Source organism: Taurulus bubalis, assembly GCF_910589615.1.
Source record: "Taurulus bubalis genome assembly, chromosome: 4".
In the NCBI taxonomy this organism is placed as follows: Eukaryota; Metazoa; Chordata; class Actinopteri; order Perciformes; family Cottidae; genus Taurulus; species Taurulus bubalis.
The window spans coordinates 15333050-15405138 of NC_136592.1; the positions used below are offsets into that span (position 1 = coordinate 15333050).

Consider the following 72089-nt stretch of genomic DNA (forward strand, 5'->3'; position numbering starts at 1 on the left):
GCTGAGCTGACTGGTCTTTGAAGAGGCAGTTTTGAAATCACATTCCAGTTTCTCCTCCCAAACAGCAAATTATTTCTACTCCCGCGAGACGTGTGATTTTCGAACTCAAGAGTTTGAGCAAATCACTTGCAGACTACTTCATGAGGAGTTTATTAATCTGAGACAAGGGGCCTGGGATTCAAGATGAAGTATAAACAACCTCATAATCAATGGACAACTTAAAAAAAAAAAAGCTTTGACTAGAGAGTGTGTGCTTGGTTCCACCTCAACAACACCAACATACGTTCAGAGTTAGCATTGACGCCAGATACCACAGAGAAAAGCTTCAGCAAAAATGTGCCCCATAATTGGTAACAGTCTCTGAATTTATGTAAGCAAGGTAGGCTGTAATTAATCCCAGCACAATGAGGATCTTCTGCAGAGCGTGCTGGTGTATTTGTTATTGGACGTCACCACAGGGCCACTCTGGAGCCCATCAGATACAGTGTCTAAATACACAGCAATCAGAGCTTCCCCCTCACCTAAAACTCCCACCAATATCTCAGCAAAAATTACCAAAGGTTATCGAGGGGCATCACCCACCAGAGTCTGACTCTGACCTACATGAACCCAGCCTCATATCCCCCAAACGTGCCTCATTTCTTCCTCATTAAAAACTCTGATTCAGGTTGTTTGGGTTAAGATAGCCTGGAGTCTTGTGCCAGAGTTGGAAGAGAGATGATGGGAAAGGCAGTTTGGAAAGACGCTGAATGTAGCTGGCACTTCTTATCAACCACATATTAGCAAAGTTGAGAAATGGTATTTGCCATGTTGCATTAGCCTGGTGCCGTCCCATCATCGCCTGCCATTCCCAGCAACATGATCCAAATACAGTCCAGATGTCTCAGCCATCAAGCTTCAATAATTCACTACCCCTGCATTAATCTTATCAAGCGTGTCACAGATCCCTGCTTGATAACCTCTCACAGGGTTTAAGGACATCAGGGCCTGCAGCTGACCACCGCTTCATTAGAATGCACTTATATTTAACTAAAGAAGCTGGAAGTCTAACAATAAAATAGTTTGCATCTATTTATTACTCAGAAAATAAGGACATTTAGAGTAAAGAAATTTAGAGTAAGAAGCTGGGTCTTAATTTATCTGAATGTACAAAAGATCCCAAATGTCAACACCGTTTAAAATATAAATATTCAAGTTTATAGAAAGCAGGAACAAATGTCATGTGAAATTACTTTCAAATATCCTTATCTAGATAAGTCAGAGCACATCATTCATTAACATTTAAGACATTGGCCTTTTTTTTCTTTTTACATGACCCTTAATCTATTTAAGTGCAATAAGTACACTATGCTATATTTAAGAGGTTTGTTAAGCCCTTTAAATACAACACTATGTAATTATCGCATTATTACACGGTTTCTCTTCCCATTATCAAAACTAGCGTATGATGGAGGCAAATGGATCAATATTAAGACCTACAGATAGATCAGGTATATTAACACTCAGACAAAGAAACAATGTTCTTGATGCTCTCATCAGTGAGCGGTTTCATTTTCTATCGATAAAGCTTCTGCGATGAAAAGGTTAATGAGGAATTTCCGTGTCTGTAATTCAGGAAAAAAAATGTATTGCCACTTGACTGTACACAACCTTTTGGAAAATCCGATACATTTATTAAATCTGATGAAGGCAATGCCTATTTTTTTCAAGACAAATCTGTAATCAGTCCCTGTCTGCTCCACATGATGCATAGAAGTGCATAGAATTATTAACGCACTGAAATAGTAACGTTAACAAACAGCCCTCTTAAACTCAAAAAGCCATGAGATTATTGGTTTCAGTACACTGACAAGAAAAATTTCCCTTGTGATACATGCTTCAAATGTAGATTTAAGACTCCTAGTCAACAGCAGGTGTTATTATTCCAGCAGGACACTGAAACAACTGAACGCAATACGATCTGAATGACAATTAAGTAGCTAGTTTCTCAACCCGACATTCAATTTCCTGAGACTGGGACACCAACTATGTCTTTCCACGGTGCAAAGACTCTTTTCCTCTCTTAAGAGTTCTTGTCCTTGGAGTGAAAATCCTGTTTGATGGATCCTGATTGCGAGGTCCAAAGCCTGTTTCTCTCGGGGCCAAGGCCAAACTGGTTTCCCCAGCTCCGGCCTTCCAAGATCAGTCCTCCTCCTCTGAGTCTGAGGAGAGCTGGGCTTCTTCATCGTGAACCTCTCTGTAGGCAGCCATGGGGCCACCGTCAGGAGTGTAGCTCCCCATAGAGATCTTCAATCCCTCAGACAGTTTCTGGGCTGCCAGCTTGGCCTGCAACTCCTGAAATTAAACACAGAAGAAAACGTTGACATGAATAGGCTGGTAAACAGAAAACAAGCACATTATTATAAAGCAGCACAGACATAGCTATTAAACCCTGAACAAAAGTAGGACTGATAATAAGCTTAAACGGCCTCCGTGAGTTGACAGCAGCACACTGTTTGACGTTTGGCTCTAAAGTCATTACTTTGGATGTGAAGTGATACACAGATCCTGCACTGCCTGAACACTGCCCTCTAGAGCTGAGGAAGGGATCTGACATGGACTTTAATTCAGTCCATGCTTCAATATTAATGTATTGTCCATTTGATTAGATGAGAAAATGTCATAAGTCACCATTGTATAAAACTCCACTTTATCGACATCAAACATCAAACTCACAACTGTAAATAAAGTAAAAGATTTCCACAGAAACTGAGAGTTGCTATTTTCATCAATTACACATAATGATGTTGTATGAACAAATTATAGTTATTACTGGTCAAATATAGTGCACTTTCCAGGGGGGTTTTACTGAAATATTTCACCGTATGCATTTAAAATGAATGTGTTTGTTTGTTCAGAATGACTTTGACACAGAGTGAAAGAAGACAGCACAACGCAGAAAACTCCAGCAAAATAGTTGAATCTCAATGCAATGTCATCTAGCAAGGCGCTGTGGTGTACAATAGGGTTGTCACGATACCAAAATTATGACTTTGATACGATACCTGCTATAAATATCACGATACTCGATACTTTCGATACAATACCATAAATACATATAATAGTAATAAATAAAACGTCTGTATGGTTCTCTTTTTTACCAGCTTGTTCCTGCCCAGCTTTTTGAACAAATGGCATTAATATTAGTATTAGCCTACAGCAAGATATTAATGAAAACTACATGGTGCCATCATAGCATTGATTATACACGACTATGTAGGCCTATTGTCCATATCTGACCAGATGACTACATAGTTACATCATTTAAAGATGTGTTTGAGGTGAAGAAAACCTAAAGCTATGTTGGATGGGTACATTAAAGATGGACAAATAATTAAAGGGTAATTTCTCCCCTTTATTGAAAAACAACAATGAAAAACATGCCACCACATATCTTTCACCAATACACACATGCAATTACACTATGGCGAACAATGAGACAGCCAGTCTCTCTATGCTGTCTGGCAGAATTGTGAATATTCACACTGCTCTATTTAACCTTTTCACATCTTTTGAGCCTCTCTCATATTGCCGCTGGCTTTTAAAACACAGCTGGAAGGGAACTCCGTCTCTGTGTTGCTGCGGACTCTGCTGGTATCTGTTTGACTGTCTGTGGGAGTGGGTGGATAAACCATGCTTAAATTTACTTGCATAGCGAGTTTGATATTTTCACTTCACATTTTATCTCAATTCATGGAAGTTATTGTTCCTTAACTAACAACTAAATTTGTGTTTCATTTGGTACACTTTTTGTGTGCATTCTGACCTCATGATCATTATGCTTGTCGTCAAACTAGGCTAAGGCTACTCGTGGCTGTATATGGGGGAGCTTGGGGCTTTTCATGTTTAGAATCACATTTGCTTACCTGTTGTTCATTGAACTCTTTGAAAGTCTGCGTGAAAGATGCTTTGCCATGTTCGACGCGTTACCTCCCTTAGTCGCCTTTTAATGGTTTGTATTACTTGCTTTTAATGGTTTGTATTACTTACTTTTAACGTTTTTTATTACTTATTTTTAATAATAATGTCGTACTGTGTCTTTTATCCCGTACGGTTTGCTCATTTTATGTTTGTTATGGTCTGTCAAGGGACTACAGATGCGAATTAGCTGTAGCTAAAATCTGGTACAGTGCATCAAATGGTGACATTTATGTTTTAACTGTACATGGTCCCTTTTAAATAAAGAGATATATATCTACACATACACATACACATACACACACATAGTGTATGTGGCTTTAAAACACGTTTTGCAGACAGGCTTTCCCTTTCAACAAGCCAAGGACAGTCGGCAAGAGCTCCTGAACTCGACATGTCTCCCCGATCACTCGTTGTGAGTGCTGCCTGCTGCGTATAAGTGCTGGCAGCCCCGCACCTTTGAGCCCGTCTCCCTGCACTCAATGCATGCAGGCAGCATGACGACGAGTGGAGCAGTTTTAAGGAAACGCGCTATTTTGAGGAAATATCGATACTTAAAATATGCAAAATCGTATCGTTTTTAACGTACAGGTACCACGGTACCTTTTTAGTATCGGCATACCGTGCAACATTAGGGTACAATCAATTATGTAATCAATCCTGCTTATCATTTAGTCACATGAGCGTCACATATCTACTATAGATACAAATGATGCTGATGAGACCACCAAGAGTAACATTCTTTTCTCATAATTAGCGGTGGGTACCGAGAACCAACAACACGTCCGGTACCTACCGGACCAAAAAGCGACGCAGATTTCGGTGCTTTCTTCCGGTGCCTGAGCCGATTTAAATACTTTCTTTTTACACTACTCTGTAAAAACGATAGGATTTTGATGTATCGATACTATTAAAATAGCGCGGATCAGAGCACACTCCTCCACTCTCTGTTGTCCGCCTACATGCAGAGGGGGCTCGAGGGGGTGGGGCTTCCAGCGCTCACACACCACACACAGCGCGCGCACACAGAGATCACTGCTGACACGAGCACGAGCTTTTGAACGTCCGTCCTCGGCTTTCTGGAACAAATCTCTCCCGGTTGATATTAATGATGACGTGTAGTCCAGTAAAGCAGCAGTTTGTAGAATCCGACGGTTTCTGAGTTCTGTTGCACACGGTCCCATCAGGCCACCTGATGCTTGTGTCTGTTCATTTTTTTATATATATATATTGTTTATAGTTTGAAGTTAAAAGGTTTGAAGGTAGGTTTAGACATCACTTTCACACCTTTAGAACCAGGAAAAAAAATAACACTTGTGCCATATTACATTTATAATATATAGTCTCTTATCACAATATCTTTATGATATTTGTATACTGAAATGTCTGACCCCAGTCAGTCTGCCTGCCGTTTAACGTTTATGCTGGACGTATAAGATAAGCGTGTGGGGGACTCGGCTGCACTAACCTGCTGCTTCTTGGCTTGTTCCTTCAGGAGGACGGCCGACTCGTCCAGAGACAGAAGCTGGACCGGACTGTAGTGGAGAGGAGGGAGTGTAGCTGCAGTGATGTCATCCAGGTGTTTTCTGTCCCGCTCCCTCCTTGCATCTGTAGAGAGAGCCGATGAACCTTCAGAAGACTGGCTGGGTGACGAGGATCCTGAGGTAGAGATATCACTTCTGTGGGGCAGCCTGGAATGAAATTGACATACAAATATAAGTAGTTTTGGCATAAATGTTTTTAAAAGTAATCATAACATCATGAAACAAAGTCCACTCACTGATTTGGTTTGAATTGTTGCATCCTGAGAGCTGAAGTCTTTTCTGTTCTTTCCAGGACAGTTACATAGTGGGGATTTTTGGGAAAGTAATTGTCTCTTGCTGTACTGTTTAATGGGTCTTTGGACTCGTTACTGAAACCAGAACTAGTTTCAGACAGTTTGATCCTGCCCAAGGCCCCCACAAGGTCAAACTCTTTTGTCTCATCAGATTTCACAGAGTACCCAGCAGCAGCCATCTCCATGGTTTCACCAGCAGCTGCGCTGGAGACCAACTGGCCCTGTTCCTCATCCAACGTGTTTTCCAGCATATGAGCTGAGACAGGTGAGGTCTCCTTCTCCTGTACCACATCACCTGCAGCAGCATCACTTTGCCTGTTTTGGTTTGCATGTTGTCCCAAAATGAAAGCCTGCTGATACTTGGACTGTAACTCTGTCCTGGCAACAGACTCCAAACTCTGTCTCCTCTCCTCTTCATCGTGGTGTTCAATGGCAAGACGCAATTTCTCCGTGAATTCTTTTATCTTTTTCCCTTTGTCAGGAAGACTCAGTAGAAACCTCCTACGAACAACACAAAATTCAAAACAATCGTTCAAGATACAGATGGGAGACAAACAAACCAACAGTAGTGTTTTAGACAGACAGATACGAACACATCGTTAAAGAGTTATTCTCTAATTTGCTGTATCCAAATTCTCCCACAGGTTAAGTTAAGTGAAGGGTCGGCAACCCGCGGCTCTGGAGCTGCATGCAGCTCTTTAGCCTCTCTGTTGCAGCTTGTTGAGGCTTTGACAAAAAAAAATAGATATAGTGTATATATCTTCTATTTTATTTGCCTAATGGACAATCTTCCAAAGGGAACACCTCTTATCTTGGAGTTTGAGGTGATATTGTGGCACTGAAAATCAAAAATGTTTTAATATTTTTAACTAAAAGTGCACCACATCCTATCATGTCGCTGTTAAGCGTCTTTCCCTACAGATGGCTACTCATGATATGCAGAGCCCCACCCTCGGTAAACTGTCAACATATAAATAAAAAATGTAATTCTGCGTGGACGTTAGGGCTGCAACAACGAATCGATAAAAATCGATTATCAAAAGTGTTGGCAACGAATTTCATTATCGATTCGTTGTGTCGCGCGATTATTACGCCGGGCAATAAGTCGCGGAGAAGAAAAAAAAGAGCGGAGCAGAGCAACTGGCCGGCCAGCGTTTCTGAGATTGAAGTGAGACACGAGAAAAGCTGAGGTTGTGATGTTCTCAAAAATAGAAGATCTTTGACAAGTCGTGTCTTGGCCAATCAGCGTCTTCATGTTCCTCAAACTTGTTTTTAATGGAAGCTAGTCAGCTTGCTATCGCGTTAGCTAACGTGTTTGGGTTGTGTATTGTCGTTAAAGTTAAGTTATGTTCCGTTACAGTTCAGTCTTGCTTGTAAAAAAACATAACGTGATGAAACATGCCGTCACCCCCCGGTCTGGTTCAGTTCACGCTGTCACTCGTTAACGTTAAACCGGCGGATCTGACTGCAGGTTTTTTTTTAATTTTTTTTACTCAAAGTAGAATGAACGTAGTTGGGCTTAGCCAACAACGTGACGTCGTGGTCATAAGAGACCCAGAATGAAAGAGTTTAAGGAAGAGGACGCTCTATATGTAGCAGTACAGCTTCCCACTGTCCCAGTATTTCATACATATTGATAAAGCAGGGTACGCTAAATGCAGCCTCTGGAGGGATCAATTACAGTAAAAAGGGCTCACATTTGGCAGATATAAAGCATACATGTGTATGTTTTTAGTGTTAGTCCATTTTATTGTTTTAATTAACAGCTCAGGGATGTTCAAGGAGCAACCTGTTTGTGCACTTTCTGAAGATGTTTTGCACTGTCACTTCTGTTTTTGAATAAAGGGTTGGAAATGAATGCTTTTTTGATAAAAACATTTTTTTAATCCGATTCATCAATTAATCGAAAAAATAATCAACCGATTAATCGATTATTAAAATAATCGTTAGTTGCAGCCCTAGTGGACGTATTCATTTGCTTTCACTGCCAACGATGCTGGCTGACCTGTATGCTTGACATGGGGTTGAGAAATTAGCAAACAACAAAAGATTTGCTGAAAGACACTTCTAGAACAAGCACACAGCATTTTCTGAAATATATCAAGCTGCAGATGAGCGAAGACGAGCAATTTCTCAACTGAGCAAAGTAAATATACTTTCACGAAGTGGATCAGGTCTCTTCAGCGCCAGCTCATGAGACAGTGAGGCGTCCGTTAGTAAAAACAGATTCGTCCTCAGGAGCGTTTCCAAACTCCTCCGTTTGCGGTGATCTAGTCTAAAACTCCGGCGCAGTGTGGACACTCAAATAGTAGGAGATATACGTTTTTAAATGGAAACGTAGTAGTGTGGAAATTACCTATTTATTTCAGAGTTATTTTATTTAAATAATAAGTTATTGCATTTAAACCATTCTTAGCATTCTAGGCGCAGTGTGCTGCTGTGAAGCACCCGGGGAGCAAGTGGGGGTTCAGTGTCTTGCTAAAGGACATTTCGACATGCGCACTGTGAGAAGGACAGGTATCGAACCTGCTACCTTGTGGTTACAGGACGACCACTCTATCTCATGAGCCATACATATGAGGAGAGATCAAGGCCGGCATAGATGTGTGTTTAATTGACCTCAATGTAGCCGACACATGACTTTATTTATTTTTCTCCTCTTGATCGTTATAACACGTAAAATAGAAATGTCAATAATTGGCTTTATTCTTGTTCTAAACTTTTATAAATACAACAAACTATAGTTTTTGTATATATAATATGGACTATATATAAAACTGTATATTCTGTGATATCAAATAGCTTTTGCGGCTCCAGAAGGTTTTTATTTGGTGGAAAATAAGGGCAAAATGGCTCTTTGGATAGGAAAGGTTGCTGACCCATGAGTTAAGTCGATATAGCAATTGTGTCATATCATTTCCTTATTCGTGAAACTATTCACTCACCTTGAATGAAATTCTCTGCATTTGTTATTTTTATCTAGTGTCTTTTGGCTTAGGTTGTCACATTGAATTCAAGTTTCAAATCGTTGTATAATCATACAAAGAGTATGCAATATAATACTGCTATATATATATATATATATATATATATATATATATATATATATATATATATATATATATTAGGGCTGCAACAACGAATCGATAAAATCGATTAGCAAAAGTGTTGGCAATGAATTTCATTATCGATTCGTTGTGTCGCGCGATTATATATATATATATATATATATAAAGTCGCGGAGAAAAAAAAAAAAGAGCGGCGCGAAGCCGCCAGCGTGTCTGAGATTGGAGTGAGAGACTGAGAAACGCTGAAGTCGTGATCTAAGCAAAAATAGAACATCTTGGATGTGACGTGTCGAGTCTTGGCCGACCAGCGTTAAGCCTTAAGCGTCTACAGCGGCTTTATTTCCTCAAACTTGTTGTTAATGGAAGCTAGTCAGCTTGCTAGCTTGCTATCACGTTAGCTAACGTGTTTGGGTTGTGTATTGTTGTTAAAGTTCCGTTATGTTCCGTTACAGTTCAGTCTTGCTTGTAGAAAACCGTGGCTGCAGGTTGTTTTTTTACTCAAAGTAGACTGAATCAAATCACGTAGTTGGGCTTAGCCAACAACGTCATTTCGTGGTCGTACGAGGCCCAGAATGAAATAGTTTAAGGAAGAGGACTCTGTAAATGCAGAGCTGAGATGAGGTGGAGCTGGGCCTGGAGGTTTCGGTCCAAAGACGTGAGAGGAGCAGTACAGCTTCCCACTGTCCCAGTGTTTCATACGTATTGATAAAGCAGGGCATGCTAAAGCATCCTCTACTCCAAGGAGATCAATTACAGTAAAAAGGCAGATGTAAAGCATACATGTGTATGTTTTTAGTGTTAGTCCATTTTAATCTAATGTGTTTAATTAACAGCTCAAGGATGTTCAAGGAGCAACCTGTTTGTGCTTTCTGAACATGTTTTGCACTGAATTTGCACTGTCACTTCTGTTTTTGAACAAAGGGTTGGAAATGAATGTTTTTTTGCTTTTTTATCCAATTCATCGAAAAAATAATCAACCGATTAATCGATTATTAAAATAATCGTTAGTTGCAGCCCTAATATATATATATATATATATATATATATATATATATATATATATATACGTGATTTATTGAGGTATTAGTCACATTTTGAATTGGCTTATATCCTCAATGTGTACAATTTAAAAGAATAAAGCTATGTTCTAATCATTTTGAAGCATGGTAATATAGGCTCTGCATCTTAAACAGAGAAGCGTTGCACTTGTTTTCAACCATATAATTGATGGTATTGAGCATTGAGCGTATTTATAACACTGTTTTCGTTCATAATATGAAACTCACAAATATGTGTAATTTGTGCTTAGTCATTTGAGGTGAAATCCACACATCCTGTGCCGATGGTCAACAACACATCAGGGTGGTTTAGCTCAGTCCCGGTGGCGCAGCTCTCATTACAACTAATCAACCCGTTTTGTGGCGTAAGTCACCATGCCTCTTCTGTCAAACTATTACTGCAGCATATTAAACTATCTTACATACTATATCAAATCACGCTTGAACTCCCGTATATGAACACGGGAGGCACACATTGGAGCTAACAGTGTGAACTCACTTGTTAGAGAGTATATTCTCCTGTCGCAGGATCAGTGCTTGTAGCTCCTCTTTGCTCTGGTTCCTCAGGTCGCCCACCTGTCCCTGGCGCCCTGTCCACGACGAGGACATCGCTTAGCTAGTTAGCTAGTGACTGCGCCATTCACAGACAGCTTGCACTAACCTCTCACAGTACAGAATAACTATAATTATTCTTTAAGCTCAAAACTCTACCCGTTAACGGACTCTTGTAAAAGTTAGAGATATTTAAAAAAAACTCTAAAGCCGGCAGGTTTACTTCGTCAACACACGAGACAACAACGTTTCAAAGTGAAATTCTTCTTCTTCGTGTGCGGAAATCCAACAACACGCTGGACGTCGCTCTACCGCCCCCACTGGACGGGATAGTGTAATGCACCTCTGCTTCATGTCACAGCCAGGGAAGGTGATTTGCTGCCCTCTACAGGCGAAGTATAGTAAATGAGTAAGTAAGGTTTATTTATATAGCACTTTTCACAGACAAAAGGTCACAAAGTGCTGTACAGGAGTCAGGAAAATAAATAAATGAACGTGTTAAAACCAGATAACAGGGGTTCCAGAGTGTAGGTACTACTGCCTCAAAAGCTCGGTCACCACGTGTCTTAAAGCCAGTGTGGGGCGGACAGAAGGTTTAGCTGGTTGGACCTGAGGTTGCGGGCTGTTGAATAAGGGTGAAGTAGTTCAGCCACATATGAAGGAGTCTGGCCGTGTAGTGCTCTCTATGTGGGGGTGAGGATTTTAAAGTGGATCCTATGCTCTACGGGGAGCCCATGAAGAGACCTAAGAATGGGGGTGATTATATGAGACCGTCTATTTGTCCTCATCAGTAATCTGGCAGCAGCATTTTTGATTATCTGCTACCGGTTAATCTCAGATTTCCTGAATGCGGAGAAAAATGCGTTTCTGTAATCAATACGAAAAGAGATAAAAGTGTGTATGACCATCTCTAATTCAGCCGTAAGTAAAACAGATCTCAGTTTGGTAATGTTTCGAAGGTGGAAGAAACAAGTTCGAGACAGCTGCTTCACATGGGGGTCAAACGACAAGGATTGATCAAATATTACCCTGAGATTACGCAGGTTTAGGTGGAGTCATCAGCAGCAAATTAGTGCAGTCGGTCTGAGTAGACTCTCAGATTTCCATAGCTGCATGTCCTATACCGGATCTTTCTCAACCACTGTACCATCCCATGCCTCATTCTGTGAGACAAAAAAAATGACCCAACTTCAACTAAGAGGTTACAGCTGTGTCCTCTCTATCTCCTCTCAGAGTTCAACGTTTGGCTGCAGCTGCACAGTTAAAAAAAAAAAATATATATATATATATATATATATATATATATATATATATATATATATATATATACATATATATAATTTTAATAGTATATATATATAATTTTAATAGTATATATATATATATATATATATATATATATATGTGTGTGTGTGTGTGTGTGTGTGTGTGTGTGTGTGTGTGTGTGTGTGTGTGTTTACCAAGTCAGATCACACTGTACCCTATATAACCCTCTCTTCTTATCAGAATCCTATAAGCAAAACAGGTGTAGCACATGTACTTTATGATCTGAAGCACAGGATTGAATGTACTTTACTGATAATATTACCTACTGCACACTTTAGATTTTACAATGTTGTTTTAATGTACTACGCAACACAGTTTTTTGTCAATCTACAAATGTTTTTCATCAGTGAGATGAACAAATTATTAATTGGTCTATCGTCATATATATGTATATATAAAAAAATCAAAATGACAAATAAGATTTGATTTAGTGAAATAGCTGAAATAGCTTGCATTGCGAAGCCTATGTATATCATTTACAGTAAAGTATCTAGAACAGACAGTTCTTAAAATGTAGTCACTGAGTTTTTGCATATTTACATAAAGTTTATCTGGAGTTTATGCATGCCAATACATGTGAAATTGAATCATTAGAAATGGATGGGATACAATACACATAACATTTCTTAAAGCCTGTTTTGTGTTTCTAACGAGCTATGATACATTTAGAGAGAGTGATCCCCACCAAAGAACGATGAATTAGTGAGATGCATATGCTATAGGCTTCAGGCTTTAAAAAATGTATGAAGTTGCACAGTATGAAAGTGCTGACACAATCAGGAAGCCTGGGTACTTAAACAGTAAAGTCTTTATTATCCGAACATAGGCTGGCCTCATCATTAGTCGCAGTATGATATGTATCATTAAAGAAAAGGCCCATCATAAAGCTTTTTCAAACACAGTTGTGGCAGTGCAGATAACAGCTGGATAATACTTGTGCCTGTGGCTCAGGAATGGCAGTCACCTAAATAAGGTCAATATCTTTAAAGTGATTGAACAGTCTTTCATCAACACAAACATTTACTTAACATTAATTTACTACATAACCCTGTTGCCAATTCAAAGAGTTGCATCCCACCCCCAGTATCAGAGTAGGCTGTTCACAAAGGCACAACGCATGTTAATAAATATGTTGTACATAATGAGAAAAAAACAAAATACAATTTGTACAGTGCCAATATAAAATGATATGAATAGAGACTTAATACCTGTATCAACCTTCAGATAAGACTTAATGCTCATAGCTTTGTGAGCATCATAAAGGCTTCATTCAGTATAAACAAAACATATATAATCTCTCAGTACATTACTTACAAAATATTTATACAGAGCATTAGATTATTTACACCCTACAACAAGCAACATTTTATTTTCATTCATAGTGCTATGTTAAAATATAGGCGGAAAACCTAATTAAGACTTTTTACATCATCAACCAGATTCAAACATATGTGATAGTGAAATAACTAATGTGTATATGTGTCATAAATGGCATAACCAGTTTAAAAGATTCATTCAACATTTTACGCTTCATTGATTTCTTTAGAGGAAAAGACAAATCAATACCACTGACTACGTTAAATATGTAACTGCACGTAGCTTGAACCACAGAAACATATAACTCGACAGTCATGATGTACAGATTTTCTTCATGCTAAAATAACTGCAGCTACATATTGTTTAGCTGAGCATAAAGACTATAAACATGTATCTAATTGCAACCTAACCTAATTGCAATGCAGCTTTAGGAAGTAGGACTGTCAGTTTAAAAAAACAAGTATTTGTGCTAATGTGTATACTGTGTGATGCAGCCCTACTATGTGTCTTGTGAGACTTGGAACATCAGCTCTGTCATTATCCTAAAAATCTTGACCCGAAACATTTCTATTGGGTTGCATATCCTTCCTTGTATGCAATCTTGTTATTTTATCCGTCTTTTTACGAACTTCTGACGAGAGTTTTGAGGATGTGTTGGGAAAAGTAGTGAAAAGTGCATGAGGTTGCACTGTAGATCCATTCATTCCTGGTGCATCCACTGCCACTTGGGTTACAGCTAGCAAGTGAGTTATCAGATTTGTTGACATTGTAGAACAGCAAGCTGCGTTTTCTAATGTCACCAAACCCTTATCGTTCCTGACAAAACGGGTTAGAACCCAAACATACGTCGACAAGCTTAGATGCTTCGATACAATAGGTCAGGCTGATTTCACTTTGTTTGTTTCTTTTGAACAACACCTGCAGGCTAGCTCTTTTCTCCTGTTTTCATTTTTATGCTAAGCAAATAAATATATTTCCCAAAACGTTGAACTATTCCTTCAAGATCACTCTATGTTTATCTTTTTTGTTATTTCCAGAAGTTTCATGAACGGTGTATCAACTTGAGGGGCTCTTGATCTTGGTCGAGAAGAGAGCAGAGAAGAGGATTCCTCAGGACTTGATTGTGTGTCTGTGTTTGTTTCTGCGTCAACCTCATCTCTGCCTGACTGGACTGGACTCACAGGAGGCTCAGACTCAGACTGGTGGGTGTAGGGCAACCTCCCAGTCAATACTGAGGGGTTGTTTTGCAGGAAACGGCTGTACTGAACAGGAGTGTATCTCAGTAAACTGGAATCCAGTCTGCTTGGAGGAGGGTTATTTAATGTGACCGTCCTTGGTTGGGTAGGCGTTGTTAGGTAGTGAAATGGATATTGAAAGGGAGATGTAGGGGAAGAAGGTTGAGTTGAGGACATAGGTGGTATTAGGGATGAAGGAAGAGTGGGAGATACAGGTAGAGTGGGAGATGAAGGTGGAGTGGGGGATGAAGGTAGAGTGGGGGATAAAGGTGGAGTGGGGGATGAAGGTAGAGTGGGTGATAGCGGTTGTGTTGGGGATGACGGTTGCATCGGAGATATAGGTTGTGTTGGGGATGAAGGCAGAGTGGGTGATAGAGGTTGAGTCGTTGATGAAGGTAGTGTGGGTGATGGAGGTTTCACTGGTGGTGGTGGTTGAACAGGTGGAGGGTGTTGTATGGGATGGAGATGAGCTGCTTCATACAGAACAGGAAGTTCAACATCACACCTTTTTGCTTCACGTCTGCAGATGCACAGTCAGACATCAGAGTGAGAAATCACCTCTAAATGGAACACCAAATATAACCCGATGCTACTGAATATGTTTCTCTGACTTTTCTTCTTACCTGGGGAGCAGATCACAGCCTACTCCTATCTCCCTTATTTCCAAAACCTCTCGTGGTCTATTCTGTGTGGACATAAAATACTTCAGCTTGTCTTCTAATTCATTATTCTAGAAAAGAAGAAAGAGGAAACAACACTGTCAGGTCAGGTACATGCAAAGATCTGCAGTCACTTAACATGTGTAAGTGACAAGATAGGTGCAGTGACGCGAGGAAACCACACAGACATTGCAAAAAGTGCAGATGATCGATTGCTCAGCAGCCCGGACAGATTACCACACCACACCAAAATAAAAACACACAGCAAACACACAGTGAAGGATTTGTCTTACCTCACACTCCACTATCGCGATTCTATCCAGAAGCTCTGAGATGAACATGTCCTTCTGAGCAACTTGAGCTCGCAGCGATTGAACCTTAACAAATTAAAGATTGAAAACAATGTTCACGTGTTTTCAGTCAGACCTTTTCTTTGCTCTGCAATATAGATTGTTGGCATGATTTCCTAATCATTTTATTGAAATCTTTCTGAAAATAAGTATGTGATTTGGTGCTAATTATAGGGGAAATAGTCATGGAAAGGAAAGTAATGTCTGGCTGGCTGACCTGGCTGACCGGCTGTGACTACTACTTTCCAAGTTGCATTAGCAATTCATAAGAATGTATTGAAAAGTGTACTATTTGAACCCTGTCTCTATTTCACCCAATATACAGTATATTAAAAAAAGAAATTATTCAGTAATTAAAGACCCGTTACAGTTGGAAAAAGTCCATGCAACCCTTCAAGAATATTCCTGCTATAGCCACAGTATGACGGACACTGAATAAAAGGACGAACGTTTTGGAAAACCAAACTGTATGGGACCAGTAAAGACTAACAATGCCCTTAATCTTTAGATCATATAAACCACTGGGCCAGCACAACGCTCCACCCTTTAATGACTTTGGCTCCGATTAAGTTTTATATTTCTTGTGTACATTGAACTCATCTATAATCTGGTTGGTAAACACACGTTCACTACTTTAGATGACGTTGCATGCATCCACACCCATTATCAAATCACAAGAAGAACAGAGGTACCGCAGATGAATAAAACTCTCCCCACCTCCTCGATCATTCCTTTGACTTTTCTCTGCTGGCAGAACACCATGTCGTTCAAGTGTTTGATTCTTTCACGGAGATCCACAGATTCAGATTTCAGCTCTTTGGACCTAAGCAGAACCAGGAACCAGTTAAACCCACATGTAAATACATCATGCTGGTGAAAAGGGATTTATCTTTTCTGGAAATGTGCAGCCGCTTCACTCAGCAATTCTCCAATCAAGGATAACAAACTTTAGAAGGAAAAAAGGACTGTAGCATACTGATAGATTTGCAGTCTCTAAAGGAACATTGTGTAACATTTAGGGGGATTAATTGGCAGAAATGGAATATAATATGCAAAACTATGCTTTTGTTAGTGTATAATAAATTACCTGAAAATAAGGATCATTATGTTTTATTTATCTTTAAAAAAAAGCATTTATATCTAGGGAGGGAGCGGGTCGTCTTCCACAGAGTCCGCCATGTTGCACCATCATGTTTCTACAGCAGCCCCGAACGAACAAACACGAGCGAGAGCCATTCGTGTTTTGACATTATCTAAAGGCAGGGAAGGCGACCAAAACTCTGTATTACACGTGCGTTGAGTTGGGATTCGTCACATGATGTTTGTTTATGTGGGCATTGTTTTTGTACCTTTTGACTGCAGATGCATCAGTTGTGTCTGTCAGCTCCATCAAGCGCAGGCGCTGTTCACATTCCTGCAGCTTCTGGTCGAGATGACTCTTTTCCTGTGAAAATATGTTTTCATTGTACATTTTGTATATCTGCATGAAGTGTAGATAGATCTAGTCATGTTAAAAATCTGCCTTACCTTTCCCATACAGTCCAGTAGGCGCTCCACTTCAATAATCCTCTGGTCCCTCTCAGCAATCGTGGCCTCTGCAATTCTGAGGTTGCTTTCTGCTTCCTCCAGTCGCCTGATGTACTCATCGAGTTGGGCCTGTGTGAGCGGACATACATTTTGGGATTAGATGTTGCTTTTAAAACCACTCATCAAACATCTGTGTTATGGCGTTGTAGTGATAGACTTTCTAAACCGAGACCAAGTAATGACCAAAACCCGACCAGTGCAAGTCCCACACTGTATGACACACTTACAACAAACAAACATGTTCCTCAAATTGATCCAACAGAATACAAATATGATTCCTCTTTATTCGCCTCTTTTATTGCCATTTATATATATATGTCTGTCTAAGTGAACCATGAGAAATTATAAAGTAGTTATACTTAGTTATATAAAGGGCACTGCAGAGGTGAATTGTATGTGTGGGAATATTTTTTCTTGTTTTTAAATAGGCAATAACGATGTTAACAAATAAATCAGATAATGCACTGGCAGTGTAGTGATATCCCCGCAGATGTGGTCTTGTATGGTCTTGAAACGAAATCCAGTCCTCTTTGTCTGAGCCCGAGTAAAAATGTGGTCGATTTCAAGAAGAGAACAAGGCCTTCAAAAAGTGGTCTTGAGACCAAGACCGATCTTGAGTACTACAACACTGAATGTATCATCTACCTTTTTGTCAATTAGAATACATTTTCACTGCATCACAATCTTTGTGAAATGTGTCATGTAATCATCACACGCCCATCCTGTTCTCATGAAACAGAAAGTCTGGTATCTGCAGGCACTGAAACGCTGTGTGTTAGTTCATGAATAAAGAGTAAAGAATGCAGACCTGTAGGTTTTCAACCTCCTCCCTGTGTTTCCGTTGCTCCTCTTGCAGCTTCTCCTCGTACTCCTGCTGTAGCTTTGCTGAGAGCTCCTGCAGCGCCTGGTTGTTGGCCTCCCGTGCAGACTCCACCTGGAAAATTCACAGCACAGCAAAAATTGATTATTCCATACTGACAGTAGAATAGAAGATGCAGCTGATGTGTGCTGCAGTGAGCTGGTCTGTTGTCAAATCTGCTGGATCACAGCGTACTGCTTCATCTGTTGATTCTCATACGTTTTAAATCTTTGAAATTGGGGTTGTTTGCTGTCTAATGGAAAGAGAGCGCACATCTTACACCTCGCCGCTGTTCCTTACTCATCAGATGATTTTGGAACAGACAACTTGTAACACCAGTGGCCTACATCTCAATGAATGTGCCAGTACAGGTGTATTTACTGCAAAGTATCGAGTTGTGTGGATCCATGAGGGTTTGTGTGAATGAGGATGAAGAGATGTAATTACCTGCAGTCTCAGTGTCTGGTTTTCAATCTGCGTGGCTTCCAGCTCTTTCTCCTTGTCTCTGAGTTTTTCTTGTGTTTTCTCACAGGTGCTCTGCAAACTTCTCACCTCGTCTCTCGTGTCTACTCTTTTCTGACAGTTCTCCAGAAGAGATTTCTGCAAAGGAAACTTCTTTTAGTCATCAAGCCGGCCTTCTCTTTGATGGCATGCAGCTGTCATGGAGCAGGTCTCACAGACTCAGTGACATTGATTTGTTACCTGCAGGCCGATGTTAGCAGATATAAGGGAGCTGTTCATCTGATCGAAGCTTTCCATGGCTGTCGTCCGGACCCTCACCTCCGACTCCAGACTCCTCTGATGGGAATTGGCAGCCTGCATGCACACAGGGCATATTGCATTTCCCCTATTATTCACAGCTTCACAGACTGGAGTTTGACGACGGAGTTCTGAGCAGTCTCACAGTGTTACATAATTAATCACCTTAATTTCCTGTGAAAGCTTTTGCATTGATTGCTGCATTCCTCCGAACTGCCCGTACATCCGCTCTCTCACCTTCTCCAAAGAATCTCTCACCTGGAAACACAAAACATACAGATATCATCCACCCTACATCCCACACAGCCTTGCATAGATGATGTATGTGTTGATCTCAAGGCCCGGCTGTTTGTTAGTTTCCACTCACCTCCCTGATGTACTTCATCTCATCCTGAAGGTGACTGACCGTCCACTCTCGCGCCATCACCTCCTGCTGTCTGTCCGAACCCGTCCTCTGCACCACGCCGTACACTTTGGTCCCAGGATTCTCCTGCGCGGTCTCTGGAGCCCCGTTGGCCATGTCTCTGAGGTGCTGAGGGAGACAGGATCGCACCGGTCAGGTTTCTGCATCCACCCTCCACTGAGGCTGACTTCTACCGTCTACTGCATGTTTGTGTAATTGTGTGTTCGTTTATGTGCACAAATGCTCACTTTCAAGAGCATCACATGTTTGTGTGTTTGTGCGCGGATGCTCATGCCTGCGTATGGACACTTGATCAGGTATTTCCAGTATTACTGCTGCTGAGCACTGGAAACAGGAGGCTGGGAACAACCAGCTAAAAAAAGTGCAGGGTGTATTAAAGGTGTCATGTTTCTGCAACCCAGTAAATGAGCTGCTGTGTGTCTGCCTATTGTGCCTCTAGCAGCCAGGCGACTGATGCACACCAGCTGAGAAGAAGTGCAGCACTTTAAACAATGCACTAACTAAATAACAAATGATCGTTATGTCCTGGGCTACAATAAATGACAGAACTCAAACTCTTTGAGATTCAATTTCTTTAAATATTTGAGTACCATAGTGTTTGGAGATTAGACTGAATGATCTCTAGCTACAAAGATAGACTTCAGACGTGGGATATGTTACAGCCATCGACAAGCATGTGTTGAATCCCATGAATACATTATTAATGACAGCCTTAAGGTGCATGCACAGAAAGGTGTTTTTACAGAAAGATGTCAGTGACACACATGCTGAAGCAGTGGCAATGTCATGCCTATTATTCATGTGTTGGATGCGGCTGTCTACCTGCTGAGGTGACTCCCTGCCAGCTGGCCTCTCTCTTTGGATCAGCCCATTCTTCTTCTTCCACGCCCCATTGACATCCTTCTCTTTCTCAGCCTACAGAAAGAAAAGAAAATACAATGTTCACACAAATGTTCACAATAAGTGTTATTATTTTGTGTAAACATTCTGCGACACTGACAGACCTTCTAATTAGCAATGTTTATGTTGCAATAATTCCCTCTAGTCTGTCATGGTGTGTGGTCACATCTAGTGTTCTCTCAACAAGACTAAGATTGCAAGCAAACACACTGTTTTGGAAACACACAAAAACATTTGGAGAAATGATCCAAGACTAATCTAAAATATATAGATTCCAGGCAGTAGATACAAAATATAATATACACATACAAGTAGAAATCTAATTCAAACAGACAGACAGACAGAAAGAAAGAAAGAAAGAAAGATAGATAGATAGATAGATAGATAGATAGATAGATAGATAGATAGATAGATAGATAGATAGATAGATAGATAGATAGATAGATAGATAGATAGATAGATAGGTGTCAGTCTCCCCATCTCTCAGAGATAATAGGGAGGTGGGGCGAGAACAAAGACGCCAGTGTTGTCTTGTGGACAGAGCCAAGCCTTATTCCAGCATTACATACACAGAGGACATGCTGTTGAAAAATGCTGAATGCCTGCTAATAAACAGACGTGAATTCCAGCAGATGGGAGATAAGAACAGCCGTGTTTATGTTTTAACATCACCGCAGCTCAGAATAACAATGCTCTTAATGCTGTCACTTTGACTTTTACAATGCCAATCTTTGACCTTACTGGTTGACAATGGTAACCTGAGTATAAGTGAAAACTGCATATGAGTGATAACTGTGATATGGAAGGAAAACACAATTTTTGTTGTTGTTGCCTTGAGGAGCATGACCTCCGCACAACTCACTGACTGCAAGAATCATGTAAATATTCAAAAATGACTCAAAGACACCGTTCTAAAATAACTATATGTTGTTGTCAAGCAGTTTACTAACAGACTTATGAGTCTTATGAGTGCATTAATAAGGACTCAACTGATGTTATTAGCTCTCATGTACCTCTTTGTTAATAATTGTGTTCACATTGAAGAGACCATTGTGGAGACTAAATTCAATGTACATGTAGAAACTTCTATATGTAACAAACTGCATCAAAGTCCACTGTGTGTGTGTCATGGTGCAGATGTTTTACACCTCATCTAGGCCATAGTCACTGGTTGGATTGTTTCCGTGTCAGGTTGCAGCACACACCCATTCTAATTTTATGGTGAATAACCACTTTAACCAGCGTTCCTACTAAAGCATAATATCTCTAGCAGATGTTTCTGTCATATCCTTCCTCCGTGATTAAGTTCACACCTTCCCCTTTTCCTTTCTTTACACAAAGTCACAAAAATAAAAAAGATGCAACTGATCTACATTTGACCTTCCCTCTAGATTACATCTAAAATTGAAGTTTGAGCAACTTCAGAGGAAAATGTTCTCATCACATTGGCTAAAAAAGAAAAATGGACATTAATGTTCCATGTGTAAATGTATGACTTAAAAAAGTGGACTGTTAAATCGTCTCTGCTGTGTACCTTTTGAATGTTGTGCTGGTACTTGAACTAAATGCTGTTGCAACAACAACAGAGTTACGGGTTGCAGTTACTGCACCAGCGCCTGCACAGACCACGCAGCTCTGTGCTGAATGCATAATGAGCACATGAAGAGGACATAGAGAGTTTTTAACCTCTTGAACCCTGATATTCTCTTTCAGTTTCCCATGAAGTGACTTTAAAGTTATGTTTTTCCACACTGTTCTACAGTTTTACATGCACATTATGTATTAGATGGTTATCGCACGTCAGTGAATTACATTAGCTTACCTTAAGTGAAAAAATACTTTCAAATTCAGCATCATCACGCGTTTGTGTTTTTGGAAACCTTTGAACCTTATAGCAATAGTTTAAATTGTCATTTTGGGAAATATGTTTGTTCCCTTTCTTTCTGATTCTTAGATGAGAAATTGATACCGCCAACAGCTGGTTAGCTTAGCTTAGCAGACTGGAAACAGGGAAACAGCTTGCCTGGAGCTATCCTAAGTTAACAAGCACCTCTAAAGCGTATTCATTACACATAACCCTCTGCCATAAAACAGCAATTTGTACAAGTTTTTGTAAACAAACAAGATAAAACACATACATTTGTAAGCTAGAAAGGTGCTGGTAGGCAGATTCCGTGACTTTTGAACAGAGCCAGGGCAGCTGTTTCCAGCCGTTTCCAGTATTTGTGCTACCTCTCGGCTGAATGAATCAATTTCCCACAACGTTCTTATTCCTCCAAGGTCATTTCTTACAATTGTGTTTTCACTCTCTACGTTTCTTCCCACCAATTTCATTGCACCTCATGCCTCAGTTGATTGTCTTTAAAAAAGAAAAGAAAAAGTGTCACGCTGCTGTTAGAGCTGCAGCTCTGTGCAGAATGAGCAGGTGTGCAGAGTTTGCATCCTCACTAAACAGACACTGAAGTACACGTCATCATTGAGCACATGGCTGTTACTCCACTTTGTGTTCACTCTTGACCAGACTGTCCTCTGTCATCAGTTCCAATAGTCCTGGTCACACCATCCCAAAAGGAAGCACATTCAGAGATTGTAGGGGCGTGCTATCAGTGGAGTGGAGGTGTGGTGACTAGACGAATACCATACTAAGGATTCAGCACATTAAGCACCAGAAACCCTCTCAATGCCATCAATAAGCATCGTATCACAATCAGTTCTCACATTCTCTCTGTCAATCTCTAGCCTCTGGATGGCAAACAAAGGCAGGGGCAGAGCCACCTACAGCAAACAGCCACATAGCCTGTAGCATACGCACAATCATAGTCCACACACAATGTGCACACATGTGAACAGACATGGAGACTGAGCAGAATGTACTCAACTTGTACACACTTCAATAAGAACATGCACATTAGCATGATATGTTTGTTTAGTTACCAGCATTTGACGTCATACTGTGTCTCAGATGTTTCAGGTGTGATATTCAATATATTGTCTTTTCATTTTAAATATTTTCTATTGTATGGAATAGATTTACAACACAGAGTCGGACTTTAGCTTTGAAGTAAATATGACACAGCTGTGTGTGTATTATCACACACACACACACACACACACACACACACACACACACACACACACACACACACACAGACACACACACACACACACCCATCTGTCATGATTGTGTAACTGGTCCAGATGATAAAATACACATAAATCTCAGTGGCTACACCATCTTTCTTATATTTGTATTATATGATGAATATAGGTTGTATTTTCAGGGCTTATCATTCTCCCGTATCACTATTTTTGAGAGTTCCTTGGTGAGTGTGATTTAAGTTAACTCTATTCATTAAACTGTTATCTAAATAGTGCTGTCAAGCAAGACTTATAGCCAGGATGCAGAATGGTCAAGTGTAGACTTTCAATAAGGGAAATTTATTTGACTTACTGTGTCTGACTTTGTGGTTCTCTGCTCCTTGTGCCCATTATCTCCTGCATGTAGAGTTAACCTGAGGCGTCTGATCCTCCTCTGAGAAAAACAAACAGACCAAAAGCAAATAAATGACGTTCTGCACACACGTTGATATTTGCATTATGTTATAGTTATATAGAAGAGTTTACATTGAAACATCACTGAAACTGACGGAGAGAGTGGTGTGTTTATTTATAGTCAATGGAAACAGAGCTGCAAACAAAGTTCATGTAAATGCTCCAAAACGGATACGTTGTTAAATGTACATCACAATGAATGCTTTGTTTGGTTATTTGCAAAAAAAGTAACATACTCTGTTTACTAAATCATAATAGGTTCTTTCTTCATTAGAAAAACATTGGGAATAAGTTTAAAGGCCTGTTTAGTACAAAGGCCGGTTTTATCTGAGAGCTGTTCAAATAAACATGACAGTCTTGCCGCCTGCACACTCAGCTCACATTACGTGCTCCTGCAAGTGATCACATCCTATAACAAACTTTTAGATGATCAGGGAACAGAACATGCTAGTTGGGACTGGGCAAATAACTCACTGTATACAGTCAAGAAACAAGTGGCTACAGAGTTCAAGGGAAACGGGGACAAACAAAAGAGGGAAGGGGCTGGACTGTTTGCAAAACACAGAGGAGAAGGGAGAGATACAAGGGGGAGATAGAAAGAGAGTTTCAGTGCCCTGCCTGTTTAGGACTTCTTACCTCACTTGAAGGATCTAGAGAGTCCTCTGTGGTGGTGGTGGAAACAGTTCGTCCTGAACCGTAGCAAAGCATGTCTCCTCTTCTGTTTACTCCTCGTTTCTCTTCCTCTCCGGACCTCCTCCCTCCCTTCCTCTCACTGCTCCTTCCTGAGTTCTGCTCTCAGACTCTCTATGCGACCATCTGCCCGCGGCTCCGGCCAGGGAAAAGGAGGGGAAATTCCACTCTGTCAAGTCTGGTGTTAGTGGGGGTCCACAAGGCAGAGGTTTCCTCTCCGTCTGTGAAATGATCAGGTGAAATCCAGTCCCACACTCAGCAACACAAATACAACTGTGCCATTGTCTTAATTTCAGCCTGACTGCTCCTAACTCCACCTGGTTGACAGGTTTGTCAGATCAGCAACCTCCCTGCCTCTTTCTCTCTCTCTCTCTGTTTCTCTCTCTCTCTCTGTAAATCTGCATTCCCATCAGACCTGTCAGGCCACATTTCAGCTGGCTCCCTGGTCTGTGCCTCCTGCCCTGAGAGCAGGACTTTCACAGGGAGGGGCCTCATTCTTGGGCTGAGACAGGTGGAGCCCTTCTTATCTACAGGAGTGGCGAATAGGAGGAGCTGGTACTGCACAGTTTGACAATACTCCCTGTCACTGCTACACATATTACACGTATTACACACTACACGTATTGTATTTGAGTACAAATGTAAGATACTTTTACTTTACTTGAGCTTATCCTACTTTACACATGTAGTCGATTCAATTTCAGAGGTGAATTATACTTACTCCAGGGATCATGCTGCATAATGAGTACTTTTAATTTTTAAAGTAAATTACTTTACTTTACTTTAAGTAAAATGTGTTGCTGCTACTAGAAAAAAAATTGAAGGCAGGACTTTTGCTTATAATGGAGTATTTGTGTATTGTATTGGTACTTTGAATATGTCTTCGAGCATTGCCGCTGTGAGAATGAAAAGCTCTTCTTCCAATTAAAGAAATAATAACCTTATACTAGAGGTACAAGAGGTGTCTTGTAATACAGGAGTGGTTTAAGCCAATACATTATTGATACTGTTGATAGTGGATACTGATGAAAAGGAAGTCAACACAGAGAACATTCGTGTTACCTTCTACCTCACAACTACACCTTTATTCAGTTTTACATGATAAATTTACACTCATATGTTTATACGTACTCACTCACCCTGTCAAATATCTTCAAGGAACAGGCAGACAATCATCCTAACAGCCAGATCACATTCCTTGTATGAATGGACTGCAGTCACTCCCTTTTGATAGAAACTAGAGCCACACTCGAGTCACAGAGTGAAGAGTAAAGTTGCCAAGCAAGTGCTTGTTCTGAATTGTTTTTCAACAAAGATCAGCTGTTAGATGATGTCAAAATATGTCAATAAATATAAAAAGAAAAATTTCCAGAACAACATAAGAGGTATTTCTCCAGGTCTGAGGGGTTAATCAGTAGCCAGACATCAAACAACTGGTATTTCTTTACTTCTGCAATCAGTAAGCCAGGCCTCTGGCCAAGTCCAATGTCATGTGGAAATCCTCTCCCATTAACATATCGTAACCACTTGTAACGCAGTTGTGATTGTGCTCTCACTGTTTTGTGATCAAATCTTGATTCAGTATCGGACTAATTCTACGGAGACGGTCTTACAACAAGATCAGATTTACGTGGAGAACCCATGACTGAAACAGAACAATTGTATGCCAGTTTAAATCATGCCAAAAAGCAGATAGGCAACATTCATTGAGTACTTCCATTTCATGACTTTATTCTTTTACTCAACTAAAATTCAGAGGGGAATTTGTACTTTTTACTGCACTTTAATTTGTTAACAGCTTTGCTTTAGTTACAAGTTACTTTTCACATTTAGATTCTACATATGACGAGTTTCTCAAATATAATGATAGGAAAGACGTGGGATATGTTACAGCCATCGACAAGCATATGTTGAATATCCATGGATACATTATTAATGACAGCCTTAAGGTGCATGCACAGAAAGGTGTTTTTACAGAAAGATGTCAGTGAGACACATGCTGAAGCAGTGGCAGTGTCATGCCTATTATTTATGTGTTGGATGAGGCTGTCTACCTGCTGAGGTGACTCCCTGCCAGCTGGCCTCTCTCTTTGGAAAGATAAGATTAAACTGGCCATCAAATCTCATCAAAGCTGAAATGATTAGTTGATTAATCCTGGTTTCAGGCTAGTGTGAAGATGTTATGCTTTTGCTTGTTTTAAATCATAGTAAACTAATATAAATTAGGGGTTTGGAGTATTTGTTGCACAAATCAAGTAATCTGAAGGTGCACCTTTGGCCTCTGGGAAGTTATGAAGGGCATTTATCACTATTTTAGTGACTGTTGCAGCACTATAGAATAGATACAAATTTGCTCTACCTTCAACCAACTACAACCGTATAGTTCAGAAAAAACATGAATGCACCAGTTTTAAAAATATTATTATGTTATAATATTTCAACACTTACAGGGGACATTTTAGATACTTTAACTTTCTTTTTTTTGCAGTACATTTGCTAGTAGTGCAAGTGTCTTGTGTTATTTTACTTGTAGTGTTGTAATACATTACCATTACTGTGGGGTATAGCTACTGAGGGCTTTCTCGACCTCTGGACGATACTACGTGATAATAAGTCCGTAATAAGTGATTACGACTAAGTTGTTTGTGTTGTTTGTTTCTGCATGCAGGTCACAAGTGTTTGATCTTCTCTCCTGTGTGGGAGCAGTTGCTTGTGAAGGATGTGCTGTTGAATCCTAAAACAATAACTGTTGTCTGTTCAGATTTAGTTTTAATGATTGCTTGACAGAAACACACCATTCCAACTGTTGACAGACAATGTGCTGTCTGTGATGAAATGGCTTCACAATGACTTCCCACAGGAATGTGTGGAAACCTTAAAAAGCAACTGGCAGTTGTAATTTACTGCATAGGGGTTAAAAAATAGCTAAGTTATGTTAGAGATGCAAGTAGTACAATTTTAAAGGCGGAATATAGTTACAATCTGTCTGAATCTGTCTTAAAACAGCACTAACATCCATGCTGGCTGCTAAGATATTCCTTCTAAAAGCAATTAATCATGTTAAGTGATGAGGGACAAACTCCACAGTCCTCATTCTGTGTGAATTACTTATCAAGTTCACCTGAAGCTAATATTAAACTAGCAAAGTTATAGTCTTTCCCTCTTTGTGTTTCCACAAACAGAGTTTCTGTGCTGAGCGGGGGTGGAGGGACAGCAACACAGAGAACATTTGGTACCAAAAACAGTCAATTCAGAAGATCCTGAGGTGAGTTGTGTAACTGCGGAAGCCTCATTATCTTTGGCTGAAATGTTTTTGTATAAAATTAGAAATGTGGATGTTGATGCCTAAAGTATTAAAATAGACCTGAACAGATGTAAACCAAACTTGAAAAACCTCTTACTGTCTCCATTGGAAAGGAAATGACAATGACTGACAAACTTGTTCAGCAAGTGACATAATCCAAAGTGGGAGGAGCACATTGGGCTGGCTGTTGACTGTACAGTAGTAGCGTCCATACAGGATCAATTATCTTCTTCTCTGTTATAGCTCAGGCCTTTGATGATACTGTCAATGTTGATACTGACAATGATGTGTTAAAACTTGCAATAACTACAAAGATAACCTGACACTAATCGTATTATCTTTAAGGTTATTTAATCAAAATATGTGTCAATTTGCCAAAATAATTCGTTCACATAATGAATTTGATTCTGAAAAAGAGCTTCCTTTGGTACTTTAAAGTAATGGACTCAGCCATGTAAAATACTTATAATATAACTATGTGTCGATCCTAAAAGAGTTGAGATACATGAGTGACTCAAAACACACAGCCTGAAAGCAGGTTTGTCCTGCGGTTTACCTTGGTGTTATTGTTCAGAACCTGAGACTTGTATAACTCAACACAAAAACTCAATACAACTTTGTGGGTGTTGATCTACAAATAAGATTAATATGGTGATATATTCAGGTCGGACAGCTATAGAGGTTGCTGAACCTAGAAAAAGGTCATATACCTCTTATGAGCGCTACATTCGGTAAACGTCTTAAATATCAATAAGCACTCTTATAGCGAGCTATTAATCATCAAGATGGAAGTATTTACATATTACAAAGTTACATATTATTTGTGTAGGAGACAGACTCCTTTATGTCCCTCTGGGTCTGCAGACGTCTGACAGGTCGGCCCGGTGATAATAACCAGCCTCCGCTCCCACTTACATACCCTTTACTGTTTACCACGTCATTATTAATGCTGTATATACATGTAGGAACATAATTGAACACGGAGAACCAAAATTATGAAACCTAGAACCGTTCTGACCGCTAGGGGGCAGCATGGCGCTATGACATTTTAACACAAATGATCACAAGCTGTTTCTTTATTTCTGTTCACCTACTTTTAACTACCGGAATTGTTTCTGGATCCCTGTAAGACTTGTTATACTTGTATGTTTCCTATCCAGAACGGTGAAATAGAGAACTCCATGTGAAAACGAGGAGCTTTTCAAACCCTTTACATAAGAACACTTCCACAGTTCCCTCTCTCAACTGCCCACCTCTTTATTTCTCAGCAGTCTCTCTAGTTGAAGTCACTCAAGCACATAAAGGAATCCCAAGAATGATCACCTTGTTAAGCATACACAACTTTCCCCTCCTAAGCCGTCCAGCCTGCGGACCCTAGTTTACTGCTTGGCTTGACACAAGAGAGAGAGAGATAATACTGTCGCACTCGAAAGGTTGATTTGTTTGTTCCACATAGAATAGCAACAAATGAAGGTCATGCCCTGCCAACAATAGCCAATAGGCCAGTGTGAATAAGAAAGGCCAGTCTGTTCACCTCCTTGTTCTGCTGTAATCAGCTGTAGATTGTAAAGAAAGTTTTCAGACTGGGAAGTCTCCAGCTTTATCATTCTAAAACATGACATCAAAGTAGATGTGGCTATTATTTTTTTTACAGAGGAAAAGTTTCTTTAATATCAAGGAATATAAAGATCTTGACAATGTGACCTAAATCAATTACTTTCAACTGCTTGCTCCAACTAGACTTCAGGATTTGTTTTTGTTTTATACCCCAGAGACTGAAGGAGGTCAAAGCTCTGCACTGAAAGGTAAGCAGGCCCAAACTCAGGAGGCATATGCTTCATATGTTCCAGCAAGAAAAATACTGACACACTGAGCCCAAAATGAAAGATAAAGAGCAGCTATTGACACAGCTGCTTTGACCCCAGAGATTTGATGGCAGGACGAATGAAGTCAGTGTGCAACACTCACTCGACTGATCCAATCCTCTCAGTCAAAACCTACTTTATACTTCTACTCTATATTTGTACGACCAAATTGTACTACCAAATATGTGTTTGGACCTTTTGTGGAAAAACCACAAGACCACAAGAATATACTAATACTAATACTAATTTGTATTAGTATATTCTTTTAGTTTAAAATACCCCTTAAAACACGTCTGGAAGGGTCTCTCTAATTATTCAACAGGGAAAAGCATTTGAGAGTAACTGGAAGTAACTTTATTTTAGTCTCAGCAGGATTCATGAACATACAAATGCATACAGAGAGGTAGTGGCAGCAATTTGTCCACTCCACAGTTGTTACACTATTCAGCACAGAGCCAACAGAGAGTGCAAATTATCACAGTGTAGCAAAACATCAAAGTCAGTTTCTCTCATCTGAAGAAATTCCCTTATTAGGTCAAGGCAAATTAAAGGAGGTCTGCACATGTACAAGGAATTGCAAGGCTTCATGTGCACAGTGGCACACATGTACGAGTTTAAACAAAAAGTTCAACCATTTTCAGTATCAACACTGCCCCATTCAGGAGGGGAAACCGCCAAAGCTAGAAGTTAAATCAAAGTGTTTCCAGTATAAAAATGTCTTCAGATATTAAATGTTTTTGATATGTGGCTTTGTTCAGTGCTGTAACTGGTAGAAGTCTGATTCAATAATCACAGAAAAGACGAGAGAAAGTTATTTTAGGTATTGTCACATGATTGCACAAAGCAGCGTGTTCTAATAGATGTTAAAGCAATACTGTGATTTCACTAATATTTGGAGTAATGTGTTCGAAAAGAATTTAAACAAATGCCTTTTGATAATATTTTCATGGATCTATTATTTGTATCAAACCATATGGTTTGATACAAATAATAGATCCATGAAAATATGATGGATGAAAATGGATGTGTACAAAGTCCCTCATTTACTGTTCCCTAAAACTCTGACTGAGCCAGGATACTGTGTATTTTAACCGTGAATAAATAGGAAAAAACATCCTGGCACTCATCACTTCATATACTCGGATTTCATCATAAAAATAAAAAAAAGTTAAATATATTTTATTTAACTGACTGATATAAAAATGAATATTTATATACTTTAGGTAAATTTAACATATTTCATAGGCAAACAAACTGAGGGTTAATAACCTCATATTGTTTACAAAGGCAGTACTGGTTGCGTTGCTTTACAGTGCATCAAAGACTGCGCTTTCAAGTTTACTAATGCTCGGATAATCATGTAAAATCCATTTGTTACAAAGGAAAATCCACTCAGAATAATAACTGGCAAATTGACATAATTCATTTGGGAATGTAAAAATACCAAATTAAAAAGTATATACATTTAAAATCTATGTGACAATCAACTTTTATGATTTCATCCTATAATCTCAAAGCTGCTCAAATAATACTGAGTGAATTTATGGACATCGAGATTGTACACATGATTAATCACACAGATGTTTCGGTGTAACATCTACAGTTATTCAAAGAGCATATGGCACAGATCTCCAGCTGTTTAGACCTACAATGATGCATGTAAAGCAGCTTCATCCTCCACCTCAGGGTTCGTTTACAAAGTGAAGGTGGACAAGATGTTCTCCTGACTTGAGGAGCGCTTGTACCCCAGTGATGAGCTGAAGTACGTCTCCCCGTCGGTGCTGATGTCATCGTCGTCGTCGTCGTCCAGAGCGTTGAGCAGAGGAGCAGAGGTGCTCTTACGCCTGGAGAACACAAAACAATATTATAACTAGGACACTGACAATGTCTGTGTATTTAAAACAAATGGTTTTCTTATTTTAGTCTGTTACGGATGACAAATGGCTTTTATGCATTTACCTGATCTCACTTCGCAGAGTTTTGAGTTGGCTCTGGAGCTGCTCGTTGGACTCTTGTTGCTCGTCCAGGTCTCTCTGCAGCTTCTTCTTGCTGTGCTCCAGTCGGTCAATCTCTTCTTCAGCCTCATCCATCTGCCTTTTTAAGGCCTTTAGGCGCAGATTCAACTTCAAGAAGATCAACACGTAAAGGGTTAAACGGGTTCAACACAGATCCACAAATATGTTCATGATGTGGCTATTAATTCAAGGTCTATAGTAAATCGAGTTTAATGATTTGGTTATACGTACTTGATCCTTTTGATCTTGAATTGAGTTTTGTTCTTCTTCACCTTGCATCATCATTTCTTTTACCTTCCTCTCTAGCCTGCGGTTCACCAGCTGCAGGTTGGCACGCTCCCTGAAACATATATACCATGCATCATCATCGTGTAATGTTGTGCAGCAAATCATTCACTCTTACATTCATCTTTAACCTAAACGTATAAAGAGCTGGTAAGATTCACTGCCAGGTTTGTGTACCTCAAAGTTGGACTATTTCTCTAAATAAGAAAATAATTTTAAAATGACTGTATAGTTACAATTCCAACTGATCTACAACATTTAATCCACTATTCTAGTTGTGTTATCCTATATAAGCGCAAACATTGTTGCCTAAATCCATCAGTGTCTAAGTATAGACTTTTATCTTGAAGACACTACCCAGCTTGCATACCCAATCTAATGAACCTCTCTACTTTTCAGTCAGCCTTCCCTCTTCCATCACCCTGACCACAGCACACCTCATCTATATTCCCCATCAGAGCCTTCATCTCACCTTTCCTCCCCCTCCAGCCTCGCCTCCAACTCCTGTATGCGATCCTCCAGCTGGGCTACCTGGCCCTCGTTGTTGGACTTGTGGGAGCCCTCTAAATGATCCACTCTGTTCTTCAGGTCTTTGGTCTAAAGAGGTTACAAAGAGAGAAGTAGTGGTGTGCACAACTGGGCAAAACTGGGCAAAAGTTTGTACCATAAAATGAATCAAATATAATCAAAAATATGAATTCGAAATTGATGTGAGAATGGATACAATCAAATGAAAATTATGAAAAGAAATGTGAATGAAATGGGTTGGTGCTTTGTTCTGAGTTTGTAGAGCAACACTGTGTGTAGTGGTTTTCTTCCAGACAGGAGAGTGTGTACCTGTCTCTCGAGAGCCATCTTGTCACACTCCAGGTCCTGTCTGCTAGCCCTCTCCTGCAGGAGTTCATTCCTCATCTGCTCCACCTGTCAAGCCGAGTCCAGACACTGTCATCGCTACGGTCCCAAACAGTCTGATGGCAATTATTATCAGACATTGTGTGTGTCTCACTTACACCAGAAACCACTGGAGCGCTCAGTGACTCAAAATGCTTAACAATAGAAGAGTTCATGTTCAAAGGCCTTAGTTAATGGGTGAGCTGGTTTTTCTTGATTGGCATTCCACCTTTTGTTTAAATCTTCATGTCTACTCAGTGACAAATAGTTGTAGTTTTTTTTCCTGTGAAGAAAATATAGCTGTGGACTGTTTGTACAAAGACTGAAGTATACAAAGACTGAAGTATACAAAATAAAAGTTGTGATAATATAGTATGATTTTGTTACCATGCTAGCGGGTTCACCCTGCATCCCCTGTGTTTTTATCCTAAAATAAGTTAAAGTTATTGCTGGCCTTATACCTCTTACTTATCTATCTGTTAAATATAAGTGGATCTTCTCATCGAATGTGAATGAGTATATTTCCCCAAATAATAATATTAATAATAATATATATAAAATGTTGAAGTATTCCTTTAATATTAATCTGGTGCCATCATGTATTTACTCTCTGAACACAAAATCCACCCAGAGAGGCCTTACTACATGAACATGACTGCTCAGTGATAGCCTGGTTCAAAAGAACAGAGGATGAAAAGAAATCGATACAGCGGTGATGGTTCTTTCTTTGTGAGGGGAGCTTAGAATTGGTGATATTTTATGCCAATTAGTGGGTGACAGTGGGCTGCTCTGATGAACGATGGCCCCTATAACTGGTGCACCCAGCCCAGTGCTTGAGGGAGCTGAATCAGCAGACTGGAACATACAGCGAAACTAATCTGCTTTGTGAAAGACGGCAGGAGAGGAGAGGGGAGATTACTCTCATTTAGACAGGAGAGGAGCACCTGGTGCCAGGAGAGACGCAGGTGTTCTTCCTGCTGCCGATGCTGCAACCCCTCCACCCCATAGCCATACATCCCCACTCTCCCCCGCAGACATTAAAGCACACCAGCACATACCCGCATGCATGTGTGTGTGTGTGTGTGTGTGTGTGTGTGTGTGTGTGTGTGTGTGTGTGTGTGTGTGTGTGTGTGTGTGCACTGACAAACACACACCACTAGCACTCAACCGTACTCCACTCTGAGTGCACAAAGCTCAAGTGTTGCCTTGACAACCGGCCTCAGCCTCATGCTGAACCAACGCCACTTTGTCACAACGCCACTCTTTTCTCCCTGCCAGGACTCTTTTAAAAAAGGGAAACCATTTAAGGATAATTAAAACCTTTTACTCGACAAAACCAAGCTACACTACGCACATTAATATATCATTTTGGTCACAACTTTTGAATCTGTGTCAGTTCCTGTGTTTGGATTTCAATGTTTTACATTTAATATTAAGGAGATGCAAAGGTCCCATGAAACTTTGACCACAAGACATACACATTTGCAAAACCAGGTAGGGTTGTAATAAAGTTACCGCATTTCAAAAACTCCAGAACCAACATCCTCACTCTGATTAGTAAGCACTCTCCCACAATCAAACAACAATCCTAAAAGCACATTTACATTCTAGGCATTTTACTCTATAGTGCTTCTGTCAGCAGCTTGATCAGGGAGAACTGATAACTGGAGCATTTGCTAGTGGGGATATACACTTCAAGCACAATAACTGGATTTGTTCTCAAGATGAAGTTACTGAGTGTCATTTGCAAGTAAACACCACAACCTGAAAACTTGAGACATTTGGCAGATTGCATTTTTTGGCTCGAACGGTGCATTAAGGGGGGTATTTTGTGACTGATGCATGAAAATTGGATAGGCGCTCTTAGACCATATTGGCAGGCCGCCAACCTGAATGATTATGCAAGATCATCTTACAAAGCAATAACCAGTCCACTTTATCCAGACCAGAAATAAACTGGGAATTTTGCAGTGCGGATATGATATGTAAAGACACCGACACCTAAGTGTGAGCACATGCACCAAGCACTGATATAACCCGTCAACCAGAACTTAAATCATGTGAAATGACTCTTTCAGGATTATATTTGTTTTGTGGAGATCACATGTTTGTTTTGTTCAGAGATTTGTGATTGCCGTCATGATGTTAGAGGTGGAAGACATAGCAACAGGAGATCTGGATATTATTACCAGGTTGAGATGGAACAGAGACAAAACTGTTAGAACTAAAAAGGGAACATGGACAGCAGCAGCAGCAGGTCACAGACACAGACGAGCACCGATAATGAGAATAAGTTTACCTGCTCTCTTCCTCGGTCTATCCTGTTCATCAGCTGGTCTCCGCTCTGACGCTCCTCATCCAGGTCTAACTCCAGCTGAGCGATCCTGTCCTGCATAACAAAGCAGTTACATCCGTACAGTCAGTGAGTGTTATAGCATATGAATCTGTTTTCTATTGATAATCGACAACAACTACTGAGGTTTATCGGCCTTTAGCAGGGGCTTTGTTTGGCATTATTACGCACCTCCAAGTGTTTGACGTGTCTAGCTTTTTCGTCTTTAGCGTGAGCCTTTTTGTCGGCCTCCAGCTCCAGATCCAGAATCGTTTTCTCCAGAGTCGTCTCCCTGAGCACGGCCTCGTCTCGTTCCCTCTGACACTGCCGCAGGTCCTCCTCCCGGAGTGACGACTAAAACGAAATTAATCAATATACATACACATTACTGCAACTTGTTTATTGCTAACATTTCATTCCCCCGTATCAATACCTAAATCACATCTTTTTACAGAAACTATTGTATTGTGTCCCTGGCGTTTAGAGAAACTAGTCTAGTAGGGGTTCAGTGTTTCATTAAGCATGGTGATAAATACTAGAGTCCATACTTGAGAGTCCATCTCCTTGTTAAATATGCAATATTGCTTCTTATCCTAGGTAGATACTTATCCTAAGTATCTTAAGTACCACCACTGTAGCTATGACCAACAATTTAGTTGCTGCTTAGGGAAATTATTATATGGTTCCCCTGAGTGACTAATGAATCCAGTGCAGCTAGTTTCCCCTTGTGTTCATTCAGCAGCTGTGCCCCCCACAGCTGGAAAATTGCCCCCATTGCTTAATGCTAAGACAATGAAAAATCATCATCTGCCCTTATGTCTTACCCAGAACAAATATTTGTCCATTAGTGCAGAATAATTCCATATTTCATCATGTAAATACTTAAGTAAGACATAATAGAAGCCATGGAGCTAAGCTAAGCATACAACTTAGTAACAAGTGTAATGGGATAATTGTGCATCCTCACCCAGGTCCTGAATAACACTAATCAAGTTAATACATTAATCAATTACTGTAATGACTAAATAAAGCAGATCTAGGGACTGAAACTTGGCAACACAACATAGTGCTGTTTTTATGCAACCTTTTTGGACAGGTCTCTCTTGAAAATAAAAGAAAGAAAGAAAGAAAAAGATTGAATGCACTTTTAATTGTAGTCATAGTCTGCCTAGTTCATAAGGGTGGAGACGGACGAGGCATTTGAGAGCAGCTGGAAAAGTGGACTCACTAAGCCCAGTCCAGAGCAATCTGTGTCTTAGGAGAGGTGGGGGAGGAGGATGTGAATCCTGCCAGCACAGCTTTCACAACAATGATATCACAACACTGACATCCTCCTCTTCCTGCCTGTGCACCAGCTGGATGTAGACAGGAAAAAAGGATGCTGACCATGTCCTTACCCATATCAGGAACATCCAGATCAGTAACATTGAGCGGCAGCATGTTCTGCATTTCAAATATAGGCGGAAAGTAATGACAACAGTTTCCAGTGGATAGTTTCTTTCAGAAAAGGAAATGTCAATACTCTTCGTTTTTCTTTGCTATAAAGCCTATTAAGAGCGGGGCACAGTCTGCCAAAACCTCTATTAAAAAGGTACCCAGTGGAGTTTATCATAAACAGACAAGGCTTTGTTTACAGGGTTAGAGTTACGGTACATTGTGTAACAAACATGCTGAATGCATTTTCTGCCTCAGAAAACATTTCCAGACTCCTTTTTTATGTTAAACAAATCTGCTTGTTTACAGTTTTCTTCTCTTCCATTATTGGCACATTACTTTCTTTTGGAGCACATTGTCTTCATGTAACATTGCATTACTTCAAACACTCTTTTTTTGTTTCATCCTTGTCTTTTGACATGACCACATCATATCTCAAACAGAACTCCCTTTGAACTCACTAACACACTTTGTGTGTTAGTGAGTTACCTTTAAAAGTAAAGTTACCTTTTATGTACCATGTATTACTCCTTTGTGTCTATGGCCCTTTTCTCCCTTAATAGCATTATATATATTATATATGTCCATGAACTATAAAGCCGTTTCTGTGTGGGCAACGTAAATACAATCTCAACTGCCCTGCCTAGTTCGATAAATGTTTGATAAATACATAAAACAACATAAGCCATCCTCTTTCCAACATAAATTATTCACATTCATCCGTTCCTATTTTCAACAAAAAACATTCTTTACATTCTTAAGTCCTGACAAGAATAAATTGATTGAAGGGAAACAATGCAGAGTGGTCACAGGTTGTTAAGTTTCACCATTATGGCGTTGTGGCAACAAATCAAAGGATATCTCCACATTTCCCTTTTAATTCTAACTCAGAGTGTAAACATTAATTTAATAAAGAACAGAGCTTTTCTACGGCTTTACTCAGCTCAATTGCTTCACTTTAATACTATGTTTTGGGTTTGAGAGGACAGCAGGGAGCAGAAATACCTAAGTGATGACATCAGGATAGGATGATGTTAGTGGGAGGGGTCAAACAAAAAGATGGCTCATCATCTGCTGTTCTGTATGGGAGGGCTCAGATGGGCTGACTAATGATGGCCTTGATTTGACCACGCTGACCATGAAAGCAGTGTCAGCATTCCAATCTGTAACTCCTCGCTGAGCCCATTACGTGAGATGAGGCTGACGTGGTCCACTGTACCTCTCCTTGCAGTGTTTTGGTAGTCAGAAGGCACTTTTCCAACTCGTGTCCTCGCTCCTTCAGAAGCCTCTGCAGATCAGTCAGCTCCCGACGGTTTTTCTCTTTATAAATATCAATCTGCTCCTGGAGCTCCAGAGTGGACGACTGGGACGCCACCACAATATCATTCATCTGTAGGCGCAGTGAGGTAGAGGACGGTGGGGGAGAGCACAGGCAGAGACAGAGAGAAATGTGAGGAAAAAAGCAATGAGTACACATATGCAAACGGAATCCTTTAGAGTCCTTCACTAAACTAAAGTGAAATACTTCAATGGTGCAAGAAAATAAAATGTTTTTCAGGCATTCTTTACACTTTCACCTGGTGAAGACCCCGTGAGGTCAAAACCAGTTGCCATTTTAACATGCGTGACTAAATGAAACGTTTAACATACCTGTTCTCCAAATTCTCAAAGAGGGCCCAAAGAACAGTTATTTTCTGTGACCAGTTTTATTTTTCATCTTCCAAAGCAAAATATGGTTCTGTGAACTGACTGCATGTGAAACTCAAGGAGCACTTGACCTCAGCATTGTTTTAATTAACTAATGATTTAAGAGCTCAACTCAACTCTTTGATAAGAGATTTATTAGTCTCAAAGATTAATAAACGCATTTTACAAAAACGGAGACTCCACTCATGCGTCGCCTGCTGTGATGAATGTTTTTATACTATAGACTCAGGTACACTCACCTCCTTCTGAAGTTTCTCCACTGTGCGGTCCAGCAGCTTCCTTTCATCCTCCATGCCGTTCTTCATGTCCTTGTACTGCTCCTTCTGAGTCCTCTCTTCTTTTAACCTCTCTTCCAAGTTATTGTGTTCAGCACTCAGTTTGGAAAAGTTTCTCTGGAGAAGGACACAATTTTAAAGATGTCAAACCGTCCTTGTGAACCTTCTCTACATGCAGTGTAGCGCAGTTTTGCTGATCTCACCTGCACATCCTCCAACCGAATGGTCAACGCTCGATTGGCACGAGACATCTCCTCTTCTTGCTCCACAATTTCAGCCAAAGACTCTTCCAATTGCTTTTTTTCTCTCTGTAAAGCAGACATTGTGGCATATAAGACACTCATATAGTGTAATATGATGCGGTGGCAGTGTAGAACTAAACCAGTACTATAATTAAAGTAGCAGCAGTTCTGTGACCACTCTTTATGCGTCTGGACTAGTGGAGTCACTAGGCTAAAGCCCCGGATGTTTTTTAATTAGCCCCGAATATTAATAATAAAAAATAAAAAAAACATCTTTATTTTTATTTTGGTGATGTCATTAAATTAAACTATTGTTTCTCACATGGATAAATTATTTCTAACTCTAACATGCTACATATGTGCGTGTGTTCTGGTTTGTATGTTTTCTCCCCTAAAATTACAATCCAATAGCCTATCATCATACTTACGCTTAGGGCACTAGGACTTTGAGGAGGCTGCTGCGCTGGCTTTCACACTGTCAAGTAACGTCTCTCATCAACCACAGCAGGATTACACCAAGGAGTTTATCTCACAGTAAACTACACCAAGGAGTTTATCTCACAGTAAACTACACCAAGGAGTTTATCTCACAGTAAACTACACCAAGGAGTTTATCTCACAGTAAACTACACCAAGGAGTTTATCTCATAGTAAACTATACCAAGGAGTTTATCTCATAGTAAACTACACCAAGGAGTACCATTATACAATACTTATCATTCGATAATTAAGATGTACTTGAAATGTTTTTTTGTTATTCATGTTTTTGTTTTGTTTTTTACTATTGAAGGGTATATTTGACACTGAACGAGTTCATCTTTATCTCAGTGATAGTGTCCAAATTAGCATAACATATCACTGGTTTGTAAAAACTACACGGACAACAAAATAGATCTAAATGTTGATCAAAATCTTAATCCCTTCAGCTCAAAATAAAAGAAGTAAACAACTCAAAAGTTGACACGGTCAGGTTCATTCTCCATCCATTGGATTTGGGGGTGACGCGGATATGAAAGCTAGTTTATCAGTCTTTCCTTTACAAGCAGGAAAAGTATTTCTCTCTCGTTATTTGAGAAAACTTCATATTTGTGTTCACTATGACCCTGACATTCTGTCTCTTCTGTAATCATATACTGAATGAATGCAAGCAAAACTACAGAGCAAAATCACACTCTTTCTGATTGAACCAATCTATGAACTGTCTGAAACAATGGCTATCCGGGGCCCCAAAAGAAATTGCCACACACTGCGCGCGCACACATGCTAGTTCTCTTGGGGCTAAGCCCCCCCCCTTTCCTTGAATCCTAGAAACGCCCCTGGTCTGGACCCCTTACCTCCAGACGGCCAGCTCTGTCGCCCTGCTTGCTCTCCTGTAGTTTGGCCTCATCGATGATGCGGTTGAGTTTGGCCACCTCATTTTCCAGCTCCTGTGCACGCCTGCGCAGCCGCTCGGCCTCCAGGGTCAGGCGTCCTGCTTGGCCCTCCACTGCACCCTTGGCTGCCTCCACTTCAGCCTTCTCACGGCCCACTGCTGCGCTGCTCTGCAGATCAGAGCAAGACACGAGGCTTCAGTACAAAGGAAGCAGGAGTCTGTGGCACTAAACAACAATGCATGATGGAACATTTGAGTCTCTCGAACGCTTCATGCAACAAAAGTTTTTTGAAACCCTCAAATTTCTCACTCAACCTTTCTTACTGTGGAGACTAGGACTAAAAATGTCCTCCCGTAATTCTCTCACAGTACATAATGAAGCACAAATGAAGGCAAACAAATCTGAGCATTCATTAGTCTCTGTTGATTGAAGGCCACACAAAGGAGATCTGCTAGTCTCCCGTGTCACTATTCAGAGTTGTACACCTGACATACTCCTGTGAGGTGGCTTTTTAGACTTATGTCTTGTGTCCAGTTGCAGAAATAGAGTTAAAGGGGACTCCTGTGAACTCTCCCCGTGCCAACATTTGTGAATGAAGACTGTGTTTTTAGCTTTGACATTTCAGGGTGGAATGCTGTGTAGGAGAGAAAGAGCGGGAGACAGACGGAAATGCATGTCTGTGCGACAGGAGACTGAGACAAAGAAAATTGAAAACTGGTTTGCCAATGTTCTGTTGTTCTCAGTTCAGTGAGGCTCAACACGACAGAAGACATTTACAAAATGTATAGTTGCTGTTTTACTTCATCACAGAGTGGTAAATAAAGTTCAACGCCGCCTCTCTGCACAGGCAGGTTCTGCTCTCTGACATCCAAGTACGTCACAGAATGTGTGTGCACACAAAATGCAAGCACACACTAGCACGCACACAGGAACTAAAAACTGGTTTGTATTTCTGGAGCCTAAATTACATCACAATCAGCAGGTAGAGGAAATCATGAAATATGGGTTCTTTAGTCTGACATATTTATCAGAAAAACCTCCACTTGCCTCTTTTAAAAAGCACAACAAAACCAGTTATCATAGCAGATTTTATATGTCATGACTCATGAGGTTTTAATTGCACCCGGCAAAAGTGTATAATTTTCTGAGTTGATGCACTCTTGTTACTGTCACTGAGCAGTTGAAGGAGGTTTTGAAGGCGGTTACTTATTTACAAATGCATAAATTAGTTTCTGCTGAAATCCAAAGTCTACTACTCTTCACTCCTTAATGCTCTTTGTGACGAGGTTGAAAGGCGTTGATCAAGTCGTCATCATGTGTGAATATAGACACGTCCTGTACTAGAGAGTTGACGGGTGCCTCCCTGCTTCAGTGGTAGCAGGCCAGTAAGACCTGTTTCCCCCGTCTCCCCAGAGCCGCCCTCATCTCTGCCTGACTGGGTTATTTAGTTTGTTTAAAGGAACGAGGAGCCTTGAACAGACTCAGTACTGCGAAATACAGAGTTTTTACCTCTCGAGATTAGCCGGACAAATCTCTTGTGTTATGTTGGGTTACAGCAGCTTCCCCACGTTGCTTTGAAAACTCGCATATCAAAGTGTTGGTTGCCAAATGGGATTGGGGGGGTGGATATTGGGCTAAACACAGCTTTCATTCCAATAACTAGAAAGGCACTGCGCAGAACAAGGTCATGCCCTATCTTGCAATGTTAATGAAAGTGAAAAACACTTTATGCATCTGCCCCATGGTTCTGTTATGTAAATGTAAAGGGTTCTCCCATGGTCCATTCTACACCCTTCAGCAATGCTTCCCGAAAATTAGGCTAGTAGTTTTTCTATAGCTGACAAAACAAACAAACTTTGTTGGGTGAGGTAATAAAGCATTGACAGGGTGTGTCAGTGTGCCATTTTAACAACATATATACAACAAGTTCAGCCCTCACACTACCCGGCCTGTCCCACTTCCCACACCGGGTCATACCAGTTAAAAACATGGACGAAGCCACCCAGCCAGAAAGGGGGGAGACCCTGCTGCTGTCTGTGAGAGGCTGCTTTTTTTCCATCAGACTTTCCATTCTGCAACTCTCCTTGAAGTAATTTAAACAGACCTGCATCATGATCTGATACATTTATGAGTTTGTGGAAAGATGAACTTTCCTTAAATTGTTCGAAAACAATATAAACATCACCTTAAAATCATCATGTGTCTGAGAACCATTAATATTGCCTATTATATTGCCCACTAATATCTTGCACGTTCAATTTCTTATTAGGCTTCGCTAACTTGACTATTGTTTACTAGTACAAAATGTAAATCATTCATTAAAAGTGTTAAAGCGTGATTTAGATTACTTAACCACTGACGGATTACTGCAAAAACAACAATCACTTAATCGGCGATTAGACAATGATTTGTTTAATTTGTCCATTTATCACCTCTTATTATTAATAATTATTTATCACCTCTTTAAATACAAATTTAACAAAGAGACTAACAACACAAGATGACTTCAGAGTATTAGTACAATATCATATGAATAGTGGTAATATCATAACGCTAGCCTTTTTTCTCTCTACACTAACTCAAAGTTTGACTTGGTCTCTCTTGTGTACTCAAACTGTTTGCATAAAGTTATACATTAACTAACTTTGTGCAGTCTTTGAAGCGCGCCACAAATACTGAGGTGAAGTATGTGTCCCAAGTCGTGTGCTGTGGAGAAATCTTGGCTCTCTCAGTTGTTCCCACAAAATAAGGCTTCAGCATGACAAAAGAGCTGATGGTCTAAAAGATAAATACAGCTGCAAGAAATCTGCAAAACTGAAATCTACAACCTGACAGGGTACATTGTTTTCCTACAATAGTTCAATCCACATTTATACAAACTGTATTTTCTAGACAAATCAGCAGGATTAACCCCTTTATCAGACATACAGGTAACACCATTCATACTCACAATACTGCACATACACTTTCATAGAAACAGTTCAGCTACAAGTACCAAATGCAGAGTTCAAATGAAACTATGAGTGGGTAAAAAGGTAGCCCAAATATCAATCAGAATTACTGTAAACATACAGGTAGTTTCTCCAAATGAAGTACTTTTCCACGTTGTACCTGTGCTTTGTTTTTCCGTTTGAAGACCAACATATTTTTATCCCTTATGACTTCCCCCAGAGCACCATATTTGAAAAACAAACTGTGAAAACATTTTTCCCACAACATTCAACAGAATGGCACAAAATAACATGCAGTGCAATAATACATTTAAAATGCTACAGCAGCTGCAAAAACATGCTAACTGTGATTTGGCTTCCAAAAAGGCGCCCGGGCAACACTGATGATTGGCTGATACCAAATTAAATCATCTGTTTCACGAGGAAGATGTTTTATCTCACAACTTTCGTGTGTTGTCAAAGCTCATTTTCCTTACAAATTTCATACATCACCGATATCTGTTAATTTAACTTTCCTACTGCACAACAAACCGATCTGTATGTATGATTCTCTCTTTTTTTAGACCAATAGTTGCGAAACCATGACCTCCACCTCCCCATGGCTAGAGCCTGCATGCTATGAAGATGCTACACATTCATGTTTTAAAAAAGGAGTGTACTGGAGTTCTCTCTTTTTGTAATTGTTAAACATGTTATTTCCTAAGTCTTAACAAAGATTAGAATTGAACAGATTGTATATGCGTGGCAGTCTATAATGAGCCTTTTAACTCTTAGACCGGCAACACTGTAAGTGTTGTAGACATGCAGTATGTGTTTATTGGCCACTTAGGCGTCTTCCTTGGCTGGAGATAGAATGTCACCAATCCTGTTTTTCTAATCGTGGGTTTGAGTTTTTTTAAAGCTGAAGTGATGTAGCCTCGTTGTGTCAAATAAAAATGCCTTTGTTGCCTTTGACGGAAGAGGCATCAAATCCAAACTTGACTTGATTAAATCAAACTGGTCAAGGTCATTCAGAGTACAGGTCATACCTGTGTGGTATCACCTTATCTGAACTTAATCCTCAGATCAGGAGAATAATAATAACTTAAAAAATGTCTTGATTGAAGCCTTAATTTCCTTAGCCAGCACAAAGTGTGTGTTACAAATACAACCGCATTCTTCATTAAAGAAGTCACCCAGACCTGAGGTTAACTGGAACCGAAAGCCTGCCACGGGCTGAAAGGAAGGATTGAGGTAGAAATTAAAATGCGAGAGCTGAGAAGCACTGGCATCTCTTTGGTCAAAGGATAGAATGTAATCAAATCTACTCCTCTGAGAAATGGAAACAGAAACCAGCTTTTAAAGTCTCTTTACAAAGCCAAACTTCAAGCTTGCAGAGGATTTGAGATATAACATGACATTGAGACTAGTGAGATTGTGTGACCAATGCAGATGCTCTGAGTGACTTGATGATTTCGATATTAGATGTATAGAAAGAATATAATAATACTTTAATTTTATATAGCGCTCTGAATACTCAAAGACGCTTTACATAGGACAGAGACAAACAGAACAAAATAAAAAATAGAAAGACCAAGGAGCAAACAAGACAAATTAACAGAATTGTTTTGGTACAAAAGAAGTCATGTAGTGAAGGGTAGGTGCAGGGGTTAGTAGGTGAAGGCCAGTTTGAAGAGGTGGGTTTTGAGGGTTTGTTTGAATGATGATAAAGTGGGAGCCTGACGGATGTGGATGGGGAGGGCGTGCCATAGTTTTTTTTTTAAATGTGGCTTCATAAAAAAATCCCATCTGCAATTGTCAATTAAACAAGCATCGCTGTAAAACAGGAACATGTTATGATGTACCTTCAGCACAGTGCACCTAGCTTGCAAGATTAAAACAACTAATTATAGGTTCTGTCATCTTACACTGTACACTACTTTGGGGTTTCTGAATATCCAAAAATGTAGCATCATCTAATATATAGCCTTTCCATTCCATTATCCAAACCGCTAATCCTATTTAGGGTCCCAGCTGACATTGGGCGAAGGCAGGGTTCACCTTGGACAGGTCGCCAGTTTATCTCAGGGCTCATAAGAGACAGACAACCACTCACATTCACACCGGCAATTTAGAGTCCAATTAACTTGAGCTGCATGTCTTTGGACTGAGGAAGCCAGAGAACTGGGATCGGGGATCGAACCCTTGCCCCTCTTGCTGTGAGGTTACAGTGCAAGCCACTGCATCACCGTGCAGCCCATCTACAGCGTTTTATTTCTTCAAAATATTCAGCATACATTCATTTCTCAAAACTGGATCATTCAATGTGACAGTAGAACATATGGGGTGGAGCCCTGCGCCACTTGTAGCAACTCATAATACTAATTACATTAATTACAGAGTATTTATTTTAATCATTAATGTTATTGAAGTGATTGTTACTCAAGACTTTGACTTTCCAGCTACACAGTGCCAATTAAAATCATGCACCACCAACCTGGCTAAAACTCAAAGAACGGCTTAGTCTCAGTGGAAAGACAACATGTGTGTGTGGGGGGATCCTGTTCCAGTTGTCCAGGACTGGGGCCAAAAAAGACGAGGTTCGAATAAACTTGTGAGCAAGAGAAGGAACGCCCAAAATCCACATTCCACACAACACTAACCACTCAAACATGGGAGATTTCTGCCCACGCTTAACACATTTACAGTGAAGTCCAAATTGATGTTCTGAAAAGGTCAGCTGGCAGTGTTACAAATACAAGATGAAAATGTAACCTACAATACAGGGAGACTGCCAGACACTCTGATTCATTATTTCATTGTCATGTGGATTACAAGAAGGAAGCACATTTTTTTATTTTTTTATTTAAAAATTAACAATCCCTGACAAGTTTACAAGAAAACACACTCCCTGCCTTTAAAAGCGGTGCTTGATGAATGCTAACTCTCAGGTTCTAACCACTAGTCTCAAATGTTATTGGTCATCTCTAAGGAAGATGTGTTTTTAACTTGACACCTGCAAGTTGTTTTGTAGATTAGGCTCCCACCACATCAGCATTCACAGGCAGCAAGGTAAAGGAACAACAAACACTAAAATCCAGCCGGGCTTCACACGGACGCGACCCTCATATGGCTGTGCAGCAACATTTTCTGAACTAAATGTTTTCTGACTCATTTTTAAATGTAATCAAACTATAAAGTTACCATTAACGATATTTGAAGTCCAACGAGGATAAATAGCTAATTCCTTGCAGTCTCTGTCAGGATCTAGAAACTCTCCATCATTTCCTTCCTCACTCACTGCCCTGCATCTCCTTCCAGCTCCTGAAGCTACGCTTGGAAATATAGTGCTATCATCAAACACACAGACTCATGCGGGAGTCTTTACTTTCAAAACAAGCCCGAGGGGCAACTCTTCTGTGGGCCACGTAGGTTTGATGATCAGATAGTATGACTTCAGTTCACACACACTGGCAGAGATTACTCTAAGGGCTCTGAGATAGAAGCAAGAATAGCACAGGCCAGAAAATTAACTGCATTGAGGTGAAGGGAGATCACTGCAGAGTCTTGAGTGGAAACTGTGGAGTTAGGAAATGAAAAAATACGGCATTTGGGATTGAGGTTACAGATGAGAGTGATAACAATGTGGCCGTGTTACACACTGTGGCTCGGGGCTGCAGGTGAAACTTAACAAGAGCTGGAAATGGTGTGATAAGCACAAGGCTCTGTCTTTACAGTTAGGAAGGGAGAGTACAGCTGAGACCTATTAAGGCCTCGAACACTGAGAATCGGGAGCGCTGCGCAGATGGAGGTGCAACTGCAGCACCCTGAAGAGGCATAAATGAAAAAGTCCAAGCCTCTCCCGCAGGTCAGAGCGGGTGCACTGTAACAGAGCTGGAGTTGAGTGAAAAAGGAGGTCTGCAGGGTGCACATTCTCCACTTCGACCCCAACATTCCTGGAAACAGACCCTTCTCTCTACTCACCACACCTCATCTTTCCACATGTTTTTGCATACCAGCACATGCTGACACGCAAGATCAAATCCACTTCAAAACTTGCAGACGCCTTTTGCTACAGAGCATTAAGAACTCAGGTAAGTAAATATTTTAATAAAAAAATTAAAATCTTCTTAAGAAAGTATGACCAAGTTTTTTCAACCTTTATGAAATTCCACAGATTTCAGCTCATTGTAAACACAATGCAGCTTTCAAATTCAGACACAAAACAGGCCCCCTGCTTCTTTCAGGGGATCAGCCACGCATCCCTTTTTCTACAGCACACTGACCCACTTTATTCAGCATGTCCCAACCCCCGCTGCTATTATTGTGTGAAACAAACTCATCATTCATCATCGACTGAGGTCCGCAATTACCCCCACTCTTTCAGGGCACAGAAAGAAGAGGGGACACGATGCAACTCAGGAACGGCCGCTCATTAGATTAGTGATGGTTTGCCACTGCAATTAACTAGTATACCGAGCAACTCAGTGCTCCAGTTTCCAGCATTCTTCTTCGCATGGGCTGCTCTGCTCCACCCAAACGTTAGGGCCACTCAGAGGGGGTTGTTTGAGATGGGGCACAAAAATAAAAGATGCACAGTTCACTCTGGCTCTCTTTCTCCTCTGTCTGACACCCTCATACAAAGTTGAAATGTACATGAGATAATAAACAACGCTCCCTTTTAATGCCAGGCGTTCTCAAAACCTGGAGCTCAGACTACTGGCCACATGCTGTGACCATTTGAGCTTCAAACTGCTTTGGGTTTCATGGTGATACTTCACTTGCCATTCTTTTGGTATGTGCATATCACGCTGTAGTCTCAGCAAACCATAATGTCTAGAATAACAGAGTATTTATTACCCACATGCATGGGGGGGGGTTTTGCTGGTTTTATTTATTTATATATATATATATATATATATATATATATATATATATATATATAAAATCCTTTATTAATCCCACAGTGGGGAAATTATTCTCTGCATTTTACCAATCCTTAGTAATTAAGGAGCAGTGTGCTGCTGTGAAGCACTGATGCTTCAGTGCTCAAGGACTTCAACATGAAACTATGGGGATGAACCGCTACCTTGTGGTTTCAGGACGAACACTCTCCCCATGAACATGATAACTTTACATAGTACAAAAGTACAAAGTACACAGACATAAAAAGTCATTAATAAATACATGGAGAAATGCCTGTACTTTCATGGAAATGTTTATGCCAACAGGTTACGCTGCGCATGCGCAACTCTGCGATTCTTGGCGTTTTGCTAATAGCCTCTGTGAGATCTCCGTGAGGTCTTTTCTGCTGTTGCGTCTCTCAAAACAGAATATAGATCTAAGCTCAACATTGAAGACATTGAATTGAGAGCCCTATCAAATCTACAAGCCTGTTTTATAAAATATTTGTAGAGGAAAGCAGCTCACTGCAGCCACTAATACTGATACAACGTGACGCTCACATATCTGCACTCATTCTGTTTTGCACAGGTTGAACGTTATTGTTATTACCTTTAAAATATATTCAGTGCAAAACAGGTTATTTGTAGCCACAATATGTATTTTCTTTTGCCAAATATTAATTATTATTTGCACAGATAGAACGTTATTTGCAATGTTCTAACAAAGTGATTGCACATATTATTATTTTTTGTCTGATGGAGCAATCTGTTTTACTTGAAAGGGATTGCAATTTTCTTTATTCTATTATTTGAAAAAGCACAGATGGAGGAGTCACAAAAAGTTGGTCCATTTTGTTACAATATTGTTGGGGCCCGGACATTTTTCTTCCTCCAAAGTGGGGCGTGACAGAAAAAGTTTGAGAACCACTGCACTATATAGATGAATTTGAGTTCATGTTTCTGCATAATGATTGATAGTCACAGTCTTCAAATCTCCAAAGGCCGGTCTAACCTGAAGACAGAACATTAATTCAAGGACATAAATGACTGAGAACTCTTTGATATCGTGAAAGAGAAACACAAACATAAGTGTTTACAAAGCACTGAGGGTAAACCCCTGATGACATACTCCCACAGGGGAGCAGTACCTCCGTTTCAACTAAAGGAAATGTCCTCATAGACTGTTGCTGCTGTGGCCCCCCACCAGGCCGGCAGGAAGTTGAGAACAAGCACAACTTCCACTCTTTGAGACAAACAGGACACACGTGAGTCACACAGTGACCTACTGAAAACAATGCGTCTTCAGTCCTTTCAGTGTGCCGTCTCCTGCCATGCACTGCTGCTCATCTTATCTTAACTCACCTCCCTCCATTTTTGGAACAACAGTTTACAAAGGCTTTCTGCTCGACAGAACATGTACTTCAATCATTCACTCTTAAATCATGGCTGGTTTATCATGGTTCAAGGAGGTTTATAAATTATGATGTGCAGGTTTTCAGAAGTTTACTTCTTGTGAATAAAGTAAAAAAAAGAACGGTGTCCAAGTCGGTTTATAACAGGGCCTTTATTTAAAACTTGCTATTAAGCCACGATAGTGACCTCGCCAGCAAGGCAACTCGTAAATAATAATCTACAGATAAATGTCTCTAAATGTTATTATTTAACATGCTTCTTCCTGTAAAATGTTCCTCCCCAGAGGGACAAGCTGAGATAAGACAACACCTTCACACTAGAAAGACTTCCCATGAAAAATGATTACGAGTCACATTTAACTGTCACATGGTGTTTCTTTTTTATCAGTTTGCTCTGTTGTGTTGTGTGAACTAAACTGACCTGAATTTCCACTTGCGTCATTTGAAAAAAAAAAATAAATAAATCATACAGCTTCACACTGCTGTAGGTGAATATCTTATCCTATGCTGATGAGTTTGTTTAAACTACTTTATTTATACAGTGTGATTACATCACCAATAAAAACTAGAATGTGTAAGCTCTTTATCATAAGCAAAAACAAATCACAGATTCACAAGTTATGACTAACACAGAAGCAGCAGCAGTAGAAAATCATGTGCTTATCACATTTTGAAATATATGCATGTATTACTGGAATTTACGGGGTTAACAAAAATGTAAATATTGAAAAGTCAACTGCATGTCATGCCACTACTTTGGTGCTGCTGAGGCAGGTTGCTAGAAACTATAGTTTACTGAAGGAGACTGCATTATGCTGAGTGCAAATCTGTGAAATCATGTTGTTGAATGATAATATTTTAAAGTTTTTTTCTTAATTTCTTAATTGAGACAATGAAACGAGGCCTCTTTGTCTCCATTGCCTGCTATCTGTGCATATCCTAACAATGATACTGATTTAAAGTGCCATACTTATTCTAGAAACAGTATATCCTGTCGGTTTTAGTGTCAGTGTCTGAGTATTTTGACACTCAGTGCCACAGATAAGCCCCAACCTCTGATGATGAACATGGCATAACTTACACTGCAAAACACACGCACATGCACACACAGTTACAGCTCCCCCAATGCGCTGCTTATCTTGACTCTCCTCTGTGACAGGGTGTGTTTCTGGAGTGGGGGTGTGCAAAAGCGAAGGAAATGAGGAGGAGGGAACATAAGGAGTCAAACTGGAGGAGAGGGGAGAGAGGAGAAACAAACGGGAGGCTGATTACCTGCTTGGCCTCCACCAAAGATGTCTGCAGCCTGCTTATTTCCTTCTCATACTGATCCCTCATTTTGTCCACCTCCTGATCATGAGCGCCCACTTCCTCCTTCAAGGCTCCTTTTAGAGCTGTGAGCTCCCTCTCTCTTCTCCTCAGCAGATCCTCCTGCTCCTCCTTGGCCATGAGAACTTCCTGCATCTCCACCCTCATTTGCATCATGTCCTGCAGAAGAGGAAGATAGTTTGGAAATATTTTATCACTTGAAAATTTGCAGCTTCTCAGTGACCCTCACGCTTGCTCTTGTCTTTGGTTCGATAGGTATTTCTAAAAAAAAGCCGTTACCAGATAAAGCCGTCACCATATGGAGTTGTTTAGGTATACCAGAAATATTTTCAACAAACTAAAATGCCTTTGGTGTTATTTAAGTGTGATAAACACTATCAACATTGTAGTATAGGATGGTACAAATCGCTAAATACTCTCTATACTGGTTGTATTAAAGTTTAACTTTTAATTACAGTTTGAAACAGCACCTTGAATGTTAACCAACTCCAAATTATGATTTGAGTACCTTTTATCTTTCACCGTGGTTTTGATGAGGTAGCTGCCATCAGCCACATGTTCTACAAGCTTAGAGTAAAACAACTCAACAACTTCTTCTTTAGAACAATGAACACTGCATTACCCCCATAATGATGTCTCTCTCTTCATCTGCGGCTGACTTCTTGGCCGAGTCGAGCTCGTCATGCATCTCTGACAGCTGGTCCTGCAGGTCTCTGATCTCTGTCTGGTGTTGCTCCCTCTCCATCTTCACCTGGAACAGCCTGACAAACCACGTGACACGTCACAACACACAGTACAGGCACTCTACACACTGTGTATGGACATGCACATACACACCCGTACACCTGCACCTTAATTCGGACATTGAAATGGCAGCACCTGTGCTGGGTCTTAATGTGAGGCATATAGAGCACAGGGGTTAAAACGAATACCTGAACGACGACAAAGCAATAAAGTGTAAACGGCCTCTACACGACGACACAGAGGAGAAGGGGCATAAGTGATGTGAGGTTCCTCAAACAAGTCACCACAGTAATGTAGACTGAAGCATATTCCTTCTATAAAAATAAACTACATTATGTTTGGTATTGATCATTCATCCTGAGAAAGAAGCACTGTATTGCTAAAACTACAACGGATAGTCAACTGAGACATACAACTTGAATTACACCTTTGATAAGTAAAGAATCCTGGATTTGAAAAACAAATAATAATAATTGAAAATAAAAAGGTACAATAGAGGAGGCAGAAAATAGACCATAGTACCATGAAAAAAACATAGCTTATTAAGATATTCCAACTATATCCATCTAAAATACTGAGAACTGCAAACAAAACAAGCAAGCTATGGATCATGCCAACACCTTAGACATTAAACTGAGCCCAATAACATGTTTATAATATGTAAAGGAGCAAAAATGGAGCTGGACAGTTAGTGCTGTCAGAATGAATAGTAAATCAGTCACCAAGCATGCATTAATATGGAGGGTGAAAGATAAACGCCACAAACCAGAGGAGTCACAAAGGGCTGAATAATAAGACAGAGCAGCTGACACGGTAATCACTTGAGTAACCACCAACAATCTGAAAGGTTTCATCAACAGACATCCTACACTGCTTTTGTCGTGACAGTACATGGAAATGTAGTGTCACGCTTCAGTGCAAAGCAACAGCTGATGAAGGTCAAGCTAATTATTATTATTATCATTATTATTATATATTATTATTATGTATTATTATTAAATTAACAGCAACTAGTTATTCTGATACACCACTTCTTCCATTCACCTGTCAACAACGAACTTCACAAGGAGGGCAAAACATTCCTGTTCCCACCAGACTGTGGGCCGGATCCTCAACAAATCAGTTGAGATCAGTTGCGTAGCGACAAGATCATGGTTCCTCACCACAAACCCTGCCACTTGTGTTGGCTGGAGCATGCATCCAAGATGGAGATACCAGTGAAGGGAGCTAAACTTACTAAACCATCCACTTCTAGCCAGGTTTAACAGGAGTTAACATACTGGCACACAACAAAGCTGCACTAGTTGATTCATCTACACTGATCATTAGGGACCTGTCATTCTCCAGAATTGTCACTCTGCACTTACTCTTCCACTGTGGCTTGGAGCTCGACCTCTGTTTTGGCCAGCTTTTCCTTCAGACGCTTGCACTCCTCTGCACTCCGCTCCAGATCCTGCTGCAGCTTCTTCAAACCTGCTACTGTCCTCTTGTCAGCCTGATTCTTCTGTTGGTGAAACACACAGATATTACTGTTGACATTTCAGTTTCACTCCACACGCCTGGTCTTATACATCTACTGCAACAAGCTTTCAGTCTTTGTATTGAATTGATCTAATCTGTTTGATAAAAACATAAAGACATGGCCATTTTGTAAAAATTAACTAAAAAGTAAATGCATAGCAAACAACAGTGTACTTAGCCAAATTTTAAATCAAACCAGTGGACCGAAAATGCTCTTTAGGATATTCTCAAAGAACAACAGGTTTAGCGATAAGCGAATCACCAACATAAACGACTGTGGCTCAGTGGTTAGCATGCCCGTCTTTCAATCCGATAGTCTGTGGTCCGAACCCCGGCTCTGCTAGTCCTAGTCGTTGCGTCCTTGAGCAAGACACTTAACCTTGCTCCCCGTTGCTATGTCTACGGTGTATAGAGCAAACATGTAAGTCGCTTTGGATAAAAGCGTCAGCTAAATGTAATGTAAACAGTCTGTTGTTGGAGGCACAAATAGACTGTTGTTACCGTGGTTTGGTCCTCAAGTTGTCTCTTCAGTTCAACCATTTCTTTCCCCAGTTCCTCATTTTGCTCCTGCAGGATTTTGGTTTGTGCACCAAAGTCCAGAGACTGAAGACAGAAGTTTTAGGGTTGCTTCATTATTATTGATTCATTATGAATAAAATTACAAGATGAATATTTGGACTCTGGCATTAGCACTCGGTTATTTAGTAAAGGGTAAATATTCAATAGCTGACAGCGTCTACTATCAGAGATATAATATGTACTGTATACAGTCTTAAAAGATTGCAGTTTTCTTCAGAAGTTTGAATCAAACAGGATGTTAGAAAATAACACAAATAAGTTGCATTTATCAACCTATCAACCATTTCTGCTTCACTTTGGGAAGATAAATCATGGAGGTAAAACTGTACTTTTACAACCCTATGTTTATGATATATATATATATATATATATATATATATATATATATATATATCCATGTGCAAAAATTGCAAAAGAGAAGTGGCTTACTTTAGTGGTGACCAAATACAATGATACAACAATGTCTCACCTTGTCGCCGTGTGCGCTCGCTGTGGCCCGAGACTTCAACGTCTGTATCTTCTCAAAGACAAGGTTGACCTTCCTCTTTGTCATGTCATCATTATCGGTGCTTCTGCGCACAAACACACACACACACACACACACACACACACACACACACAAAAAGTTATGAAAAACAACTTTCTCAGTGTTTGGGGGGATCAAGAATTAATTGCAGAGTGTTCTGGGAACAGAGTAAGTCATTCCCATCTTAGAAAGTGTCAGGAAGGATCAAGCTGCTTTGATACGTCACCTCTCAGCACAAAAATCTTCATGACACCATCAAAAATGCAGCAATCAATGCATTGGTTAAGAAATATCACTATTTATAAAAGGAATCTAATGCTTACTGTAATATCAATGATATTATATGGTAAACGTGTTTGGTCATGTAGCGCTTTGTTCAAATCATTAGTTACTGAAACAAAAACAGATTTTTTTAAGAAGCCTGGATTCACAACATTTGGCCACACTCAGGTACTAAGAAAAGGGGATGCCATTCGCATGAAAAACATTGAAGTTTGAAAAGCCCAGAGATGAGAGGGTTTTCTCAACCCACAGAAGAACAATAATTCCTCTGGTTAAAGTGAAAACATCAGAATTCACAAAACTGGAGTTGCACCACTTTCACATGACATCAGTGATTCATTAGTCCAATAAATTACATGGCTGGCACAGACAGCCTACACCCCCAAAACCTCTTTTCTCCTCAAACAGATGATTTTCATTAAACCTTTATAACCCCTGTTTGGTGAATGTTTGTCTTCTGAGGCCTTGGGAATGTAGCTCAGTTTCAGCCCCACTTCCATCTGTGTTTCCTTTCCTTTGTCCTGTGACTCCTGACCTGTGGCCCGACACACCCAAGCAGCTTCCTGCTCTCTTTCTACATTATCACAAGTCTGTCGCACATGCAATAACTGTAGAAATCTGCAAAGTCATTTAACTGGGAAATCACGCACAACTGATTCATTGCTGTAGAGTACAGTTTAACTGGCATTTGGGCTTCACTTATACATTCTCTAAAACAAGGCTTAGTAGTAACTTCATACTACAAGTTATAATACCGTAAAGAATGCATAAACCATCATATTTAGCTGCTTTAAAACCTGAACTGCATTTAACCTTTTAACCCAACATGCCTTTCCTTGTCGGGCAATGAGTGTCTGATTACAGATACAAACTGAACGTTTTCACACTGCAGCAAATAGAAAGCAGAAGGAGAGAGTGGGATTCTGCAAAAAAACAAACTCCAGACAGCTGGATCTCTCACAGCCTGGATGGGAGGGTAAGATACGCACATTCCTGAACTTTTATCACAAACAGTCCAACTCTGATAAAAAAAGAAACACAGAACAGTCTCTTCCTTCATGATGCATTACCTTATGGCGCAACATGTTACATTTGGGGTTTAGAGTAGAATATTTTCACAAAAGTCTTTTTTTTTATTAATATGAGCAAATAAAGCCAAAACGTATATTGATAAGAAGTAGCAAAACAAATTCAAGATAACTTACCCATCCTTAAGGTAATTGAACAAAATTAGTTTGGCTGTCTCTTCATGTGTTTGTTGTGAAAGCTCCTGTTGACCTTTCAAAAGATCAGGGGTCGCCTGTCAATGGCAGGAAAAGAGAACTTAATGAAGTAAGAGAGATCTTAACAAAGCAGAAAAAAATAGTTATTCTCTCACAGATCTTGTTTTTATAGACGGAACAGACAATCATCTGTTGGAAAATATTCTTATAATTCAAGACACACATTCAAAAAGGTAAGATTCAATCATAATGCTTCAGCATAGATTCCTTTTTACCTGAGCATCTGCCTCTGTATTGGGCTTTTTGTCTGAGGTGGAAGACGGCTTGGATGGCGATGTTGACAACGATATTGCCGAAACCTGTCCAGTTGAGGAGGCACTGTCCTCACTTTTGTGGCTCTTAAATGGTAGAGAAGAGGTGCGAGTTTGTGGCTTGTAACCCTGTATGGCTCCTACACCTTTAAAGATGGGGCTCTGAGGGGAGCCGGGCGCGCTGGTGACACGAGATGAAGGCCTTGAGTCGCCCTTACCATCAACAGACGTGACCCAAGAGTCCTGACTGCTGCTTGTTTTCTGCAGCCGGAGCTGTGAGGGCCGCAGGACATGCTCCATTGATGTGCCTCGCTGGCGACTAAATCCGTCCACGTAGCTAGAGCCATCATGTAAGCCAAAGGCGCTATCCACACTGCGTGAGCGCTTCCGGTCGTCTGGATTGATCCTGTTCCGGCGGCCAAACCTTCCCCTGCGCTGGTGGCTGCCATCTTTGCCATCAAACTTCTCAATGAGTTCATCGACACCAGGAATGGAGCCTGTGTCGATGTCTCGGCCTGAACCTGGAAGGAAAGGGATGTAGCGGCGGTTCTCGTGGCGATTGATGGTGTCTGCGTAAAGGGCGTCCATTTGGTCCTCCACCAGAGCCTTAGAGGTGGAAGATGAGGAGGAGTGACGGGAACGGGATGAAGACTGAAGAACTGGCCCGCTGGAGTCAGTCCTGCGTAGAGGAAGGACATCAGGCTCACGGCGGGTGCGCTCGAGGCTGGAGTTGGTGCTGTTCATCAAAGTGGGGGATTGGGATGATGTCTTGCTCTGTTCACTCGTGGGACGCGACACGGTGGTGGGCTGAGGGTCAGCTGGAGACACTGGTTGCTGCTGCGTTTTAGAGGCTGGCTTGGACTGAGGTGGATAAGGGTTGGCAAGACGAGGTTTGGACTGCGGCTGAGCCACTTGTGATTGAGGCCTGGTCTGACACGGAGCCAGATGGGCTGGAGGCAAAGACTGTGACTTTGGCTTCTGAAGGGCTGTCTCACTCAGGCTATGGGATGGAAGTTGCTTTTTCTCTTGCTGCGCAGGAGCTTTGCTCCTCTCCAGGCTTGATGACATGGCGTTGGACAGCGCAGGTACAGCAGATTTGGAGGAGGAGCTCTGGTGTTGGTTTCCAGTCTCAGCCAGAGGCCTTGAAGGCAGGCTATGAAAACCATCAAGGTTTAGGGAGTTGTAGTCTGGATCATACGGCTGCAGTAACTCAGGGTGCTTCTGAAAGTTCAGAAGGGAAGATGGTTTCTTTCCTTGTGAATCTTCAATGCCATTTTGAGGACCAGTGTAATGAGTCATCTTTTGAGACCCGTACTCCATGAAGGGGCTGTTGGATCCAGCCTCCTTTCCTCCCCTGAAATCATACTCCTGGTAGTTCTCAATAAAAGAGCCCTCTGTGTCGATGTACCCATTACTGTTCGGGTCCATGAAGGATTGAGAACCCCTGTCCTGGTTGTTGAGAACTACATAGGGGTGTCCATCTATACCCTGGACACGGATGCTGAGACCGTATGTACCAGCTCCATTGCTGTGGGGCCTGGAAGGGCGGGACGGCTGAGTGTGGCCCCGCTGTGGTCCACTGTTAGGAATGCCAGTCACTCTGTACGACTCCATCAGGAATGCAGAAGGAAAATAAATCCCACTCCCAGGATCAGGTGGTCCACTTCTGCAAGCAAAGATTCAGACAGGTTTATTAGATGGGACACTACATAATTCAGTAATAAACAAATGTTTTCCAGTTCCACACTCAGCCACTAATGAAACAATAAAGTCTTGCTGCATTTCATTATGTTGTCCGATTTCATTTATTTTTCTTGTTTTGCATGAGTCTTAATGTTTGGTTTTCGCACCACTGAGATCTCTCCAGTCAAACTGCTCAGCTAATGTGCTCTGACCAAATGAAAAATGAAACAATAAGGTCCCTGTGTTGTCGATAACATCTTAGTCAGAACACATAGTATCTCTAAAAATATGAGACAACATCAGCCACATTCTTTGCAAAAATGACCAGGTACTGTTTAGAAAAACATGACAGGTGTGTGACTAACAAAATGACTGTTAGCCGGGCATGACTATATGGTTAAACAGGTTAAGACAAAGGTATTAACAAAAAGCAAAAACTTTAATATGAGTCAGTCAAACCTGAGAGAAATGTGAGAGCTCTGCCATCTCTACACAACTTTAAAGGTGTTAGATTTAAAGTGAATGTGCGTGTGTGTGTGTGTGTGTGTGTGTGGGCGTGCGTGCGTGCGTGCGTGCGTGCGTGCGTGCGTGCGTGCGCATACACACTGTAATCGATCCTTGTAAATGACATTGTAATTGCAACCCACGCTCATGGGATATGCCGTGAAAAGAGAGCAACAAAATCTTATTCGGCTCAATTTTGTCACATTTATAATAAATGCAGGGTTGTCGAGGTTTGACTGATTTGCGGCACGACCGTGAGAACACAGCTGGCAATAAATATTAAACTATGTACAGACATTAAAGTAAGCTACTGAATGTGTTTAGACACATTTATGCCTGGAGAGCCAGTGAAGACTAAGCCATCAGCAGCAAACATGTGTTTAATAAGACAATGGGCTTTGAACAGGTTCCTGTTTGTCTTGCTGATAGCGTCTCATTCTCTCTGATGTTACAATACAAAGACGGGCTGAGATGGGGCTGGAAGAAGGACACTGATAAGACTGGCAACAAAGCTATATATCACATTAGCATGAAATAGGTAAAGGCAGACAATACTGAGCCCTACTGAGCCCATTTAGTAAAAACATAGCACCATGTAGGGTTTGGAGATATGACATGCATACTGTCACAAGATGTACATTTGTTAACTGACATAGGCTTGCCATACTGATCGTGTCGGGTTTCATTAGGTGTGGGCAAAGTAGCAAACACAAATCAATGAGCAGCATAGCTTTATGTCAATATTGGATTTTTAGTTTTATTGTTTTTGCTTCAATATGAAACATTTGTCAGGTGTTCAATTGGTTGGATTAGTCAAAAATAAACTAAATATTTGATCTGTAATTTATGTTTTTAAATGCATGTACCCTGATAGAAGATTTCAGGGTTCACCCCAAAAATTGGTAAGCCAAGGTGGTAAGCCGGTGCGCCAACCTGACACATCTTCTAAAATACATAATAGAATTTGCATGATAGCACCACTGCTGTTCTTCCCCCCCCCCCAGGGTAACATTGAATGTCAATAAAGTGTATTAATCTATTTATATTAGCAGAAACGGTCTTTGTTTCAAGTTAGGTGGCCTGCCTCTGCCATAATACATACCAGTCACCACTTATGTTATCTATGTCAGCTACTCCTAGCACCACATGAGGATGATTCACATCATCTTGCTGTTGATAGGTCAATCGAGTGTGCTGTCTGAAATTGGTGCTTCAATTAATCAGATTCTAACCCTTCAGTTTTTACAGGAGGTAAGGAAGCCAAGTGTCCTGTGCATGAGGAAGAGTGTTGTCAAGGTCAGATTCAAGCCAACGATGACACACAATAGATTATTGTATCCTTAGTGTCACATGTATGCTCCAACAAGTGTGCAACTGTCTTCCTCCCATTGTATTTGTTACTGCAAAAGCAGGACTCCTTCACTGAGCTGTCGTTCACGGGGGCAGTGCTGCCTTCACTGACCCCTGTGCTGCCGAGCAGAGAGGTCAGCATGGAGCACAGGTTGGATGTCAAGGCCCTTGCTTTGATCTGTGCAGAGGGGAGACTCGGCAAAGATTTGACAAAGCCGAATTTTATCTCCTCATGTGAACTGATTAGTTGTCTGTGTCACAGAGAGTCACTGTCTGCAGCTGCAGCGGCTCACATGACTACACCAAGAAAACGCTTCAGTTAACAGCCGACCTTGACAGATTGAAGGTAAAAGGTGAAAAAGTCAGTCAAGACATAGAGGATTTACACTGTGGGACACAATTATGAAGTTACGTAACATGAATGGGAAGCGTCGGGTAGATGCAACGTGAGCGTACGGAATCAACTGTAAATAAATTAAAAAAACAAAATACAATAGCACAGTGTGTTAATGACTGACACGGGTCTCAACCCGTGAACGTTAGTTGACTATTGTTAAGTTATTAACGCAGTTTCTGGACTCTTCCATCGCTGCTCAGTGCAACAGGTGGTTTAATAACAAGCCAGAGATTTACTTTAAAACGGCTTTCTTTTTTCCGCGAGTCACTTCAGTAAGTCAAGCGTGTGGCACGTCAATTGTCCTTGTTGCTGTTACATGTTGAGTTGACCTGCTTTTTGTTGAGTTGAGCGGCTTGTAGCGCTCCCAAAGCAGCTTTAGTTAGTTAACAATGAGTATTGTTAGTGAGCGGAGTTACTCACCAGCGTCGTTCTCTCTCGTGCACTGATCGCAGATCATACACGTTTGTCTAAAATGATTTAAAGATGCGCGGTTGTGCAAAGTACCCACCCCACGCCACTGCTCGCTAACTTATTTAGTTGTGTGTTGTTTTCTGGGAGAGAGAGCAGGACGTCCGACCCTCCGGGCCGCTCCGCCTCCTGAAACAAGCGCACTAACCCGCCCCCCTACTCTAAAACATTCAGCTGGTCCAGGAACAGATTCCGCGAGTTGAAGGCGAGGTCTGACACGTTAATGGAATACGTCCATTATCTTCCATTATGATCTAATTATCTTCCTTATTATCTCATTATAAAACATGTTTAATTAAACTAAATCATAAACTTTAGACTGTCAAAGAAAGTAATTAAATAGTATGCTCTATTTGCGTCTACTTGGAAGAAGCTGGTCCAACATAATAATACAAAAACACATTGAACCGATGCTGCCTAAATGACGGAGCTCATACATTTTAAGGTACGAGCATGCAGTCTATGGGTACAACAAATGTGTTGATGCCCTGGAGAGTTATACACGTATGTGCTCCGCTCAAACTCGATGTCAGTTTAATTATCAATTGCACTGCATAAATGCAATTTGCAGCTGCATGTCTTTAAAACCCGAGAGCGTCATCTAGTGGATATAAAGTTGTCCTGAATGAGGTCAGAACCGGTGGTGGTGGCACTGGTGCATGTATGTTACAGAGAGGGTAATAAATGCATCACCATAGATATAAGTGAGCATATAGTGTGATGCACAAGGATGGTGGGAGTCCAGGATTACAACGTAAAAGCAAACAAGAGGCAGATATTATGCTGAGTGGGATGAAGAAATGTTGAAAAATGTCCTGCATATACTGGAGAATGGGTATTATTTTGAAAATAAAGTGCCTGCGTGTGTGTGTGTGTGTGTGTGTGTGTGTGTGTGTGTGTGTGTGTGTGTGTGTGTGTGTGTGTGTGTGTGTGTGTGTGTGTGTGTGTGTGTAAGTGCAATACTAAGCAAACAACACTGAGCAGTGATAAATAGTATCTAGGATGGCTTAAAATATGGTAGTAGCAGGAGGAGGGTTTACAGACAGCTCCAGTAGGTGCACTTAGAGATGTATACTGTATATAAATATATTCATAGAACAAAAACAACAATATGCAATATTAGTTTGTTTTATTATTATATTAGTTCTCTTAAAAAGACCATATACCCTTATACTGTATATAAATTGTTTTGGGAAATAAATCATGAAAACAACTGTCACACCGCGGTGAGGGTTGTCTTGTCTTGGGTTTTTGTCTCGTAACTTCCTGTTTTATTTTGAAGCCTGACTCTCCTCTCGTTTCAGGTCACTTGCTCTTCCTCATATGTCACTGGTCTGATTGTCTCCTCTAATCCCTGAGTGGTTCCACCTGTTCCCCATTACCCTCATGTGCTTATCTGCGTCTTCCCTCTGTCCTGTGCCAAAGTGTTTTGCCTTGTCCATGCACCAAAGCCCGCGTCCACAGTCATAGTTAGATTTTTCCCGAAAGTTTTTGTGCGTAAATTGTTTTTTGTTCCCTGTTTTTCTTCCCTCCTTCGGGAGCACTTTATGTTCGATGGATTAGTGAGAGAATTGTTTTTGGATCAAAGGAAACAATAAAGTGCGCCAGTACGAATATCCCCTGCATCTGGGTCCTCTTTTCAGTCCAGGCCTGACAACAACTTGATTGATAATAATAATAACCAAATTTGCTTCTGTCAATATCTAGTTTTTACACTCACAAGAAATAAATTACAGTTCATGCTCAACACTAAGTTACCAGAAACACCTGTATGATGTCATAAAATCCCACTGTAATACAGTGTTAACATGTTTTATTATTGTTGACAATAATACAAATAATGATTAAACTCCATAGGGATTTTGGAGGCTGTACTTTGTGGTCTTGTAAAATAAGATTATCCTTTATTAGTCCCTCAGTGGGGAAATTACAGGATTACAGCAGCACTGCTCATAAGTGAATAATAAGAATAATAAAATAAAATCAAGTAATATAATACATATAAATAAGCAGTAAAACAGTAGAATATTAATATACAGACTGGATAGAAAAGTATATATATAAAAAAAGTACTTAAACATAAACGTATTGCACGTAATATTGCACCAGGTGAATGATAAAGTGAGCAAGTTCAGATCAAGTGTTCGATAGTCAAAGTGGTCTACTGGGAGCTCAGCTGGTTGTGCAGCCTGACCGCAGCGGGAAGAAAAGACTTTCGGTACCTCTCCCTCAGACACCGGGGATGAATCAGCCGGTGACTGAAGGAGCTGTGCAGCGCTGCCAGGGTGTCCTGCATGGGGTGGGAGGCGTGGCTTATCATGGACGAGAGCTTCGTCATCATCCTCCTGTCCCCCACCACCTCCACGGTATCCAGAGGACGTCCCAGCACGCTGCTGGCCTTCCTCACTAGTTTGTCCAGTCTCCTCCTGTCAGCTGCAGTGATGCTGCTGCTCCAGAAGACCACTCCATAAAAGCTGGCTGATGCCACCACAGAGTCAAAGAAGGTCTTCAGGAGTGCTCCCTGCACCCCAAAAGACCTCAGTCTCCTCAGCAGAAAGAGTCTGCTCTATCCCTTTTTATAAAGTGCATGAGCGTGGTCAGACCAGTCCAGTTTGATGTTCAAGTGAACACCCAGGTACTTATAAGATTTGACGATCTCAATGTCCAGTCCCTGGATGCTCACCGGTACCGCAGGAGGGCGTTTACCCCGGCGGAAGTCCACCACCAGCTCCTTGGTCTTACTGGAGTTTATCTAGAGGCGGTTTCGCTGGCACCATCCTAAAAAGCCCTGGTTCAGCTCTCTGTATTCCCTGTCGTCATCGGCGGAAATGAGGCCGACGATTGCAGAGTCGTCAGAGAAGTTTTGCAGGTGGCAGTTTGCAGAGTTGTGGTTGAAGTCCGATGTGTATATGGAGAAGAGGAATGGAGCCAGAACGGTTTCTTGTGGGGCTCCCGTGCTGCAGGACACCCGATCTGACTCACACTCCCGTATCCGCACATACTGTGGACGGTTGGTTAGGTAGTCCAGGATCCATGCAGTGAGGCGGTGGTCCACCCCGGTCTGCTCCAGCTTGTCCCTCAGAAGTAAAGGCTGGATGGTGTTGAAGACACTGGAGAAGTCGTAGAACATGACTCTCACAGTGCTTCCAGCCTTTTCCAGGTGAGAGAGGCATCTCTGCAGCAGGAAGATGACGGCGTCATCCACCCCGATGCCAGACTGGTAGGCAAACTGAAGTGGGTCCAGGGATGAACTCACCAGAGGGCGGAGATGGGCAAAGAACAGCCTCTCCAGGGTCTTCATCAGGTGGGCTGTCAACGCCACCGGCCGGTAGCTGTTGAGGTCCTTGGGCCCCGGGTCTTTGGTACCGGTACCACGCAGGACGTCTTCCATAGTTGTGGTACTTTCCCCAGCCTCAAGCTCAAGTTGAAGATGTGCTCCGCTATCCCGCACAGCTGGTCTGCGCAGGATTTGAGGAGCCTTGAGCTGATGCCATCTGGACCCGTGGCCTTCCTCACCTTGATCCTCCTCAATTCCTTCCTCACCAGGTTAAGGGACACGCGGGGGTGGGGTGCTGTGAGGTGTTGGAGTGGGTTGCTGGCTGTAGAGTGTTGAGTATGAGAGGTGTGAAGGGGAGCTGAGTGCTGTGGAAGAGGGGGAGGTGGAGGGAAAGGGGGGGCAGTAGTCCACAGGGGGTGCAGATGATGGGGTTGCAGCAGCAGGGAGGGCTGGGTGTGGGGAGGGGTGGATGGCTGGTCAAATCTATTAAAAAATAAATTCAAGTCATTCACCCACTTCTGGTCCCCCTCAGGCTGTTGGTTGGGCCCCTTGAACCCAGAAATGGCCTTGAGGCCCTTCCAGACCCCGACGGTGTTCTTCTGCTGCAGCTGGTCCTCCATCTTTGTCCTGTAGATCTCTTTCCCCTCCCTGATCTTCATCCTCAGCTCCCTCTGCACAGTCCTCAGCTCCTCTTTGTTACCAGATCTAAAAACCCTCTTTTTCTCCTTGAGGAGGGCAAAAGTGACAAGAAGTAACAAGAAATAACATAATATAAGAAAAACTAAGTTGTGAGCAGGAGCTACTGTAAAAGGCAGCCACTCGTGCGGCGCCGGAAGTAGTAAGTATCTAATTGTAATGATATTGTAAGGTGTTTTTAATATATTATCCAATACAAGTATCATTAATTCCACAGACAGTATTTCATACAATGACAGTTTCCCTACTTTCAGAATCTCAGGTGGATGTTTGTATACAAAGTCCAGTGAAAAGTACTCAAGTACTTCAAAACAGCAGTGATGCCACAAACAGATAAATAGAAATAACATGTTTATTCAAAAATACAACTTGACACGCTGTTAGATAGTTTAATCTGCAGTAATGCATTGTACAGTATTGTGTACAGTAAATTGATCAAATGTTTCAAATGAAAAATCATCAAAGTAACTTCTGATTGTAGTAGTCGTAGTATTACATACATGTAGTGCAATAAAAAGTTAACTATTTACCCCCTGTATAAAGTAGCATAACAATTCAGATATAAATTCACCAAATTTCCCCTTGTACTGAAGTACAGTAGTACAACTTAATTACTTTCAAGCTCTAAACAACACAAAAACATATTTTTTAGATGTTCATTCTGATACTGAGATTTTGAAAAAATTATACGCACAATGTTCTCAAGTCATAAAACTTGTCACTGCAGCATAAACTTTGAAGTGGCCCACTGTTTATGTTTGTGTGTGCAGAGATGTGTGTGCAGAGATGTGTGTGCAGAGGTGCCGCGCAGCACCACAGCCTTTAATCTGAGCTCTTTGCCACTGTGCTGGGTTACAGTAGCACACAATAAGAGCTCTGTACTCCACTGAGGTGCCACTGCTTGGACCTCTGGGCATGCTCAGTACACAGTCCAGTTGTATGCTGATTATAAGCAGATAGACTGCGGGCTTTCCAGCTACACGTGCTTGAGGCGCGCATTTAACTCATTAGATTTAATCTTTTGCATTGTTGATTTATGATTTATGTTGGGAATGTTTATGTAAACTGGCTTTACACCAGTGTGACAGGCAAATGTGGTGGAGAAATAACTGTATTTCCCTCTCTCAGTCTGTTAAGTTGTTTATGATTGCAGATGATACCCATTAGCAGGGCTATTTTTTATGATGCAACTCAATAAGACTTCATCCCTGGTGGACTGGTGTGCAGCCAACAACTTTCCAAAACAATCAAAATGGCAGTGGATCTCCATAAATTCAGGATTAATGGTCAGGAAATGCAACAGGTGGAGTACTACAAAATTACAATTTCTTCTTTTTAGGATATACATTTTATTTTTAGGACACCTAGAGATTTTTTTCATACCAGGGTAAGGTGTAAGGCAATTATATTATTCTGGTACTAAGAACATCCTCACTGGTAACTATCTGTACACCTCAGAACAAAGTGGTGCACACTGCATAAAAAATCATAGTCAAGGAGCTACCGTCCACCGGACCAAAAAGATTACGAAAGACTCAACCCTCTAACCATCTTTTTAAGTTCCTTCTTCCTTTTAAAACACTGAAAAATATCAGAACTGGGTTCAGTGACAACACTTACTGTTTATGTTCTCAACTCCAAATCGACCAATGCGCAGTTATTGCACTTGTCCAAAAGACACTGTAACTGTATCATGAGATTATGAGACAACCGGGTAAAGGCATGGAGAAGGTCCCTTCCCCAAGACATCCAGAATGATGCGTCTTTTAGTGTCTCGTTCAGTGACATTTTGCAGGTGAACCAGAATTCTCAGATGCTGATGTTCATTCGCAAAACTGCACCTGTGCCCCGTCTCTCGTACGTGGTTCAACTAAGTCAATCAAATGTCCTATTATCCAGCTTAAAATACCCCCATGATTGACGTCAGACTAACTCAGTTTCTCAAAGGCTGATCCGCGCTCAAACAGTCTCGTTAATTCGAACCAGGCGTCAGTCATCTGGATAATTGAGTGTGCCCGTTCCTCTTCAAAAGAGGAAATAGTCGAGCGCTGAATCCATGATCTGCTAACACTACAATGGCAAATAAACTCAAAGGACAAGTCACTTTTCTCTCCGCTGACGAGCAGGAGATGATCATGAACGCATATGAGAAAGTCAAGAGCATAATCATGGCAAAATCTAAAGCTGTGTTCACACCAAAAGTGTTGCGACAAGTTAAATGCGTAAGTGTTGGGAAAATTTATATGCTAATTTTAAGTGCGTCATCACCCCAATCAATCAGATTTATATTTATTTAAATGTGCTTGCTGGCAGTAGGCTTTCAGAATAAGTAGATGAAAACAAGCCCAAAGAGTATCTAATTGATACAAATGAACATATACTTATGAGGATATATGTACTGTATGTGTGTATGTATCATGTACTATATATGTGTTTATACATGTATGTGTAGATTACCATATAACTAGGAGTTTGAATATGTGTATGGGCAGATCAGTATGTATGTATTATTCATAATCAGAAATTCAATCAATTGAAGCAATGGAAATACATTTCATAATAATAATACCACTGTCATATAATTATGAGTGCTTTAACACATCCATATGTTTCTTAAGGGCTAAATAAATGTTACGAACAGCACGGCATGCAGCGGCTTTCACGATGTTCTCTGCATCGCCGACACTGTACAAACATGTACCACTCGCGAAAAAGCGCAAGGCTGTGATCCAGTCTGTGCATACAGTCTGTGAGACAGTCAATGCTCGGCTGTGCCATGTGGTGTTCAATGTACGGCTCGAGAAGGTCTCGTAAATAAATGCTTCCTTGTCGGCAGAATCGATAGCGCTCATACAGGAAGTCATCATGATGTGAGAACGGATCTTGGCGATCTGGAAGAACTCTCTCCCTATAAAACTAATATAACTAATATCGCCTTCAGACATGGTGGTCCCACTTCTACAGAACACATGCACGCCCTCCACCACCAACCCAACACACTCACGTTCTCTTTCTTCCTGGAGAGAATATTGAAATATCGACATGCATGATTTATGTTGCATCACTGAGCTCACCACAAGCAAAACAGCAGTCGGTAGAGTGTCACCTCTGTCAGAAAAATTAGCTGGAATCAGACCTCTCAGGATGTAATTAGTGCTCGGCATGCAAGGATAATTCTGTGCAGATGTAACGAGGTCTGAGATTTACAACACAACACTCCTCCAGGATTATTAACTTCACTCAAAGCACAAGAATGAGAACTGCCGTCTACTGTAAGCTACTTCCACCAAAAACATACATAGGGCAATACAGTTTGTTTTTTTCATAATGGCTGCATCAATGTCATACCTGCACTCTAGTTTTCAGTTAATTAATTTGTTATTTATGTTGTTTGCCTCTGCATTAACATGATATATTTAAAACCAGAAACAAACAATCTTGGAATTAACACCCTGGAAAATAAACGTTACCAAACAAACGTAAGATGTGTTCAAAACATAAATGTAATTTTTCCAATTGAAAAAATATGTGTGCATTGCATGCTACACTGGCTTTCATTCAGGACGTGTCCCTAGTTGTTCTTCATTCTGCATAAATCTAAATGTTATAAAAGTAAGACGACAGTACATGTACAGTATGCTGCTATCACACTTTATTAAAAAATAGAAACATATATTCAGAGTACTCGTCATACAGACTATATGGTATTATATTAAAAAATAAGTTTCATACTATAAAACATTAATTTGGCCTAGAGCCACTGTAGAAATGTCTTTAAAAATAAACAACAAAAAAAATGAGGAAGTCTAAATGAACCCCCTGTGTATCTGAGCTCATCCAAGTTAATCCTTCTTGTGCCTTTTCATATAATAACACTTTATGGAGAGGAGAAAATGCAAAAATGGAGCAAAAACAGAAGAAAAAGAAAATTCTCAATGAGAGAAATAAATGGACATACAGTACAACTTTTCAAAAAAGATGGCACATTTATTGCAACATAAATGTTATTTACATTGTTTTTCTGTTTAAAAAGACAGAAAATTCAAATTCTCGTTGCCGCAGTTTTTTTAATGTGCATCGACAATACCTTTTCATTTGACACAAGAACAAATCTTTTATCAATCAACAACGAGAGACTGAAAAATAAGATGACGGTCGGCCTTTTAGGAATCTGGAGCTCGTACGAAGTCTTTTGAAGGAATAGACTACGAGCAACAATTCAGCTAAGTATGCCATTTGTAGATTTCTTGTTTTAATGGACAGGCTATTGTAAATAACCCTACATTTTACTATCTAATATAGTAAAATAAAGTAAGAAACTTTTTACTCAAAACTTTTGCTTTCAAAAATCTAGAAAGAGTAATATTTAGAATTCAAGAAATATTCTTACAGTATTATTGTATAAAAGACTAAGGTAACTACAGTGAAAAATAAGCCAAATGTTTTTTTTTTTCCTTTTGAATTTCTTTTTTCTCATATATTATATAAGGAAAAGCATCTTGGAATACAGCAAAGTCTAACATGGCAAACAGAGGACCAAAGAAACATCGCAAGAACAGGAAATTAAGAATAAGAGCAGGAAGTGACATAATAATCAATCAAAGTCTGCCTGCATGAATACACGCTCATGAATACTGAAATGAAGAACAAGGCCACATTCAATCAGAAAATGGTTAGATTTTTCTTCTTCACAAAAAAGTTTTTAAATCATAAGTCTTTAATGTAAACTCTTGATGTGGCATTCTTTATTCTAATTGAAGTCCCTTTTTTGTACAGAATATTCATTCTGAATGTGGCAGCCTTGTTTAAGGTGTAGATAATGATAGAAGACAATATACAAAGAAATTATTGGAATATAAAGCAAGTCTTAAGACCAAAGACAAACACAAAGCATGCACCCAGATAGGGAAAAAAAATTATGAAAAAAACAAAAGATATGAACGATGTCTTGAAACATAAAAGACAATCCTATTAAGTGTTTTTGTTCATATTGTGCTACGGTTCTATGATATTCAACAAAATGCATAAAGATCTGGCTTATTGTATGTTTGATGAAAACATAAGTGAAAAGGTTCTCTCCACTGAAACTGATAATGCTGGAAGCCTTAAGACATGACTTGTTACAAGATCAATACGCATAACTAAAATGTTACTCAGAATAACTGCGTTTGAACTGTAAGGTCTTGAAAATATTAACAGAAAGAAAAGGAAGTGATATGTTCATCAGGCCAAGAGAAAGTGTGGTCGTCGTCGTTTTTTATATTTTTTTTAACTAATCAAGCAATCTCTGACTAGCTGGTGGCGGAAAGATGACAAAAACAAGCCCATTCAGAGCTGATGTCAGGAGAATGTAAATGAACCTGAACGAAGACAAGAATCTGCTCAAATATGTCACTGCTTACATTTAACACTATATGGCCAAGAGACGGGAAATGCAGTGCCCTTTCTGTTAGTTAACATACTAAACAATATGCAGGGGATGCTAAGGTTTGCAAATAGTTAGCTCACTTCATTTCCACTGTTCACTACCACGGAAAAAGAGCACAACTACGTCTGAGCTTTCAGTGAACCTTGATTTTGCCATCCGCCTGTCACCTTTTAGAGAATATTGTTGATGCTTACCTAACCAACTATTCTGCTCATCAGCATCACAGAAACAGATCTAAACTACACAGAAACAATCATAGGTAGTTTTGGTAACACATGTGGCCAGTGGCAGAATTAATAAAATATAAATAATATCCTCTTCTTCTTTTTTTAATGGGGCGCGTACGTACTTCAATTCTAACAGCTAATGATAATTTTAAGTTGGGTATTAATATCCCTCTAAACCAACCAATAAATTAATCTTCTCAGTGCCCAAATATTTTTCCCTCATCTCGGACTCGCCAAATATTTACCAGGGTGGAGTGCTCAGTCTTAATGGTGACCTGGACAAACTATATCAACGGAAAAGCATACTTCTCTTTGAATTTGCTCAATTTCCCCTTTAGACGTACACTTTATAGCTCAATAACATAATAAATAGAAAAAAAAAGAAACAGACAAACAAAAACAGTTGCTGTTACAATGCATTTGTCAATTCAGTTTAGGCACAGGGCAATTTCCACGAGCGGTTGGAGGAGATTGCAAAGTCTCTGATTGTTCAGAAGCAACAACACTTCTTGCAGACAATGATATGTGCTGAGGATTTTTTTCTTTGAGGTGGGGAGATATTTGCAGATGGAAACTGGTCACAGCGAGCTGGACGCTTGGCTCTTCTTCAATCTTTTTGGATTTGAATGTGTCAGTCTCGTAGATTTGAATCAAGTGGTCTTCGATTGGTGTCACAAACTGAGTCCTGTCTGTCACTGGGAAGCAAGGTCACCGACTCAAAACGGGACAGAAGTGATGTGGATCACTTTGATCTGGAGAGATGAAGGGGGAAATACACTGATTAGAGGGAAGGTGCAACTCAATAATCAGACAAGGCACCAAACAACTTCGATATAACCTTTAGTTCAAAATTATGACAAATGGTTGATTCTAAAGTACACTTGCTGCTGTTTTATATATTTATAGCAGAGGTGAGTAGATCAAGTTGTTTATCATGCAGCAGTGCCAAACAGTAAAAAGTTATAGATTCTATAAAAACCTAATACTTTTATTGTTTTATTTTATTGTAAACATAATTGAAAAAATAATTTAAAAAATTACAACAAATTCCATCAGTGAAGAGAAAGTACAAGGTAAAAAGTACTGACTTTGCTGAAGATTGATAATCAATTGTTTGAGACAAAAATCTTCAAATGAATCAACATTGATAACAACGTTTAGTTGCAGCCTTTGAGTTGAGAGTACCTGTCTGTTGCTCAGAGGTGGTCCATGGGGTTAGATGTGTCAGTCAGGCCTGGATGGACCCCTGGGTGGGCTTGTTGGGCGTCACAGGAGCCCCTGGACGCTTTCTCCTGCTCCCGTCTCTTAAGGCAGGCTGCTTTGGGGTTCAAATTCCGCTCTGTGGGTTCAGAGAGACAGAAATCTAACTTTTCTGCCACTTTTTTAAAAATACTGCTTTGTTCTGTTCTTTTTTATTTTTTATCATTCCACATCATACATGTAAAATGTTAAATGAACATCCAGCATTTAAGTGAATGAATGCACAACCAAGAGGTTTATTGTGACACAATTTTTGACTATCTGCACTTGGCAGCTATGTCAGTGAAAAAGCTCCCTATAAACTCACAGTGCGGCTCTGTTTACTGTACTTCTCCTTTTTATGTCTCCATATTTACAGAAAGACACTAAAATGAAATTACTGCCTGGAGGAATATTATGTGAAGCATTTTAAAGAATCAATATTGAGTAGATGTGATGTAGCAAGGATATTTCAGTTATTTGCAATATTGCTATTTAAAAAAACTTTCATTAGCTGGACACTGACCTCTGACTTGCTGCTCCAGGTTAAGTATGACATTCACAGCCTGATGGAGGATGAGCAGTTTAGTCTGGGGCTTCTCGGTATTCAGGTGCACCTGGCACATGCGACCCAGCTCCTTGAAGGCCTCGTTGATGTCTCGCACCCTTAGGCGCTCACGGGAATTGTTAGACATCCTCCGCTCGCGCTCACGCTCGGCCTTCTGCTCCGGATTAAGGTCCTCGTCCTCAGTGATACTTTGGGAGAAAGAACTGTTTCACAGTTAACGTCACACAACAACAAAACACAAACATATGTACACACTTTTATTACAGATTATTGTCATTGATTGTGGACAATGTCTAGAAGACTACTGCTCAGGCCTTAACATCTTTTTGTATTTTTCATCTATATAAAACATCAAAATAAAGAAAAAAAAATCCTCAAGATTTGGACTGGTTTAAGCCATTTTTAGGTAAAAAAAATAAACCAAACATCCTTTGTTTATTTGTATCTCAACATGTTCTTACCTTGTGCGTGTGCCTGTTCTGGGTGTCCTCATATCTCTTCTGTTGCTCTCATCATCTGGTTTGTCGTCAGTAGAGAGGTTATCGTTCATGTCATCCTTGTCCTGTTTCTCCACCTTCAGCTCCAAACCAGCAGGCAAATGGCCAGCCAGGGCTGAAGCAAGACCTGCAGTCGACAATGTA

At 40.5% G+C, this 72089-nt stretch overlaps 3 protein-coding genes across 3 annotated transcripts in view; all 3 read right to left on the bottom strand.

Moving 5' to 3' along the window:
• Positions 1–1137: 1137 nt before the first annotated feature.
• Positions 1138–24166, bottom strand: polr2m (RNA polymerase II subunit M). Its single transcript, XM_079217535.1, is given in 20 exon segments — positions 1138–2334; positions 5426–5648; positions 5738–6295; positions 10420–10531; positions 11620–11635; positions 14124–14152; positions 14155–14870; positions 14974–15080; positions 15303–15386; positions 16077–16182; positions 16709–16803; positions 16887–17015; positions 17755–17880; positions 18253–18405; positions 18508–18621; positions 18730–18822; positions 18932–19096; positions 19811–19903; positions 23340–23420; positions 24077–24166. Coding segments are annotated over 20 exon segments (3225 nt in total). The 5' UTR covers positions 24149–24166; the 3' UTR covers positions 1138–2181.
• Positions 24167–29642: 5476 nt separating this feature from the next.
• Positions 29643–57225, bottom strand: cgnl1 (cingulin-like 1; the record flags this gene model as incomplete). The annotated part of the gene is made up of 18 exons (XM_079217579.1): positions 29643–31143; positions 31259–31422; positions 31546–31654; positions 32072–32196; positions 32437–32520; positions 34790–34879; positions 35015–35176; positions 37476–37646; positions 38203–38355; positions 38442–38546; positions 39815–40021; positions 50372–50584; positions 51048–51186; positions 52537–52673; positions 53192–53293; positions 53739–53841; positions 55283–55377; positions 55576–57225. The coding sequence occupies 18 exons, from the start codon at positions 57223–57225 to the stop codon at positions 30993–30995; spliced, it is 3960 nt and encodes a 1319-aa protein (XP_079073705.1). The 3' UTR covers positions 29643–30992.
• A 13032-nt stretch (positions 57226–70257) lies between these two features.
• Positions 70258–72089, bottom strand: part of tcf12 (transcription factor 12) — a gene marked incomplete at its 5' end in the record, with an annotated part of 66014 nt that continues 64182 nt past the window's right edge. The window contains 4 exons of the mRNA XM_079217001.1: positions 70258–70393; positions 70827–70980; positions 71407–71636; positions 71910–72072. Coding sequence (XP_079073127.1) covers positions 70838–70980; positions 71407–71636; positions 71910–72072 — 536 coding nt within the window. The 3' untranslated portion in view covers positions 70258–70393; positions 70827–70837. The remainder of the gene's footprint in view (positions 70394–70826; positions 70981–71406; positions 71637–71909; positions 72073–72089) is intronic.